This window comes from Castanea sativa, chromosome 6, assembly GCF_040712315.1.
Source record: "Castanea sativa cultivar Marrone di Chiusa Pesio chromosome 6, ASM4071231v1".
In the NCBI taxonomy this organism is placed as follows: Eukaryota; Viridiplantae; Streptophyta; class Magnoliopsida; order Fagales; family Fagaceae; genus Castanea; species Castanea sativa.
Window position 1 is genome coordinate 52,473,269 of NC_134018.1, and position 71,181 is coordinate 52,544,449.

The following is a 71,181-nucleotide window of genomic DNA, read 5'->3' on the forward strand; positions in this document are numbered from 1 at the left end:
TACTTACCAAGGCCAAGTCCCTTTTTAGCGAAAGGAACAGATGGGGCTGGTTCATCTTGTCTAGGGCTTCCATGTCCTTGGGCAGAAGAAGGGGACGTTCCAAGGCATCGGCCAGGTGGAGAGCATGGCCTTGTTGGAACGCCCTAATATTAGACTGGGAAGGGATTGGTGCCCCGTCTAGCATAAGCTCGGGAGACCAGTTAACTGGTGCACGGCGCACCTCGGCAAGGTCCCTGTTCTCCCCGCTTTCTACCGAAGAGGCACGTCCCTTGCCCTTGTTGGGTTTTTGTTGCTGGGGTTGTTGTTGTTGTTGTTGTTGTTGTTGTTGTTGTTGTTATTGTTGTTGTTTCTGCTTCTTCTTCCTCTTCCCATCTGCCTCCTCGGCCTCACCCTTCCTTTTCTTCTTGGGCTCCGCAATGGGAGGCTTGGGATCTGAGGGAGGAGGGGGTAGGGGCAAGGACAGAGGGACTTGCGACCCACCTATTCCCTTTTTAGAGACTCTTGCGCCCCTCTTGTGCATCAGTTCCTTTAAGGCGTCCATCTCTTCTTCTTCGGAGCTGGGGTCAGGGTGGGCAATCACCAAACCTTGTATCCCTGAAGTCTCGGCGGGCACGTGCTCCTCGTCTGAAAGAATGACAAATGGATTTCCTCGACCCTTTCGACGTCCTCGAGTTGAAAGTTGTCTATCTCTTCGTTCAACAAGTGTTGTGAGGACGCTTGCTCTTCTCGGACGGCGGTTGTCTGGGAGTGCGCCGAGAGGGGAATTGCTGCAAATGGGCGCGTGTACAGAATGGTGGTGGGATCGTCGGGAATTTCGCGGTTGGAAAGGAAGCTTGGTCTTGCCATGTCTATCCTTCTGCGTCGCTTATCTCCCGCGATGATGGCGTTTTCAATTTCTTGGAAGTCCACCGATATGGGGTCGTATCCCAGTATCAGGTGGGCAGCTCTCAATTGTAGGTCCTCACTGACGAATACTTCAGAGCGAAGGACACGGTTCAGGTCGGCAACGTTGCAGAGGTTGAGGCGTGCACATACGTGTTGTTTTTCTGTGAAGAGAAACATCCGAGAAGAAGAACATGGTCAGATTAGTGATAAACATCAAGACAAAAGGGAACAATATGCAGTAAAAGTTAAAAATGGTAAAGGCAACAGGGTTGAATCATGGGTTAGTAAATCTAACTCCTAAGGATTCACACCTGGTTCTCCCCATTCGACTGGGCAGTGAGGACCGTCATACCAGTTTCCTGAGGTGATGAGGTAGTCGTCCTTCATGCCTTTGTTGGATTTAGGAAGACAGGAGATCAGTTTAACTATGCTAGATCGGGATTTAATGTAATATCCTACATTTTTGGGTTTGTGGCACTCGTACATGAAAGCAACGTCGTGCCATGTGAGGTTTAAGCCCATTTGCTTGTTCAGAGCGTCGACACTGCCTAAGACCCTAAACACGTTTGGTGCGCACTGGTCTGGGCATAACCTATGGTTGCAAAGGTATTCACTAGTCACATTTCTCATGGGGAGAGTCATCCCACCTTCTATGAAGGCAATCATGGGAATAATGACTTCTGCGTCTCTCCTAGCGCTACCTACGACTTCTACTGGATAGTATCTCAAGCCTATGTCATTGGGAATATGGTACTTGGCCCTAAAACCTTCCATACCAACATCAGTATCAACTAGACACTTAAATCTACCCATTTAGGAGAAGTGAAAATGAGAGTTTGAAGAAGAAAGGAGGTTAAGATGGGAGTCGAGGACAGAAGCCGAAAAGGAATGAATATGGAAAAGCGAAAACTTATTGGAGTTGGTTATGCGATTCTTCATGAGCTTCTGGAGAGAAAAGGTGATGATTGACATTTTGATACGATTGATTTCTGAAGAAATGAATGAAGGCGCGGGTTTCCAGGCGTTTTGACGTGCAGGAGGCGGCCTCGAAATTAAATTTGTCCCACTCAAAATTTTCAGGGCCAACCTAGACAGTTGGATGTCCATCTTACCGTTGAACGTGGGGAACAGGATGTAACTTGCGGTCATAAATGCGCGCGTTCCGAGTTTCGAAGCGTCAGAAGCGTTTTCAGGGAACGAAAGGACCCATACACGCGTGGAGGTTTACAAAGCGTGTGTGAGGTATTCTAGTCGGATCAAAACTCTATTTCTCTCCTCGGATGGGTGGGAAAAATAAAGTTTTGAGGGGCTATTGTGGGGGGTAAAAACTCCTGAACAAACATTTGGGTTTTGGGCCTGGTTGATTGGTACCAGTTTGTTTTTTATCAGGACCTCCAAGCCCACAAGTCAATCTGCACTGTAAAGGTCCGAGGAGTTGTCCGAGGAGGAATATCTCCTCGGACAGGCCCGGCAATGGCCCTGGGACTTGCTAAACGGGTTAAAGGCAGAATTCTGAAAAAACTGATGGGTAAGAGGGTGATCCAAGCACCCTCTAGAAGCGAGGATGTGAGAGAAGTATCTAAGAAAAAGGCTACTACCACCACATTAAAGACCCTGCATCTACCTCCCTGGCCGCATTAATGGAGAAATGACCTCTGACCAGTAGGATTCAGTCTCCCTACTATTATTTGAAGACTTCAAGAAGGTGGTGGATGGGACAAGTATCCAAGGGAAAGATTTGTATGACACGTGAATGAACCAATGAAGAGGAAGAAGTATATAAGGAAACGAGAGAGGAAAGAGAGAGGGATTTGCACTTTCTGCTGAGAAAAATAGGAACTAAGAATTGTAAACTTTGGCATAGAAAGAGAATATTTATACAAATCGTCATCGGCTTACGTCCGAGGAGGTCTCTTTGTCGTATTCGATTACCATTTGCACAGATAGTGGCACTCTAGTCTATTAATCAAACTTCCAACATCCCGAACCTAGATTTCAAATCCATTCTCTACAAGTTTATTGTATAAGGCTCATTGGGCCCGAGCCCAACACTTGTTTTTGGGACCGGGTGCAATTGTGCACTTACAATATATATATATATATATATATATATATATATATATATATATATATATATATATAGAGGTAAAGTTTAGAGAAAATCCAATTAGATTCTACAATTGAAGTCCAATCTTACGTCATGTGTCCTGAATTATTTATTTTTAGAAAGAATTTTATTTCTCAATTTTGGAATCAAATGTGGAACCATATCATAAGTATCCATTGAAGTGAGTTATCGTGTACAAAAACCAAAGAGTCTGGAATTAATGAACATAAAAATATTTAAAAAATGAACAATTTACATTTTCTACCTAATGATATTCTTACAAGATTTTCAAAAGAGTTAAAAATATATGAGAATGACTATCAATAATATTTAAATTATATATGTAAGGTCATAATTTGCACCCAAACCCAACAGTAAGTAAGAGATAGGTCTAAAAAGTCCAATACAATGAAATTTGTAGAGAGTGTGTTTGAAATCTAGGTTTTAGTGATGTTGGATAACAAAAATGATGGGCTAGATTATCACATCACATACAATGAACTGTTTATGTAACAGATGTTCTCCTCGGACACAAGCCGAGGATGATTTGTATTATATTTCCCTCTTCCAAAGATAGATTATAATTATGGATGGTGGTGTGTACAGTGTTTTTTCTCTTTCTTCTCCGATCCCCTTCCTAAACATCTCCCTTTCCTTTTATATCATCCTCCTTCTTTTTCTCATCTTCCACATATGGATCAGATTATCAATTTAGATACTTGTCCCATCAACCTATCCCTGGAGTCTTTAGAGGCAGCTGTAAAGCTGAACCCTGATACTCAGGCATCACTTCCCCATTAATGTGGCCAAGGAAGTGATTGCAGAGCATTCAATGCGGTGGTAACAGCTTTATCTCGGATATTTCGTGGCTCTTCTTCTTATCTTATACATCCACCATGCCTGCCCTTACTTGTAGGATTTCTTAGAATATCGCCCTTGGACGCCAGACAGCCTTCTCCTACCTCGAACCACCTTCTTGGATATACTTGATCAGATATCACTTCTTTACCTATTAGTATTGCTTCATGAATTGACATTCTTACATCCTCGAACCATTCAGTGTCCTCGGATTAGGCCTTTAACCCAACAAATACTCTTGGGCCAACCCCACACATGTTCCTGAGCCCATTGACCCTACAATATATGTAAAAATTATATTATGCATCTTAATATGTACTCCCTCCGTCTCAATTTGTTTGTGCTGTTTAAAAAGTTAAACTTTTTAAGGGAACATCATTTATTATTTTGTCTCTGCCTTATAAAAATGTATAAGTTTACAAAGTTACCCTTAAATAAATTTATCAACTTTTTAAAAAAGAGTTATTCTTAATGAGGCAACTAAAAATGTGCCCCAATTAAATTGATTTTTTAAAATATTAGCTAGTTTTCTTTTCAAATAGTTTTAAAAATAAACTAAGGGTATAATAGAAACATTAATAAACTAATAATTTTTATTTTTAGAAACATGACAATATTTTGAGACATCTCAAAATAAAATAGAGAACAAACAAATTGGGACAGAGGTAGTATCTTTTAAGTAGATCCATGCATATGCATAGAGTTACAAGCTAATTATATTAAAGTGAAAGTTGAGAGAAAGTTCAATCAAGAATCTAAATTAGATTCTAATTGAACTCTATTTTGTGCCAAGTATCCTTTTAATTGTCCTATAATTTAATGCCAAATGACCCTAATTTTGTTAATTGTCCTTTCAACTATACTTTAATTTTCTATAAGTTATATTTGACGTAATTAAATTCATGTATTTAAATCTCGAAAATTTAAAAAGACTTAATTCACATTTATTAGTCTTTTACATAATATTGTGAATATATACAATTCGTATTTCTCAGAAACTTTTGTGTGTGTTGGTGTATCACTGCAGACGACAGCATTTTAGATCAAGATTTCAGTATTTATAACATCACAATAGTGGAGAGAAGCAACGACATCATTTGGCTTTGAAGTTGAAGTCCAACTAACCCGTATTTTTGTACTTGTTTCTATATTTATTTAATTTGTAATTGAGTTTGTTAAGCTAATCTCCTATTAATTTGATAGAGTTTGTTAGAGCTGGTTTTACTGCCAAATTTCTTTTTAGAACTGGTTTAACTGCTAAAACTTTGTAACGATTAAGCTTAGAACTGCCCTATTAATAGAGCCCCTGTACCTGCAATTCAGTGTGTTGCGAATATCGAATTTTGTCCTACACTCATTTTTTCTTCTCTTACTGAGTTTTACCTTATGTTTTTATTTAAGAGTCTGGTTAACGGATATAGTTAGACATTTGTTAATAAACTATTTAAATAAAATTTTGATATCATATTTATAACAAAATAAGAAATATAAAAGATTGTAACAAAAATAAAAAATTAGTAATTTTCTCTGTTTTCATAAAAACTTTTTAAAATATTTTCTAAATTAATAGTCTTAAGCATTTGTTAACTTATTCCTTTATCTATTGTGGGCAGTCGTGTATCGTTTTTTTTTTTTTTTTTTTCCTCAACCACTTGGAATGGCTAAATTAAGATCCACACAAATCGGGGACCGGAAAACATTTACGTACTCGGACTGAATCTGTATAACTTTCATGCAACTTTATTGTGGTTCCTTAAGAACCAATATCCTCACTAGACTTAAATATATCTTTTTATTTTCTTGGTAGAAAACTTATTTATATCCTAATCTATTCATTTCGATTCGTTATAAAATCATGAACACTCAACCAAAAGAATAGAATACAGAAGTACGTCAATAACAACAAATCCCTTTGAAACAACCGATCATAAGCCACTAATATATATATATACAAGCGCATGTTCCACTTAGCTAAACTAGAAAAGTATCTTGTCATTTTGAAAAATCATCATATCTAAAAAAATTAATATTAATGGAATATAAAATATAAAAAAACTTTTTATTGTGCTAAAATAGAATAGAACACTTGGGTCATCAGACAATAAAAAATTCCAATACTTCAAAACAACTCAAAATTAGCATATGAACTCATACATAAGCCTACCATAATCTCCAAATTAGATGATATGATGCTAACTTGTGAAAGTTATGATTTTTTTTTTTTTTGTTATGTTGTTATATATATAGCATTACTCTAAAATTTATAACAATAACAGTGGAACTAAAATTAGTTATTTTTTCTGTTAAAATTGTTATTTTATCATAATTTTAATGTGGCAAACTATGAATGGTTGCATATTATTACTTTAACGTGAACCCAACATTTTTAACTTACTACTCAACATACTCGTGCCAAAAATAGTTGCCAGGATTTTCTGATCTTGAAGTGATCAAATTTCAAAATGCTCTGGAAATGTTAACAACGTAAATTCTTATAAATAACACCCTTCTACATCTCTAGGACCTCCATGAGAATCCTGTCAACTTTTACTACATCCTATAGAGCAAAAGACTGCAACAACAACAACAACAACAACAACAACAACAATAACAACGAAAGGAACAATGCATGTTAGAGTTGGTGATAGGGGAGGCCCTATGACGAAGATGAACAGCCTCACCCTCCAAATTCTCAAGGGGCGGAGATTGATGATGTTCGGGTCTCTTTTGATTATGAACTCAGCTGGTTTGAGCTACATCTTCGGTCTTTACTCTGGCGACATCAAGTCCTCGCTTGGCTATGACCAATCCACCCTCAATTTGATCGGCTTCTACAAGGACTTGGGTGCCAATATCGGTATCGTCTCTGGCCTAATCAATGAGGTCACACCCCCATGGGTTGCCTTAGCAATTGGTGCCTTTTTCAACTTTTTTGGATACTTCATGATATGGCTTGGCGTGACTGAAAGAACAGCCAAGCCCCTGGTTTGGCAAATGTGCTTATACATATGCATCGGCGCAAATTCACAACCTTTTATCAACACTGGAGCCCTTGTCACTTCCATAAAGAACTACCCTGAAAATCGTGGAATTCTTATAGGTGTTTTGAAGGGTTACACGGGTCTAAGTGGGGCTGTAGTTACACAGGTGTACCATGCTCTCTTTGGTGAAGACCCTAAGTCTTTGATTTTGTTAGTAGGGGTTATTCCAGCAGTTGTATGTTTGATTTTTCTTCCAACCATGCGGATCATGAACGCTCCTCGGCAACCAAACGAGCTCACACTTCTCTATCATTTCCTCTATGTTTCGCTTGGTCTCGCAGGGTTCTTGATGATTATAATTATAATAGAGAAAAGGACCACCTTTTCACAAAGTCAATACGGAGGGAGTGCAGCCGTGGTACTTTTCTTGCTGTTTCTACCTATTGCATTTGTCATTAGGGACGAGTATAAGGCTTGGAAGAGCAAGAGAGAAGCCATAAAGAACGACCGTTTAGTAATTGAAGTTATTAACGGGGAGGATTTATCAAAAAAAACAAACGGGAAGGCAATTATTTCTAATGAGATTCAACAATTTTCAGTCACAAAACCAAGTGATGATGCTGAAAAAAGCGTCAGGCTTTCTTGTTGGCAAACAGCTTTCCAGACACCAGAGAGAGGGGAGGACTATACGATATTACAAGCAATTTTTAGCATTGACATGTTGCTGATTTTATTGGCTTCAATGTGTGGCCTAGGGGGAACTTTAACGGTAATAGACAACTTGGGTCAGATTGGAGCTTCCTTACGATATCCAAAGAAAAGCATAAGCACTTTTGTGTCACTTGTGAGCATTTGGAACTACCTCGGACGTGTGGTCTCAGGTCTTGTCTCAGAAATTTTAATTAAAAGGTACAGAACCCCACGCACTCTCATACTCACTTTGACTCTCCTACTAGCCTGTGTTGGTCACCTCCTAATCGCGTTTGATGTACCCAATGGTATCTATTTTGCATCGGTGATTATTGGGTTTTGTTTTGGTGCACAATGGCCATTGCTCTTTGCTATGATTTCTGAACTTTTTGGCCTGAAGTACTACTCTACACTATTCAATTTTGCGGCTATAGCTAGTCCAATTGGGTCTTATCTGTTCAACGTGCGGGTCGCTGGGTATTTATATGACAAGGAAGCTAAGACGCAAATGGCAGCCTTGGGGCTTGTAAGGAAGGCAGGGGAGGACTTGAAGTGTACTGGGGTTGAGTGCTACAAATTGTCTTTCATTATCATTGCTGCCATGACCTTTTTAGGCACAATTGCTTCGTTCATTTTGACCCTAAGGACAAAGAAGTTTTATAAGACTGACATTTATAAGAAGTTCCGCGAGCCACAGGTGGAGGAAGAAGTTAAGTAACAATGAGGGATGGATATGAAGATAAATATTTATTGGGACCGATTGTGAAACTTTACTATCAACCAAAAAAAGATTGTGAAACTTTAATTGTGATCCTTGAAAATTCATGTTTGTGTGTGTGTTTTTTTTTCTTTTTTCCTCTATTCTTTTGTGAGTAGTCGATTAATAATATTAAGTTCTATCTTTCCCCTTACTTTATTTGAAAAATCAATATCAGCCTTTTTCTGCAGTTAAAATTTATGAGAGCACTCTTGAGAACTTGTACATTTTTATCTAAAAGACAAAGTATTAAATAACGTTCCTTATAAAGTTAGATTTCCTAAATGAAAACAACGGTTTGAAATACAAATCATATGTTTCATTTTTTGTGTTCCATTTTATATTTCAAGTTTTAACAATCACAACTTGCCATGCATTGATTTAACATTCCTCATAAAATAACTAAAAGTTTAAAATGAAAAAAAAAAAAAAAAAAATCAAACACATGACATACCATGATTAACATAGTGCAAAATGAAACAAAGAATTTGTATTCAACCATTTAGGATGAAGGGAAAATTTTATAAAATAACTAAAAGTTTTACACTCAAAACATTTGGAAAACGTTATATTTCTAAACAAATAGGCCTAAAATAGTTTGTTATCCAAAAAAATTGCCAATTGTTTAGTATTATGAGACTCATTTCCTACTCCGATGAACTCACTCTTCAAAGAGATTAAGACATTTTAACAGTTTTTTTGAAAAGAAAAAGGTCATTGTCCACCAATTACAATGAATCAAGTCTAAACTTTGATTCAAGTTAAGATACCCAAAGACCCATCTAACCTTTTTTCCTGTTCCCCCTCTTGCCATATCCTAACCAATAAGTAGTAACCATCAATTAGCCAACTAAGGAATACAAATCATCTATCTCGCTTTTTATTCCACCAGCTATGGCATATGCCAAATGTTTTATTATTATTATTATTATTATTATTTTGGTTATTTTATAAGGAAGGTCAAAATACTACAAGGCAAGCTGTGCTTAGTAGAGCATAAAGTGTAACACAAATAGTGGGACAAAGAATTTGTATTCCCCAATTAGCTTTTTTTTCTTCTCTCTCTCTCCAATTATTGACAATAATACTTTAAATTTGGTCAATTGTCATTTTGGTTTGCAAGTTTCATTATTATCATTTTGGTTCTATAAGTTTATATTTGTTGTGATTGTAACCCATTCTACCATTTTGTCAAAAAATATGCGATTAAAATGACAAATATAAAATGTACAAGAACAAAATAACAAGTGATGAAACTTAAATGGTGTGATTTGTATTTTTACCTATTTTTTAAAAAATAAGTTTTATTAAGATCCACACAAATCAGAAGACTAAATCTGTGTAATTATCATGCAACTTTATTGTGGCCCCTTAATAACCAATATCCTTGTGACTAGACTTATTTTATACCCCTTTTTTTGGTAGAAAACTTATTCATATCCTAATCTCTTCATTTTAATTCGTTTATAAGAGCATGAACACTCAACCAAAAAAAAAAAGAATACAAAAGTAATCAGTAACAGCTAACCCCTTTGAAACAATTGATCATAAGACACTAATATATATATATATATATATATATATATATATATATATATATTGTGCGGGCTTGATTTCCCTAAGTGACTTGTAAGCCTAAAGAACAAGCCAACAATTGATTTGTATAAAGTGGGTAATGGAATTCCTACAATGAGAAGACCCCTTATCGCCAATTTGGTTGCACAAATGATGGAGTTCTTAGTCTAGCCCGTATCCTCCTACCCCCTTTTTTTGTGTATCCCCCGAGGAGTACCTCAACCACTGATGAGGTTCTCCCCTTCCCTTTAGTTACTCACAATTCTCTCATGTATTTCTCTCACTCTTGTTTTTTCCAACCCCTTTCTCTCCCCTTCGTTCCCTAATTATAGACTTCCCTTAGGGGGATAGTCATGATGATTGGGAGGCTTTTTAGGTGGGTGGAACCATTCTAGAATAAATTACTGACCAGATGAGACCCATTTTTCTAAACAAATGTGACCATCTTGAAACTTGCTCCCACTGCTGACTAGTTCTCTACAAGCGATTTCCCTCAAGGAACTACCGTGCTGAGCAGTATACATCCCCGATATGTAATTAGCTTGCCGGTAAGGTGTACAACCCATTATTAGGCTCGGGGTTCTCGATTTATTGAAATTGAGGAGTTGGGCCTCTATGTCATGCACGTACACTGGACTAGGCCTAAATACCACGTCCACACAATAGACCTCGTGATTCCATTCCCATATCATGGGGATGGGATCGTGGTTAACCCAAGCATATCGGTGAATAGATGATCGGGTTTAAAGTCTCATATCAATAGACAGTTTCCTCAATGTGTGGACCCTTCTTGGGAAAACCAACCACCAGTCATTAAATGTGATAGACAGGTCTATTTGCACTCCTCGCAGGCAGACAACAAATGTCACATCAAGTTACACCTGGTGTAACTTCACAAGAGTTATTACACCTTTTATGAACCATTGATTACTATTAAAATCTAAAGGTCAAAAAATACTATCATTATTACTCCCTAGAAATTAGTGATTTAGGCATTAACTTTTCTTATTAAAGGGGGAAAAAATATTAACTCTTTTTTTTTTCGTCCATATCATCATCTTCTTCCTCTTGTCTTTTTTTTTTTTTTTTTTTTTTTGTACTATACTTTCAGGCCTCCACCATTCATAAAATTCTCATAGTTAAGTCGGAAAGCAACCACAGAGCTTCTCTTTTGTTTATTCGTCTAGTATTACTAGGTAATTTCATAGTTGACGTTGAGGAGACCACATGTGCTCTAAAACTATTGCAGTGAAAAGATATTTCTTAAATTTGGATTTCCATTACCACCATTAATAATAGTCTTGTATCTATAAAGGAGTTTGTAAGCGGATGACACGTTTTTCGTTGAAGAAATTTCTTTGTGGAGGAACCATGAAAAGAACTTTCACATTAACTTTAAAAGATAATCTTGACTAAAATATTTTGTTTATATATAGAGACGTTATATTCAGAATTCTTTCAACACCGAGCCTAGCAAGAAGAAAAGGATTTGAGAGTTATTTTCATAATTTTTTCCAACGAGTCTAAGAAGAAGAAAAGACTGGAGATGTTATTTTCAGAATTATTTCAACCACCATTCATGATGGAGGCCTAAAAGTATAGTGCAAAAAGAAAGACAAGAGGAAGAAGAAGATGATATGGAGGAAAATAAAGTTCATGCTGCCGTTTTTTTTTTTTTTTTTCCTTTAATAAAAAGAGTTAATGCCTAAATTACTAATTTCTAGGGGGTAATAATGATACTACTATGAATGTTTTTTTACTCTTAGATCTAATAGTAATCAATGGTTCACAAAAGGTGTAACTCTTATGAAGTTACACCAAGTGTAACTTACACTCATCTTATATATATATATATATATATATATATATATATATATATATATATATATATATATATATATATATATATATAATCGAAGCCTCTAAAACTTAATAATGAGTAAAACTCTATCTCTATAACAAGTACAACTTAAACTCAAACTCAAACTCAAACGTTAATAATCTATATAAAAACAAAAATTATGATAGGACTCAAAAAAAAAAAAGACTAACGTTGAAAAAAAAAAAGACTCTAATTTTTTGGTTTGAAATTTCTACTTTTTTTTTTTTATTGTACATGGCAGATAAAGCATCTCTATTTTTTTGGAGAAAAATCAAAGATACAATCTATGTCTTCCAGCTTAGGGAATGATACATTTTATTTGGTATGTTATATATAAATTTGTTGAATTTGGTTTGGTTCTAAAGTAGAATTTGGAGATTCTATAAATTTTGAAGTTTTAAGTTTTGGAGTTTTTAATATTTGCGCCTCAGTAAGTTGATCTTAATTCTTCACCTTAAATGTTTTTTATTTAGGTTCATGTGATTTTTTTTTTCTTATTAAAAGCTATATTTTTGGTTGATTAATTATTTTTTGGATTAATTTCAATTAATTATTTTTTGTCAGAATGTCTATTTACTCATTGTTAGATTTTTTTTTTAGAATCAATAGTTTTTCCGTGCATCGCACAGGTTAGCGACTAGTTTTTTATGATCATGGAAGAAAGACTTCTTATCATAATTCATACTAGCATCACCCAAATGATTGGTTAGCCCAGCTTTTAATCACAGGGCTTGGACCTCTGATTGGCTCATATATATAGATCCGGATTGAGAGAATTTTATTGAGCCTGAGCAAACTCATGTCTAGGTTCAATATTGTTTAATTTCGTTATCGTTTACTTGTATAGTCAAGTCAATCAACTCGGAATTTTGTTGTTTTTCTTATTCATTTATGTTTCTTTTTTTCATATTCTTAAATGTCGTTGCTTGTATAGAAGGGTTCTCAGTTTATATATAATTTTAATACCTTGGTTCACTTCACTTCAATAAAATAAGCATAAGTTACATTTTTTTGGGGTTTGGCTACGCATTATATAGTCTCTATCCATTTCACATTGTGAGTTGAGTGACCGCTTGGGGAGGGCATCTCCTGCGTGTGGGATTTATATGAGAGTGATGTTGTATAAGTCTGATGCATATGACAGTTCGACTACTTAGTCAAAATATTAGTTGCATTTTTACCTAATAATGGGGAAAAATGTAACATCATAGGGTTGAGTTTGATTATATTTATTGAAGATCAAATTATTATTTGATTCGATCGTATTCAGTTGTAAATCTAACAATTTGATATCCATTAAAATGACCGGGTTTCTAACCTAACTTTGTTTTATTGGTTTAGCAAGTCAATGATGGAAATGAGGAGGATAATAAGATATGGTAGAGTAGAATTAAAAGAAGAAGAGAGAATTAGTCTCTAGTCAAAGGTAACTCTTAATTGTTTATAAATATTACACCCATATTCAATTTTTTTTTTCTTTTTCATTTAGATTTTACTCGTAACACATTTGAGTGATTTGCTCATCCAATCCGGCAACATTCATGTGTCGCTCCTTCATCTATCACTCGAAGACACAGTCAAAAATCAGATAAAAATTTATAAAATATTGTCTTAAAGACGACCGATTCATTAGTGTCTCTAAACCTTACATTTTTTTTTTTTTTTTGTTCATTCTATTGTCTGACCCATTCCCCGACAAATTCTATTCATTAAGCTTTACTTCGCATTGTTAAACACCTATATTGTATGGGTTGCATGAGGTGCTAAATAACTCACTCCTTGAGTACCTTATCCTTTTACACTTTGCCCTTTTAGCACGGATAGTAGTGAATTTCAATTTGTTAATGATTTCCCAACCGACACAGTATTTATAAGTTTTTTTTTTTTTTTTTGGTTACATGAACATATTGCACTGAAAATAAGAAGCTAAGTCCCTAATGGACAGTAGCTTTAATTTCCTGCATCTCTCAGAGATAAGGAGTATTGCTAGCAAGGCCCACTCATTATAGTTTTTGGTTTATTTTGATAGGATGCCTGTAGTTGACCATAGCCCACAATTAGCCCTAGCCCCATAGGAAAATAAGAGATTTATGATTTAATTTCTGTATATACCAAAAAATTAATTAATATCTTGACTTAACGGTAAAGAGTAATCATCATAAAACGAATGTCATAAATTTGAAGTACCATCTCTCTCTTTTTTTTTTTTAATCCCAAGAGAGAGGCAATCAACTTTTTTGACAATTAGAATATAAATCCTCAACGAATGTTTCAATTTATATCCCACCAGTTATGATACATCATGTAATGATTTTTTTTTTTCCCTATTTCTAACTCAGTAATTTCATAAAGAAAGTTAAATAAATATCTGATAAGTTGTAATTAGTAGAACAAGCGTAAAGTAACACAAAAGTGAGATAGATAACTTATATTATAAAAATGTATACTTATTTTTCGAAGTTTACTCAAACCTTTCATTCCTGCACAATCAAACGCAAACCTCTTGCGTTTGTCTACCAACGATACGCATGCACAGCCTGCTAAGAATTTGAGTATTATCTCCAAATGCATCATTACATCTTCATTTTCTACTTTCGTAATAGTAATGATTTAAGGGTTCTGACTTCTAGAGCATGACCAAAACTCTAGCTGTAAAAGGAAAATAGCAAGCTAAAAGTCATAGTCTTGTGAAAAAATGACTTATTAGAGACAGATACGAGAAAGTCATCTAAAAGTCCTCTCTCTCTCTCTCTCTCTCTCTCTCTCTCTCTCTCTCATATAGTATATACACAATTTTTCTTCTATTATATGATGCTAGCTCCTAAGAAATATCTGCTGTATTAATTATTTAATATTACTTTATTTTCTTATATTAATTCTCCTCCAATACACGCTATCACAAAATTCATAGCTAGCTGTTATTTGCCAATAAATTATAGGATATCATTTATCAATAGCAAACACAGCTTATTTTTTAGTGGTTTTATTATTCTAAAGGAATCCCAGTCCAAACATGTTATGGAACGTGCATGATTGTGTTTAGATTTGATTACTATGACAGATTTTGTGGCACCAGATCCTATACAAAATCAACCTAAAAGATTAAATGATTTATACTCGTGTGGCATGAGCTTTAGATGATTTTTCTTTTTTCTTTTTTTGCTCTTTCATTTTCTTTTTTTTTTTCTTTTTTTGAGAAGAAAGACTGAAAATGTCACTAACCAGAAATGATATATAAAAGATCTCTTAGTTGGTTCTGCCTTCCGTTCTATATATAAAATATTATGTATATATAACAGAATCTCCAGATATATCTAATCCAGCCTTGTAAAGGTTTGATCCAACATTCAGTTTGATTAAATTAAAATGATATATTAATTCGTTAGAGGATTTGAAACATTTGATTATCAAGATGTAATTATTGTAATTGAGAATCAAATATATAGGACTCAGTCAAACTAATATTTCAGTGGGTTTTGCTTTCTTTTTATTACACAAGTTTTCAAAAATATTAATAAAATTTTTATTACTTTCATATTAGCACCAAGAGACAAATGGTCATGATCCCATAAAAAAGAATTAAAAAAAAATTAAAAGATACAAATGGTGATGTTAGCTCTGCATTGTTTAAGAAAGTGTTATAGTTCAAGGATGTCATCCTATTAAGTTGGAATTAAATATTACAACATTTAAAATGATGCATAACTACTTCATTTTAAATTCAAACTAAATGTCATATTTATGTAATTTATTTTCCATTTGTTCAACCTAAAAATGGAAACCAATTAAATGTAGTGGAAAGTTTAATTACTTTTGTAGTAGTGAAGATCAAAGCTTCTCTCTCTCTCAACAAGGTTACTTTTTTTAGCGAAACTACAATGTTGGTCCTTCAAGTTTACCATGTTTATGCAATTAGTCTTTCAAGTTTCAAGTAAGCACAATTAGTCCCTCAAATTTTAAACTGAATTGTATTAGTCCTTTTACTAACTGTTATTAGTAGTATTACTTACGTGGCTAACGGAACAATGATTTGGCATTGTTTTTAATGATGTGGCTTTTTTTAATTAAAAATTACAAAATAAATTTACATATAAGAAATTCACAAATCAGTATCAAATTAAAACCAGTTTTTGCAACTGATTCACAAACCCACCGCTTCAACAAAAAAAAAATCTCAAACCCACCCACGAGAGAGAGAGGGGGGGTGAGAAAAGAAATCCAAGCACAAATCCGCCGCCAATGGAGACCCAAGCCTTATCCGCCACCGGCGATCGCCCAAACCCTATCCGTTGCCGGCGACAGCCACTTGCATCCCTGCTTCTTTCACGTGCTACCTAAATATTGTGATGTGAAGGAGTACATTGAAGTGTTTTTATTCATGGATTTTTTTTTTTTTTTTTTTGATCAGTGTACAATCTCGTGTCAAGACCAATACCACAATCTAATGCCTTATATGATATGACACTACTTCAAGGTTTTGGCTTTGTTTACAATTGGGCTTACTAGTCCATGTATGCTCAAAGGTCACCCAGATTATTTGCTTGTGGTTGATGTTGAATAGTTGAGGTACAAAAGACAATTTGATGCCACAGGAAATTCATGCAAGAATACATTAACAGCAACATTTTTCTAATATTTTCGTTGATGTGAGATGTTATCATCTTAATACAACTATTCAAAAATGGCTACTACTATCTAGCTCAAACAAAATAGTCTAACATGAGCAAGGGGCGGCAGCTAATTAAGGTAGAAAATACCTTCTTTTTTTTTTTTTTTAAATGGTTGGTACAGTGAATATTGTTTCTAACGTGGAAACTAAATTTTTTTAAATTTTTAATTAAAAACATGCTACATCATTAAAAAAAATGTTAAGTCATTGTTCCGTTAACCACATAAGTAACACCACTAACGGTAATTAGTAAAAAGACTAATACAACTCAGTATTAAAACTTAAGGGACCAATTATGTTTGCTTCAAACTTAAAGAACCGATTGCGCACACAGTGTAAACTTCAGGGACCAATATTATAGTTTTGCCTACTTTTTTTAGTTGTTTTTATTTATTTATTTATTTTTATCATTAGTAGTAGTATTATAATAAAAAAGATGCATTGACCCTGCGATCCTGGAACTTTACATTAAAACATACTTGCAAAGAATTAATTATTTCAAGTTTTTTAATATATCAAATATAGAATCTTGATTAATTTATTCATGAGCCTAAAGCTCATAGAACTGATAGAAGTAAGAATTAAAAGTCTATAATCCTTTTGCTTTGATTTCAATCTATGTAGAAAAAAGAATAAGAAATCTTAATTTGAAAAACAGAATAAAATAACTAAACATGTCTAATTGATTGAACTAAAATAGAGAAATGAAAGCCTATCCTCTCTCTCTCTCTCTCTCCACTATTGGTCTATATATTGTAACAAGTACCTCACATCTCTTCCAACCCCCATAATAACAAACCTGTAATAGTCTTGCAAAGACTTATCACAGAATGGAAGCTAGTAACAAGGGCTTGTTTCTCCATGTCCTCAAAGGGCCATGGATCATGGTATTCGCATCTTTCATAATCATGTCCACTGCGGGCACACCCTATGCCTTTGGACTATACTCCAACGTGCTCAAGTCTGTGCTTGGCTACGACCAAAGTACCCTCAACTTGATCAGCTTCTTCAAAGACGTTGGCACCAACGTTGGTGTCCTCTCAGGCTTCATTGCCGAGGTCACACCCCCATGGTTTGTTTTATCAGTTGGTGCAGTCATGAACGTTTTTGGGTACTTGATGATATGGCTAGCCGTGACACAAAAAATGGCTAAGCCCCATGTGTGGATGATGTGCTTGTACATCTGCCTCGGTGCTAATTCAACTGCTTTTGCAAACACTGGAGCAATGGTTACTTGCATCAAGAACTTCCCCGAAAGCCGAGGCATTGTACTCGGGCTTCTAAAGGGATATGTTGGCCTTTGTGGTGCTATTCTCACACAACTATACCACGCTTTCTATAATAACGACCCCAAGTCCTTGATTTTGTTAGTGGGGTGGCTTCCGGCTCTGATAAATATTGCTTTTGCACCTTTTATTCGGCTAATGAAGGTCGCTAGGCAATCAAACGAGCTCCAAGTGTTCTATAATTTCCTTTATATTACATTTGGACTCGCGGGGTTTCTGTTGATTATGATTATGATTGAGCAAAAAGTTTCTTTCACACAAAGCGAGTATGGTGGTAGTGCAGCTGCAGTGCTTTTCTTGCTCTTTCTCCCACTTGGGATCGCTATCGTTGAAGAGATTAAGATTTGGAGGAGCAAGAAATTAGCACTAAGTGATGGTTCACAGCTGCAAGTTATCACAGACAAGACAAAGACCGAGGCCAGTCCATCTCTGCCACAAGCCTCTCCTCTCTCAGTAAACTTGCTCCTTGAACCAAGCACAGAAAAGCAAGTTTCATGTTGGAGTAACGCATTCAGTCCCCCACAGCGCGGTGAGGACTATAGTATACTCCAAGCACTCTTCAGCATTGACATGTTGATACTTTTCTACACAGTGATTGCAGGTGTTGGTGGCACACTAACAGCCGTAGACAACTTGGGACAAATGGGACTTTCTCTCGGCTACTCACCGAGAAGTATAAGCACTTTTGTGTCACTAGTAGTATGGAATTATCTTGGAAGAGTAATGGCTGGTTTGGTATCCGAAATCCTTTTGAAGAAATACAAGTTCCCTCGCCCTCTCATGCTCACCATAATCCTCCTCCTTGCATGTGTTGGTCACCTTCTAGTTGCATATCATCCCCCTGGGGGTCTCTATGTGGCTTCAGTGATTATTGGGTTTTGTTTTGGTGCACAATGGTCAGTAGTGTTCACATCAATTTCTGAAATTTTTGGCCTAAAGTACTACGCAACTTTGTACAATTTCGGGTCGGTGGCTAGCCCAATTGGGCTATACGTACTCAACGTGACAGTCACTGGGCATTTATATGATAGGGAAGCTAGGAAGCAACTAGCCGCTTTGGGACTCACAAGGAAGGCTGGGCAAGCTTTGAATTGTACTGGGGTTCAGTGTTTCAGATTGTCTTTCATTATAATTGCTGCTGTAACACTTTCTGGTGCTCTGGTTTCCATTATTCTAGTCCTTAGGACTAGGAAGTTTTATAAGAGTGACATTTACAAGAAGTTCAGGGAAGAAGCAAAGCTTGCTGAGACGGAGATGGCATTTGCAGGACATTAGACTTTGTTTATGCTAGCTGTTGGTGCCGATGGGAGCTGGCAAATGGTGCTTTGAGCCATTTACTTTGAAGTATGAACAACCAAAAGATTGGATTGAAATTTGAAAGATATGGACGGAGACTTCTTATATTCCCATTGACTTGGGAGTTAGGATGCAAACTTGCGCAAATAGACGGATATATTTTCATTATATATTTAGTATTTCTTATTGATATACGTTTCAAAGAAGAAATAAGGAGCCTTTTTTTTTTACTTGTTTTGAATCTGGACGCGTTTTGCATGGTTACATGTGGCCTTCGTTTTTTATTCCAGTTTGCTTAGAATAATGAAGCGTGAATACTGGCTGTCGCTGACGAATGTAATCACATGAGCATTTACAGCAACGTGACTGTTTATACTTTACTCTCTCTCTCTCTCTCGATTTTTTTTTTTTTTTTTGTTAAGGGTTAAAAATGGTAGAAATGCTCATTCGGAACATTTTCAGTTATTGGTGGGCAAAAAATTAGAATAAGTGGTAGATTTAAATTAGAACCAATAGTAACTTAATACTTATGATTTATTATGAAAATATTGTGAACGTAATACTTCTATAAAAATGATTATTGTTTCTTTTGAGTTTTGAATTCATTTGGTTAGAAAGATTGAATTGTGATCCGTATGTTTTAGGTCAATTTCCTGTAGAAGAATCATGTTACATGGTTTAATTAGGACATTTTTGAGGCCCCAAATTTAATTGAGAAGCTCATGATTAAGATTTTTTTTTTTTTCTGCCACTTTTTTAGCGTTATTTACTGCAGATTCTTATTCAGAAAGTGCTTAGTTTGAGCTTCTTGTTGTTGCTGTTGTTTTTTATAATAAGAGAGTTTGAGCTTGTTTGTTGTTAATTTTGTGTGTTTTTTTTATCTAGTGGTTGTGAAGGTTGGAATCAAAGTATAGAACAAGGATTCATGCCAAGAAAAGAAAATTATGGTGTGTGGGATTTCGAAGAACTCCGCCTGGATCTTTAAACTGTCCTGGTACCACCAAATGGCAGGTAATCTCCCAATTTTGGGTGTGAGTGAGATTGTATGTAGGATATTCATTTGACTGTGGCTGTTCTTGTATCAATATGGTGAGGATTAGGATCATTTTGTCCATTTGGTCCTCTTCAGTCCACTTTGATTCATTTCAGTCCATTCGGTATACATCAGTCCATTATGCTCTATTTCGGTCCACTTTGATCTACTTTGGTTTATTTAGTCCATTTCAGTTCATTCGGTCCATTGTGAACTAATTTTGAAATCTAAGTCCTCTGTCGACTCTAGCAATCACCCTTGAGGTAGAAATCTGCAATTAAATCATTATTGGACATTCCAACAAAATGTTATTAGTCATCAATTGTGAGTCCCTTGAAATAAATAAGTTAACCAGCTATGTAACTTTTTTATTTCAAATCCAATATTATGAATTTCAAGGAAGAAAAAGTAATACGAGGAATTCATTGCAAGTTTCAATCAAATGAGAATTCAATTATTTTTCTAAGTGGAATATAATTTGGGGGGACATTTCTCTTCCTATTGGTTAACGTATATGCAACCAAGCTAATTTTCCTGTGAGATTCAAAAAGCCAAGAGTGCTACTGCTTCCGTATAGTGACCACCATCGCTCTTCATTCTTGTACCACCCCCCCCCCCCCCGCCTTGCATTTTGAGGAATATAGTGCATCTTTCACATGAGTAAAAGCTCATAATATGCAGTGCATGGCAACTAAGAAAATGTTTAGCAGATATAGGTAATAAAATTTACACTATCATCACGAAATTAAAACAAATAGGGAAACACATAAAGATGATCATCCTTACATGCTCCACCAACATGGCTAAGCAACTGTAATGTCCAAATCAAAATTTGAAGAAAAATTACCTTTATGCCAAAGAATGTACGCAGGAAAAAAATTAATAAATGTAGCTACATTTTTCATACCAGACCCTATGAGTTTGTGAGATTGCAAATTTTAAATTGAAAATTGAAGAACATTAAAAGCAACCCTATCAGTTTCGAACCGAGCAACCTAATTAAAAATAGCCAACAGCCTAAAACACAATAAAGCAACTAAATAACCTATAAATATGAGAAAGAAAAAGAAAGTGCCTTCTGATTTGGTAGACAAAGATTGGCAGGGAGTTGAGGTTTGAATCACCAAGCAGGGAGGCTTGATTGAAGAATGTACTTAGTCGAAGTTGATGTTGGAGTAATTATAGGGCGGTAAACAAGTCGAGTTTTATTAAATAGTGCATGTTTGAGTTTGGCTCGATAATAAATATAAAAAAGCCCAAAAAATGTTCGAGTTTTATCAAATAGTGTTCAAGCTCGAACTCATTAGAATGCCCAAAAGCTTTTGACATTACACGCATCCTATGAAACCACTAAATTTTCCCATAAGAAGAAGAGGTTGAAAAAAAAAAAAAAGTAAATTCTAATTAGCAAATGGGAAAGGAAAAAGTTTTCACTTTCAAATGAAATTGAAATAATATTAAGGTCCAATAAATGCTTCTGGACAAACATTACACAGTACGATGAGGTGTATGATGATTTCCAAACGCTGCAGAATAGAAGCAGCACATAGCTAAGCTAAGGCCATTCAATAAATTACAGATGACTAATATTGTTATTCTTTGTGCAACAGACTTCTTATATGCTAAATCACTGATTCCATACAAGAGGTCTAACAATCCAGTAATATGTAGTCGATCACAACGTTGTTTTTGGAGTAGTTCTAGGACCACAATTTTTTTTTCAGAACTCTAACATTGCAAATTGTGAGTAGTTAACTATCACTTACATATGGACCCAGCATTTTTTCTTTACTAATCACACTCTATCATGTCACAGTTGTAGCAAAAAGTTGTGAAAAATTATGTGGTGCTAAAATTTTTCTTTTTTTTTTTGTGACAAACAAAATGGTACTTAAAATGCTTTTAGCTTTGAAGATTGTCACCCATGAGAGCATCTTATTTAGTTGTTGATTGCTCATCTGTTAACATATCAGTACAAGCTTATGTTCCTAAATGCTAATAGTCTAAGCAGTTTAGCAGAATATCTTTGATATTGTTAATGCAGACCCTTCTCTGTTGATGCAGATTACTCCATTGTTGGAGACCAATTTTTTTTTTTTTTTAAAGACCCTTCTTTGTTGATGCAGAGTACTCTGTCAAAATTTCTTCAAACAGGAGAATTGTATAGAAAATTTTGACACAAACATGGATCTTTTTTAAAACGTTAATGACTGCATGCATACATACATGCCAAAAGCCATAAATTCTCTCAAATGGGTAAGCAAAAGATATCAAATGTTGATGGGCTAGAGAGTGAGAGAGAGAGATCAAAATTCCATAGTTCTAATATGCATAAATACAAGAACTTTATTTAGTTCGTGGTTACTTTACCGAAGGCAAAATCCCTATATAACCTTGAGCTCCTAAAAAAATTTAAACCCAACACATTCTAACCCTATCCTTAAAATATATAAATACAAGTTTGTTAGTAAATGCAATTCAAAATTAATTATTTTCCTCAAAACAAAACTCACACACAAACACAAAAAATCTAGGGCATGTTTGTACATGTGTTTAAACACATGTTTTCAATTTTTAAATAATATTACATGTATTTTCATACATTTTTTCACTCACACGTATTTCTAAAAAAAAATTAAAAATTGTTGTTTAAACACACATACCAAATGAGCCTCTATTCATCGATGCAGCTTTTATAGTTTAGTGATATTACTTGATTTTCCTAATAAGAAAAAACAATGTTCAAATCTTCATTTGCACTTATTAAAACAATTAAATTATAAAAAATACCAAATCAAATTCCTAACCCAACCCACACTATTTTTAAAAAATAAAAATAAAAATAAAAACCGGCAATTTAATTAATTGAAACAAAAATTAAAAAGTTAACCATGCCATAAAGCTCATTGATTAAGGAAATATTTTTTAAAAATATTATTAATTTTATTTTTATCAGCTTTTTAAATTTCCATAGAAGGTTGTTTTAATATTTTTCTAAAATCTTATCAAAAAAAATTTTTTTTTTCTAAAATAGTTTATTAAGCTTCAAAATAAAATAAAATAAAAATAACCATATTCTCTCTTTCTCACGCTCTCTTCTCTTCCTTCTCCACTTGCTTATTCTCTCTAAACCCCAAACCTCAACCAGTTCACAATCTCTCTCTCTCCCCCTGATATTTCAGTATCTGAGCGATCAATTACGCAAAGAATCATAGAGAATCAGAGGCTTTGAAGACTATGTCGATGTCCCATTCCGATACGACGTCGTCTTATGGCACCGACTACAATAATTTCAGACAAACCAGCCGCGACTGTGAGTTCAATCTCTCTCTCTCTCTCTCTCTCTCTCTCTCTCTCTTAATTAATCAATTTTTGTGTGTGTAATTTACACGATTTCACAGTATGTTTATCTTTTACTACATTTAATTAGTTCTTTTCTAATTTGGTGGAATTAGTAAGAAATTGAAACTAATTAGTCAAGCTTAGTTCATTTCTTAATTTGAATCGGTCATTTATATTAGTTGCAGTTAGGAATGCATTTGATCAAGTACTATAACAACGTATTTCAATGGATAATGCATCCATTAGCAAATTGATAGTGTAGCTTCAACCGTCATACTATCTTTGAAGAACAATAGGATTTGAAATACTTAGGATAAGCCAGTAAATTGAGGTTCGGGTGGCAATGGCATACATGTTTAGCCGATTGATTATGACATTCATGCGTGGCCGCCTTGATTAGTTGTGTTGAGAAAAGGTTAAATGAGTATATGTTAAGCTATTGGCGGTTTCATGATATTGGAAATGGGACAAATCGGTGTTAAACCATGTGTGAAAAAAAAAAAAAAAAAAACAAACAAACAAACAATGAATTGGCCTTTAAAAATCTCAATGTCCGGACCAATGGTCGTTCCTATCTCAATCAACTACTTATAATTACCTCACCCTTACTTACTGGTGCTAGAAGGTTTGGTGAATTTGAGATAGTTAATTTCTTTAGCGGAAACTTTTTTTTTTTGGCAACTAAATGACGATTAGTGGAAAAGATGTTTGTTCAAGTTATTTGGTTATCATGAAGTGATATGTGTCCGTGGGCGTGCATTATTGTTTGATATGAACAGAGAGATTAGGCAGGGCCAAATTATTGACTGATCGGCTGATCACTTAGTAATTGACTCTTTTTTTTTTTTTTGAACCCTATGTATGCACGGGATTATTGCATGAAATGCTTCGGTCATTTAAAACAGGGGATTCAAAATCAACTTGGAAGGTATATGCAGCTTGTAGTAGTCTTCTGTAATTCAAAATGTTTTTGGTGAGCTGTACTTTTAATTTAACTTCATTCCAATCACTTAGAGAATTCCTGTCTTGAACATCCTTCTATTTTCTTTTTCTTTTTCTTTTTTATTTTTTTTAATTAACCTTTCCAATACATATATTTGTTTAGTCTAAAATGTTTGCTTCTAGGTCTAGGCCCAAGTTCATCAACATCTTTAGCAACTAGTGTTTCTTTTAAATGTAGCCAATATAGGCTTAAATGATAGCCCTTTTGTTTTTCTTAAAGGGCTAGCCATATAGTGTAGAAATGTGAGTGACATGGTCTCTATTGTTGAAGCCTATATTGGCTATATCTTAGAGAAAAACTAGTTGCCAAAAGATGTTGATGAACATAGTCCTTGACCTAGAAGCAAACGTTTTAGAGTAAATAAATACATGTATTGGAAAGGTTAATTTTTTATATAAAAAAAAGTAATAAAAATAAAAAATAAAAAATAAAAGAGAGACGGAGAGAGAATGATGTTCAAGACGGGAATTTTCTAAGTGATTGGAATGAAGTTAACGTTTGCTTGAATTTTTTTTTTCTTAGTTACAAACCCAACTTTAAAAGAAGTAACTTAAAGATATAATTGATATTGTTTAAGAAGTACAATGATTTCTTTATCATATTTGCTACCATCTAGAAAGCACGAACGCAGCTGGGAGGGTGCCGCAACCGAGTCTGACGCGGCCCAACGAGGGCCGCGGCGTCCGACGCGGTTGCCCGTGAGTCGATGCTGCGTCTGAGTTTTTTTTTTTTTCACGGATTCGCGCCGACTCGGCTTCGATTCGCGCCGAACCGGGCAAATTCGGCCAGAATCGGGTCGTATTGGCCAGTGACCGAAACGGTCGAAACATACCGAAACAGGCCGAAATCGGCCTTGAATCTTGCCGGAACAGCCGAAATCGGCTTTGAATGGGGCCCAAACACCTTAAATCTGTCCTTCCTCAATTTATTTTGAATATTTGTTGCTTCTTTTTGTGTTTTCTTTTTGGTTTTATGTTTTGTTTTGTGTTTCTTGCCTTCTTCTTTCTTTGTTTTGTGAATCAAGGCATAGTAATATGTTTTTTAAGCATATTTTAATTGTAAAAATATATAGAAAATATAAATAAAAATATTTTTAATAATTTTTTAATTGCCGAGTCCCGCCGCACCCGCACCCGCACCCACCTTTTTCAAAAATTGCCGAGTCCCGCACCCGCACCCGAGTCCCAAAACGCACCCGTGCTTCATAGGCTACCATTCATTTGTTTTTTAAACATATAGTTGGTTTGTTTATGTGATATTTAGTTCTATAGGAAAAACACTTGGGTTGGTATTCTAAAGAGTCATATATACTTTATTCCACTGAGATTTAATTGTCTTTGCTTTTGATTTATATAAAAGGGTAGTAAAGGATATGATCCCAAGTGGGTACAGTTCATTTTTTAAACCCCATATTGACAAATTAAAACTCAATTCAAACCATAGGTAATTAAAGGACTCACATGTGTGGTAGACTAAATGTTAATGTTATACATTAGAACACTAGCATGGCTTGAAATATATTATAATTGGTACTACACTAATCAGTTTTGAATCTTTTGATGGGCTTTTTTTTTTAATATTACTAAAATAATAAAATAATTTATGGTTGCAGATCTTTTAATTCAGCAACGGTGTGAATCAGCTTGTGTGTCGGAGTTTGAGGCTATAAACTACTCTTGTAAAAGTCGGTTCATTTTTCCCTTTCACTGGTCCACTTGAGTTTTCTTGTCTATATTTTCTATTCCAATTTTTTAGATTATGATTGCATTGAGGAGAACACTCTACCTATGGTTGTGTTACTTAAATTCTGCAAACTTTTCTGCACAACTCAACTCAGAATGTTACGAATCCTTGACCCTTTTACCTTGTTGAGTAGATCTTGTCACTTTGAATCGAAACCAGGCTTCAATTCTTGGGGCCCAACCTCGCCCTTGAGACCAAAAATTACCAAAAACAATGTTGCAATTTTCTGGGATTTGGACAATAAACCACCAAACTCATTCCCGCCATACAACACTGCTGTCAAGCTAAAGGCAGCAATGGCGTCCTTTGGGGTTGTTAGATACATGGTGGCATATGCAAATCATCACGCATTTACCCATGTTCCACAAGTTGTTAGGGAGCAAAGAAAAGAGAGGAAAATATTGAATCAGTTGGAGAATAGGGGTGTGATTAAGACAGTTGAGCCGTATCTTTGTCGGGTTTGTGGGAGGAATTTTTATTCAAATGAGAAGTTTGTAAATCATTTCAAGCAAATTCATGAGCGTGAGCAGATAAAAAGGTTGAATCAGATAGAGTCAGCAAGGGGGAAGACGAGGGTGAAGCTAGTGGCTAAGTATTCCATGAAGATGGAGAAGTATAAGAATGCTGCGAGGGATATTTTGACTCCGAAGGTGGGGTATGGTTTGGCTGATGAGTTGAAGCAGGCAGGGTTTTGGGTTCGCACTGTGTCGAATAAGCCACAAGCTGCAGATGTTGCTTTGAAGAATCATATGGTGGATATGATGGATAGGAGGAGAGTTGAGTGTATGGTGCTTGTATCAGATGATTCAGATTTTGTGGATGTTTTGAAGGAGGCAAAGTTGCGATGTTTGAAGACAGTTGTTGTGGGGGATGTGAATGATGGGGCTTTGAAGAGGGTTGCGGATGCAGGGTTTTCATGGAGTGAAATTTTGATGGGTAAGGCGAAGAAGGAGGCAGAATCAGTCGTTGGAAAATGGAAGGACCATGACATTTTGAAGAGATTGGAGTGGACATATAACCCTGAGGTGGAGAAAAAGGTATATGATCTTGAGGATGAGGTTGTTGAGGAGACCCAAAATGTGGATTTTGAAGGAATTGTTAGTGGGGTAGTTGATGGTAATATACAAGAAGATAACAAGGCTTGGTGGGAGCTGGATTCTGATGGTGATGTTTCTTCACAATCATTGAAAAGATTGGAGTGGAGATATAACCCTGAGGTGAAGAATAATGTATGTAGTTTTGAGGATGAGGTTGCTGAGGAGACTGAGAATGGGGATTTTGAAGGTATTGTTAGTGGGGTAGATGAGGATTACATGCAAAAGGAAGACAGCATTGCTTGGTCAGATCTGGGTTCTAATGTTGATGCTGTTTCTTCACAATCTAGTGGATGACTGCTTGTAGTTTTGTATCTTAGAGTTTGGTATATGGTAAAGTTAACTTATCTTCTCTTGCCAAGCATTTATCAGATAATGTTTTAATAGATTTGAAGAATTAGATTGCCTATCAACGAAAGGAAAAAAAATTGAAAAATTAAATCGTCGATTGTCTTTAGTAAATAATGGATGATTTTGATTTATTTATGTTTCTTGCAATGAATCATGATATGATGGACGTTAAGTTATATACACACACACATATGATGGACATGCTGGGCTGTCTAATGCTATGTTGAACCGACATCCAGGACTAGCATTAGACAGCCCAGCATAGCATCCAGTTAATTTTGGTGGTGCTTTCATGATAACTGTAGGAGCTCTCTAGCACTATTTGTTTGATCAACCTTTACACAGTACTGGATGCATCATAAATGTGTTGTATGATGCATCAAATGTCAACCAAAATTAACTGCTTTTCTAGTTGCCGCTGGTCTTACTCAGCATTTTTGTAGAACATGCCAGTGAAGTTTAACTCAATTTACACCTCTCTTTGTAAAAGGTAAAGTCAAGACCTCGAGGGTGAGGCCATGGATTTAAGATTTAGTGAGCATGTATTGTACCAGTGAAAAAAAGGGTTGTAGTAATATGGAAGTCTAGGAAACTTTGAAGAATGTTTCTCATAAGTGGCCATCCGCACTTGTTTTGAAGTTGACACACGAAATCATATTTGGTGTCTTATTTTGAATACCATGGGCCAAATTCTTTTCTCATGAAATTTTGATATTCTATAATTTTGTTCCAACCCTACTAGTTCTTTGAACTTTAGTTTTGTCGATCAGTAACTTATACATTGATGTTATGTTTAGTGGAGTTGTGAGTTTTCAGTTGTCTGTATCTGTCTCTGTGAATGTAGCTGCTACATTATTTCTAGGGATCAAGGTTGTTCTCTCTAATCTTTGGTGTGCTGTGACTTTTTAGTTTTTAACTTGTACCATAAACAGAGCCCTTTTCTGCTCTTCATATTGTATATTTCTTTTGCACTTATTAAAACAATTAAATTATAAAAAATACCAAACCAAATTCCTAACCCAACCCACACTATTTTTAAAAAATAAAAATAAAAATAAAAACCGGCAATTTAATTAATTGAAACAAAAATTAAAAAGTTAACCATGCCATAAAGCTCATTGATTAAGGAATATTTTTAAAAAAATATTATTATTTTTATTTTTATCAGCTTTTTAAATTTCCATAGAAGGTTGTTTTAATATTTTTCTAAAATCTTATCAAAAAAATTTTTTTTTTTTTCTAAAATAATTTATTAAGCTTCAAAATAAAATAAAATAAAAATAACCATATTCTCTCTTTCTCACGCTCTCTCTTCTCTTTCTTTTCCACTTGCTTATTCTCTCTAAACCCCAAACCTCAACCAGTTCACAATCTCTCTCTCTCTCCCTGATATTTCAGTATCTGAGCGATCAATTACGCAAAGAATCATAGAGAATCAGAGGCTTTGAAGACTATGTCGATGTCCCATTCCGATACGACGTCGTCTTATGGCACCGACTACAATAATTTCAGACAAACCAGCCGCGACCGTGAGTTCAATCTCTCTCTCTCTCTCTCTCTCTCTCTCTCTCTCTCTTAATTAATCAATTTTTGTGTGTGTAATTTACACGATTTCACAGTATGTTTATCTTTTACTACATTTAATTAGTTCTTTTCTAATTTGGTGGAATTAGTAAGAAATTGAAACTAATTAGTCAAGCTTAGTTCATTTCTTAATTTGAATCGGTCATTTATATTAGTTGCAGTTAGGAATGCATTTGATCAAGTACTATAACAACGTATTTCAATGGATAATGCATCCATTAGCAAATTGATAGTGTAGCTTCAACCGTCATTCTATCTTTGAAGAACAATAGGATTTGAAATACTTAGGATAAGCCAGTAAATTGAGGTTCGGGTGGCAATGGCATACATGTTTAACCGATTGATTATGACATTCATGCGTGGCCGCCTTGATTAGTTGTGTTGAGAAAAGGTTAAATGAGTATATGTTAAGCTATTGGCGGTTTCATGATATTGGAAATGGGACAAATCAGTGTTAAACCATGTGTGAAAAAAAAAAAACAAACAAACAATGAATTGGCCTTTAAAAATCTCAATGTCCGGACCAATGGTCGTTCCTATCTCAATCAACTACTTATAATTACCTCACCCTTACTTACTGGTGCTAGAAGGTTTGGTGAATTTGAGATAGTTAATTTCTTTAGCGGAAACTTTTTTTTTTTGGCAACTAAATGTCGATTAGTGTAAAAGATGTTTGTTCAAGTTATTTGGTTATCATGAAGTGATATGTGTGCGTGGGCGTGCATTATTGTTTGATATGAACAGAGAGATTAGGCAGGGCCAAATTATTGACTAATCGGCTGATCACTTAGTAATTGACTCTTTTTTTTTTTTGAACCCTATGTATGCACGGGATTATTGCATGAAATGCTTCGGTCATTTAAAACAGGGGATTCAAAATCAACTTGGAAGGTATATGCAGCTTGTAGTAGTCTTCTGTAATTCAAAATGTTTTTGGTGAGCTGTACTTTTAATTTAACTTCATTCCAATCACTTAGAGAATTCCTGTCTTGAACATCCTTCTCTTTTCTTTTTCTTTTTCTTTTTTATTTTTTTTAATTAACCTCCAATACATATATTTGTTTAGTCTAAAATGTTTGCTTCTAGGTCTAGGCCCAAGTTCATCAACATCTTTAGCAACTAGTGTTTCTTTTAAATGTAGCCAATATAGGCTTAAATGATAGCCCTTTTGTTTTTCTTAAAGGGCTAGCCATATAGTGTAGAAATGTGAGTGACATGGTCTCTATTGTTGAAGCCTATATTGGCTATATCTTAGAGAAAAACTAGTTGCCAAAAGATGTTGATGAACATAGTCCTTGACCTAGAAGCAAACGTTTTAGAGTAAACAAATACATGTATTGGAAAGGTTAATTTTTTATATAAAAAAAAAGTAATAAAAATAAAAAATAAAAGAGAGACAGAGAGAGAATGATGTTCAAGACGGGAATTTTCTAAGTGATTGGAAAGAAGTTAACGTTTGCTTGAATTTTTTTTTCTTAGTTACAAACCCAACTTTAAAAGAAGTAACTTAAAGATATAATTGATATTCTTTAAGAAGTACAATTATTTCTTTATCATATTTGCTACCATCTAGAAAGCACGAACGTGGCTGGGAGGGTGCCGCACCCGAGTCCGACACGGGACGCGGCGTCCGACGCAGTTGCCCGTGAGTCGGTGCTGCATCTGAGTTTTTTTTTTTTTTTTCACGGATTCGCGCCGACTCAGCTTCGATTCGCGCCGAACCGGGCAGATTCGGCCAGAATCAGGCCGTATCGGGTCGTATTGGCCAGCGACTGAAACGGCCGAAATCGGCCTTGAATCTCGCCGGAACAGCCGAAATCGGCTTTGAATGGGGCCCAAACACCTTAAATCTGTCCTTCCTCAATTTATTTTGAATATTTGTTGCTTCTTTTTGTGTTTTCTTTTTGGTTTTGTGTTTTGTTTTGTGTTTCTTGCCTTCTTCTTTCTTTGTTTTGTGAATCAAGGCATAGTAATATGTTTTTTAAGCATATTTTAATTGTAAAAATATATAGAAAATATAAATAAAAATATTTTTAATAATTTTTTAATTGCCGAGTCCCGCCGCACCCGCACCCACCTTTTTCAAAAATTCCCGAGTCCCGCACCCGTGCTTCATAGGCTACCATTGATTTGTTTTTTAAACATATAGTTGGTTTGTTTATGTGATATTTAGTTCTATAGGAAAAACACTTGGGTTGGTATTCTAAAGAGTCATATATACTTTATTCCACTGAGATTTAATTGTCTTTGCTTTTGATTTATATAAAAGGGTAGTAAAGGATATGATCCCAAGTGGGTACAGTTCATTTTTTAAACCCCATATTGACAAATTAAAACTCAATTCAAACCATAGGTAATTAAAGGACTCACATGTGTGGTAGACTAAATGTTAATGTTATACATTAGAACGCTAGCATGGCTTGAAATATATTATAATTGGTACTACACTAATCAGTTTTGAATCTTTTGATGGGCTTTTTTTTTTAATATTACTAAAATAATTAAATAATTTATGGTTGCAGATCTTTTAATTCAGCAACGGTGTGAATCAGCTTGTGTGTTGGAGTTTGAGACTATAAACTACTCTTGTAAAAGTCGGTTCATTTTTCCCTTTCACTGGTCCACTTGAGTTTTCTTGTCTATATTTTCAATTCCAATTTTTTAGATTATGATTGCATTGAGGAGAACACTCTACCTATGGTTGTGTTACTTAAATTCTGCGAACTTTTCTGCACAACTCAACTCAGAATGTTACGAATCCTTGACCCTTTTACCTTGTTGAGTAGATCTTGTCACTTTGAATCGAAACCAGGCTTCAATTCTTGGGGCCCAACCTCGCCCTTGAGACCAAAAATTACCAAAAACAATGTTGCAATTTTCTGGGATTTGGACAATAAACCACCAAACTCATTCCCGCCATACAACACTGCTGTCAAGCTAAAGGCAGCAATGGCGTCCTTTGGGGTTGTTAGATACATGGTGGCATATGCAAATCATCACGCATTTACCCATGTTCCACAAGTTGTTAGGGAGCAAAGAAAAGAGAGGAAAATACTGAATCAGTTGGAGAATAGGGGTGTGATTAAGACAGTTGAGCCGTATCTTTGTCGGGTTTGTGGGAGGAATTTTTATTCAAATGAGAAGTTTGTAAATCATTTCAAGCAAATTCATGAGCGTGAGCAGATAAAAAGGTTGAATCAGATAGAGTCAGCAAGGGGGAAGATGAGGGTGAAGCTAGTGGCTAAGTATTCCATGAAGATGGAGAAGTATAAGAATGCTGCGAGGGATATTTTGACTCCGAAGGTGGGGTATGGTTTGGCTGATGAGTTGAAGCAGGCAGGGTTTTGGGTTCACACTGTGTCGAATAAGCCACAAGCTGCAGATGTTGCTTTGAAGAATCATATGGTGGATATGATGGATAGGAGGAGAGTTGAGTGTATGGTGCTTGTATCAGATGATTCGGATTTTGTGGATGTTTTGAAGGAGGCAAAGTTGCGATGTTTGAAGACAGTTGTTGTGGGGGATGTGAATGATGGGGCTTTGAAGAGGGTTGCGGATGCAGGGTTTTCATGGAGTGAAATTTTGATGGGTAAGGCGAAGAAGGAGGCAGAATCGGTCGTTGGAAAATGGAAGGACCATGACATTTTGAAGAGATTGGAGTGGACATATAACCCTGAGGTGGAGAAAAAGGTATATGATCTTGAGGATGAGGTTGTTGAGGAGACCCAAAATGTGGATTTTGAAGGAATTGTTAGTGGGGTAGTTGATGGTAATATACAAGAAGATAACAAGGCTTGGTGGGAGCTGGATTCTGATGGTGATGTTTCTTCACAATCATTGAAAAGATTGGAGTGGAGATATAACCCGGAGGTGAAGAATAATGTATGTAGTTTTGAGGATGAGGTTGCTGAGGAGACTGAGAATGGGGATTTTGAAGGTATTGTTAGTGGGGTAGATGAGGATTACATGCAAAAGGAAGACAGCATTGCTTGGTCAGATCTGGGTTCTAATGTTGATGCTGTTTCTTCACAATCTAGTGGATGACTGCTTGTAGTTTTGTATCTTAGAGTTTGGTATATGGTAAAGTTAACTTATCTTCTCTTGCCAAGCATTTATCAGATAATGTTTTAATAGATTTGAAGAATTAGATTGCCTATCAACGAAAGGAAAAAAAATTGAAAAATTAAATCGTCGATTGTCTTTAGTAAATAATGGATGATTTTGATTTATTTATGTTTCATGCAATGAATCATGATATGATGGACGTTAAGTTATATACACACACACACATATGATGGACATGCTGGGCTGTCTAATGCTATGTTGAATCGACATCCAGGACTAGCATTAGACAGCCCAGCATAGCATCCAGTTAATTTTGGTGGTGCTTTCATGATAACTGTAGGAGCTCTCTAGCACTATTTGTTTGATCAACCTTTACACAGTACTGGATGCATCATAAATGTGTTGTATGATGCATCAAATGTCAACCAAAATTAACTGCTTTTCTAGTTGCCGCTGGTCTTACTCAGCATTTTTGTAGAACATGCCAGTGAAGTTTAACTCAATTTACACCTCTCTTTGTAAAAGGTAAAGTCAAGACCTCGAGGGTGAGGCCATGGATTAAGATTTAGTGAGCATGTATTGTACTAGTGAAAAAAAGGGTTGTAGTAATATGGAAGTCTAGGAAACTTTGAAGAATGTTTCTCATAAGTGGCCATCCGCACTTGTTTTGAAGTTGACACACGAAATCATATTTGGTGTCTTAATTTGTATACCATGGGCCAAATTCTTTTCTCATGAAATTTTGATATTCTATAATTTTGTTCCAACCCTACTAGTTCTTTGAACTTTAGTTTTGTCGATCAGTAACTTATACATTGATGTTATGTTTAGTGGAGGTGTGAGTTTTCAGTTGTCTGTATCTGTCTCTTTGGATATAGCTGCTACAGTATTTCTAGGGATCAAGGTTGTTCTCTCTAATCTTTGGTGTGCTGTGACTTTTTAGTTTTTAACTTGTACCATAAACAGAGCCCTTTTCTGCTCTTCATATTGTATATTTCTTTTGCTGTCAGCTGGTTGGAGTCCTTGAAAACAAAACAACATTTAACAATTTTGCAAAAGAGAAGGTTAATTCTCACATTAAGATCTTTTGAAAGCTTCTTTGATATGATCAGAGAGTCCCAAAATTGTTGACATTTTAAATTGGGAACATAAAACAACTAAGGACTTGTTGGCCTCTTGCATTGTTCTTTGTGACCTTCCATTGTCGTTGGCTTCTTGCATTGTTGTTTATACGCATGTGGTTCAAACCTTCCATATCTTCATGATCCAGACATTTGATGCAGTAGTCTGTAAGGTTCACATGTATCCGATCATTAAAAAATGATTAGAATCTTCATGAATTCTTAGGGTAATTTCACCATGAGATTACTAAAATCTTATAAATCTATTTTGAAATGTGTGAGATTAGATTTTATCACAGATGAATAAAAGTTGACGGTTAGGAAGTCGGTATCTATTTAAATTTTGATGACAAAATAAATGCAGTTTACTCATTTCAAATGTATGGATCAGAGAAGTTCTTTAAAATTCTAAAGAATCTTAATCCTATAATGTAAACTTTTATAGTTCTTGTAGTTTCCTTCACAGCATGAAGAAACAACCAAAGCGCAAGACGGACAAAAACCAAATATTCTTTTAGCAAGTCTGTCTATATGATCCTGTCCAAAAAAAAATGTTGACAAATTTTGACACAGTCAAAACTTTACTACACATATCTACTCAGGCGTTTGGAAACTTGAATTTGGATTTTAAATCAATAGATTTCAAATGCCTTGATTTCAAATCCATTGATTTTCGATGTCATTTCAAGTCCAACTCCTTGATCTTTCAAAACTATTCAAACAAAGTATTTGAATATTAATCACTCAAAGCCAAATACAAATATTTAAATCTTACTATCTAAACACGCTATTTGATCATAGAGCACGCAAAGGATGCTACAGTCTCAAGAAGTAAAAGGTTAAACAGCGGCCTTTCATGTAGAAACAAGAAAGGTGCTCTCAATGTCATTCAAAAACGTAGGAACTACTCCAGAAAACCATTATGCTGTTAGACTCTTGAACTATCCGATCATTAATTTTGAATAGTTGCGTCATAAATCATAATGCAAGTAATTATTAAGATTCTGGCAGAACCACTGCAATAAGGATAATTGAAGTTTCAATCAATTGCAGACTTGGGGTTCTACTTTATATTGAGCTTTAACATAATCTTCACAATCAATCCCCATGAATATCTTTTCCTCAAAAAAAAAAAAATCCCCATGAATATTTTATTCCCTTTTACTTTTATTTATACTAATACTAGCGCTTGTAATAATTTGCACTTGAACATGAAATCTCTAGTTTTTTAGCCAAATCTCCCTTTTTTTTAGGATAGGATAGGAAACTTATATTAGAAATACACCTTGTCCTTGCAAATAGACTCGTACCTCTTTGGTGAATTGAGTTGCACTTCCAGCTGAGGCTTGGACTCTCAGAGAGAACTGGCTTCCGTCGTTCCACAACAAGATCAATACTCATATAAAATGATAAATTGAATTCATAAAATCCAAAAATCATTCACAAGAAAAGCATCCTTTGATTCCTTTCACATGGTTGTTTCCTATTTCCTTGGTTTCAGCTTCACTAGTTGATAATAATATCCACATAGCTAGGACCCATCAAAAGTTATCTAGTTCATACTTCATACAGATTCAGAATCCAATTATCCCCATGTACCAATGAGTGAAAATGATAAGGATCTCAGTAGACGAGACAAAGAATAAAACAAAGAGATCCAAGACCCTGACCCCCCCAAAAACCCCACAACCCAAATTCTCGAAACATAGGTACCAATCATAAACATCCCCATGTAACAATTAAGCAGAACATGTACAAAAAGTAATACAGAATGCTCATAATGTTTAAGTTTTAAGATCATACAATTACACCCGTGCCTTCAACATTACTTTGATCGTTGTTGGTTTCATTATAGTACTTGCATAGAACCTTGCACTTAACCGCACTGCCATAGACATAGAATCCAGGTGCAACCATGATACGAACCTCCGCAGATGGAACCAACTGTTTCACCTTATCTCCACCCATGTCCTCCATGTAAACCCCATCAAACCCAACCCCTAAATCCACTCTAAATATAGGCAAGCTCGGGTGCACTGAGTTGGCTAAAAGGTGGACCAACCACACACTCTTTGAAGCAACAAAGAAGGCTTGCAAAATTGGCTCTGGCCAAGCCCTGTTCCAACCCAACATGGCCACAATTTCACTCATTTTCCTGTCACAAAACCTGCTAAACTCTTCACTGAAATGCCTTGTCCCCTTGTTCAACACTTGTTCCCATTTCAAACCACGAAGAAAGTTGAAGGACTCGAAGTTAGCCGTGCACCTATCAATCGGGTTCAAGATTTGATTCGAGGCATTCCTTCGAAACCCAATTGATTCAAAGTCTTCATAAAAAGCCTTGTTTAGTAAAGCCTCCAGGTAAAACACCAAACTTCTGGGGTTCTTTGAGAGTGAGAATTTTATATCATAAGGTTGGAGGAGAACTGAAATTCTTTCGTTTACTCTGCTCCCCATGTGCCTAAGTTGCATGGTGAGTGAACGGCTTAATAGCTTGACCGAAGACCGAGACTCCGAAACAGAAACCAGAAAGTGTTCAATCACTTTGCCATTAAGCCCCATTGAGCTGTGTCCATTACTGTGGCTAGTCTTTATTCCCATTTGATATGGCGAGTTGGTGGTGCTACATTCTTCGAGCCCAGATTTCAAGTTATAGCAATAGGCTTCGAGCTTGTTGAGCTTCTTCTCTAGCTCAGCCATGGAGTACTTAAGCCTTGAAGCTTCAAGAAGAGCCTCATCTCTCTTTCCTGTAGCGTGAATAAGCTTCTGTGAGAGCTCAGCCACTGCAATATTCTTCCACTGCTCCTCTCTCGCCGCCGCCTCTGTGGGACTAGACCTCGGGCTCTTCCTCGTTAAAGATAACAATATGGACTTGAATATGCCATTGGGACTTGCAATCGATGAAGAAGAAGAAGAAGAAAAAGTGGAGTGCTTGTTGAGGCCATTGTTGTCGAGTGGAACCACAGAGATTTTCTCACGCGCGTGTGGACGACAATTGTTGCAACGCACTGCAGTAGTACCATCTTCTACTCCGTTGGCATCAGAATCTGACTGCTTAATCTTCTTGGGTTTGCCAATAATTTTGTGAGGCTGATGAAGTGGCGTAGGGTGGTGCCTTAGCGCACTTGGTGTAGTCTCTCTACTCTGCCTTTGTTCATTGTTATATTCATCTTCATTTTCACATTCTTGAATCTACAACAAACAAACATAAAAAATAATATAAAAAAAAACTGCATCAAATAAAACATTAATTTCCAATTGTTTTATGTTAATGTTTTAATTAATATTTATATATGTGTGTACTTACTGGAGTGAAGTGTGATGATAGGTGAGGAGGAGGGGATTTAGAGGGAGGAGGAGGAGATTTAGAGGAAGAAGAAGAAGAAGAAGAAGAATGAGCCATGTTGCTTATGGTTTTTTTTTTTTTTTTTTTGGGTTGCCTTTTTGCCTCATCTAACAAAATAAAAGGCTCCTTCTACCCCAAAAAAAAAAAAAAAAAAAGGGCAAAATAAAAGAGTCAATTAGTAGTAAGGCATTTGTTAATAAATTATTTTTTTAAAAAAAATTTAATGTAATGATAATATTAAAGTTTTATCTTAAAATATTTGTTAATATATTATTTTTAAAAAATTTTAATATATTGGTATGAAAATTTGAATAGTACTTTAACTACAAACTATTTTATAATACTTTTACAAATAATTAATATATCAAATTCTTACTAATTTTCATCTTAACACCACTAATATTATTTGTTTATTTATCAATAATCACTCATTACATAAAACTATTTGTTTACTTACCCATAATCATACGTTACATAAAACTGGTAAAATAGTTTGTCTTGCATTTTCCTTAAAAATTAATCAAATGCTTTTAGTTGGGAGTGTACCTGTTCTGTTTCAAGCTCTTTTCGTTTTCTTTCATTTTCTTGTTCGGTTGTATTTTCGTCGTCTTGTAATCATCAACCATGGTTGAGAAACGCATGTAGAGGATTAGTTAGCACGAGTTCGGATTAGACATAGTGCATGGTACACGCTCAGATTTTTGTCTTTCATCGTGATGATGATCCATATATAGTGGAACTTGGATTTGACTATTGAGTCTGTCTATTGACCACGTCAAGGATGATTTTGATTCAAAAGGATCAATCATTCGTTGGATTGATGGGCAACTTGCTGAGGTCATAGCATGTACACCAGTGTTCATGTGTGTAGCAAAACTCTCTGAACATTTCTTTTTCTGCATAAACATAATTTTCATCTGCTACTAGTTTTGATTAAAAAAACAATTGCTTGAAACATGTTATTTTGTAGTTTAACATGGAAAGTGGATACGAAGTTCCTAAAATATTAGTGAACATGTGGAAAATTATGTGAATATTGCATTACTTTGATAAAACCTACCTAGAGAAGATGCATGAATAATGTTAAAAATACGAATTTTTTTACAAAATATTAATATAATGCGTGATTCTCAATAAATGAAAAATGATGTTAATAGTGAACCTAAATAAAAATCAATAAAAAGTTGACCATATCAACTGTTTGTAAAAATGTTGTAATAAAATAATCTATGACTGTTACATTACTCAGAGAAGATTAGGGACCGAGACTGATCAATGGTTAGAAACAAAAATATGCTTGGCTTAGCCAATAGATTTCCTTGACATCCCCATGGTTTTATGTCATGGCCATTTTAGTCTGAAAACAAAGAGGGAGCACGGATGGTTTGTAATGTGTAACCAGAAAAGTCGACACCTTTTGTCTAGGTACACACGTACACACATACACAGTAAATTCATTTTGAAGAAAAATATTCGGTTCAAGTGTGAATGTTTTCCGTGGCGGCGCCACTGGCCAGTGGTCCAGGACCACCCTAAACTAGGAAAAAAAAATTTATATATAATAATTTAAAATTTTATACTTGTTTACCTTAAAAAAAAAATTTGGGACTACCTTAAATTTTTTTTTTTTGTCAATAAAATTAAATTTTGGTTCATAATTTGAGCAACTTAACAATATATTGGAGTTTTTCAAACAAAAAGAAAAAAACTCAAAAAATATTTGAATGAAAATCTGAAAAAAGGCAGGGGCTTGATTCCTTGACTAAGCATTCTGAGCGGTTCTCAGACACTTTTACATCTACGTTTTAAATTTTATTAGATCTTCATCTACACTTTTACATCTACGTTTTGCCTTCCTCCTTGTTCATAACTTCTATGTCTTCTACCAGTACCAGTGTGACAGTATCTTTTCTCAAGTTTTGAGTTTTAAATTTTTCAATACGAAATTTTTTTAACTGTACCGATACCTTTATTCATTTCTTATCTTTTTTTCTTCTTCTTTTTTTTTTTTTTTTTCCTTTTGAGGTTTTTCGATTTACAGAATGCAAATTTGTTTTGGTTTTAAGAACCATTTTTTTTTTTTAAGCACAAACTTCATGCCGGCCAAATCTTGAATTTCGGCCGGTATTTACCAAAATATTCTGAAACACCTGAAATAGACCAGAATGACCCAAATTTTTTCAAAGTGAAATAGGGTGGGTTACTATTCCGGTTTGTTTACCGATATGGTATTTTCTTGCCAGAACAAAATTAATAACATTGAATCAAACCTAATTACCTAAAAGCTAAAAGGAAATACGATTATGTAATTTATACTTCTTAAAGAACGCCCTGGACTAAATTCCTGGAGCCACCACTAAATATTTTTTTGCTATTGTGGCAAATTCATATCAATAAATTAGCAATGCTTATATGAAATTAGGGTCTTGTTATAAATAATTTGAGGGAAGTTAACGGTGTCTTTAGAGTATTTGTTAATAAATCATTTTAGGAAATTTTAACATCATATTCATGAAAAATATAAAAAGTTGTCCAAAAGATTAATTTTCCTATTACATAAAAAGTTTTAAAAACTATTTCTTATACAAACAACCCTAAAGTATCTGTTAATTTTTCCAACTAGATTAAGAACGCAATTTTTTTTTTTTTTTGAGAATCAAATTAAGGGACATTGTTCCTTTTGAAGGTTTACCTCTCTAGTAGGCTAATACCATATTGGACTATTGGAGATTTGGGAGAAATTATAAAGTCCTCATAGTGGACCACGTCATTTGTCTACCATTCCAGTAAAAAACTCCTACTTATTTAAAATTGCTGAGTCAGTATTCAGTTTTTATTAAAAATTCACAATTTTAAACAAGTGGGAGTCTTTTACTGGAATGGCGGATTACATCACTTGTCCACCATGAGGACCCTATAATTTCTCGAGATTTGGTGTAGTACAATAGGCGGTAGGCGACTAGTAGTATCTTTGGGTGCAAATTATAATTATTGCATTTATATCATCAATTACTCCACATTCGATAGTTGAAAGCCGTATACTTGAGAAACTTGCTGGGAGTCCAGCAAGATTTCATGAATACATTTGCATTTCTTTGTACTTTTTTTTTTTTTTTGAGAAATAATTTTAACTTATGGTATCCGCTCTTGATGATAATTCTTTATCATTAGTACAAAATACCAATCGATTTTTAGTATAAATAGAGATTGAACCTCAGATCTTTTTGTAAGATATATATATATATATATATATATATATATATATATATATATATATATATATATATATATAGTATTTCTTTATAAATTCTTTGTAATTAGTTCCATGAAACTAAAATCTGTTTTCCAAAGTAGGAACGACAAAAAATAATAATAATAATAATAATAATAATCTATAATTCCATATTACTTCCACGTTCAATGTCTTTGTCTCCTCTTCTGCAATATCATTCCACATTAATTAAGAATTTATAGTCTTCCTTTTAATGTGAATCCATTTTGAACCCTACCTACCATCAGGTCCGGGTGGTGGTAAAAAAAGGATTGGAAATAATAATGGGGAAAGGTTTTTGTGATCACAAAGTTCATACTATTTTTGTATTGGGTTAATTTGGTTTCTTTTTTTCTTTTCTTCTTTATACAATATATAATTTTTACTCTAATTTAATCTAAGTGTATATATATATGTGTGTGAAGTTCCCTCCTAAAGATTTGAACTCCAGCTCTTACCCCCCACACTCCACAAGCACTTATACTTGTGGAGTGACCATCGCACCAAGAGTGTGCAGTTGTGTGTTAATTTGGTTTCTAACTCTTTGCTATTGTGTCTTTAGTTACTAATAAATGAAAAATGTTCATCCTTATTATTAAGAACAAGATCATTTTGATACCATACCAAAAGATTAAGGACACTTTATTTTTTAAATAGAAAAAACATAAAGATACTTATTTGTTGTTTATCATTTATATTATGTGTCAGTTTAATCTATAATCTTTTGATATATATATATATAAACAATATTATCTAAGACACAAACATATAAGGGAATGGATGAAATAAGGAAATATACTCACACGCCAACATTAAAATTATATGTAATAATTAATGCGACAGAGCAAGTGATAAACTCTTTTCAATATCACACCTTACTAAAGGAGGATTATCATTAAAAAAAAAAATCACAATGTTGACAGTAAAGTGGGAAAGTGTTGTTCTCGAAATTATTGAAGCAGCTAAAATCTTAGACTGTGTCAAACTCATTCATTTATGACTACATCAAAAGGAAGGTTGTCACATTTATAGCCGTATTTAATTCTCCAACTGCAATATTTATGCCCCAACTGCTCACATTTATTCCGACAGATAAACGTACCTGCCGGTGGATCACAATTCACAAGCCACATCCACACCACACCAACCAAGTCTAACGTAAGAGAGAGATAAATGTTGGTTTACATGTGAAGTTAATTAAAATGTGAGTCACAACGGGGTCTTGGACTCTTGGGGTTGATTTTTCTCAAAAAATAAAAAAGACTCGTGGGGTTGATATTTTTTGAGATCTAATATGATATTATGATTCGGCAAGTGGTTTATACTCTCGTAAAATGTTAAAATTACTATTTTTTTTTTTACAAATAAACTAGTATTAATATAATATAATATAATATAATGTAAATAAAAATAATAATATTTGTAGTGAGGTCTAAATAAGAACTAGTAATAATTTGTCATATCAGTAATTTGTAAAAAAGAGTTTGTAGCTATAGTATAACTCTGATTGATCAAGATAAATAGTTATTAAGTAAGTGAAAAAAGTGATGTTTATGATAGTTAAAGGCTTTATAACTGAATTGGCACCTCTCCATGCACAAAGTATTTAGGAGTCTAAGGGAAAAAGGTTCAAGCTGCGAGGTTAACAGCATGTTGTAATTATCTCTAAAAAAAAAGTGATGTTAATAATAAGTTCAAATATCAAATTTTTAGCTCCCATTATATAAATAAGTTACCGAAAATAAGATATATATAAACAAATAACTATCGCAAGAGGTGTGACTTGTAAATACAAACTAGTACTATAATTTTAGAAATTCGGAGGATGGCTTCCACCCTCAAAAAGTTTTTATAAACTTAGCACAGATGGCCATGGGTAGGTTGGAAGCCATCCATGACTAGCAAGGGGAAGGGAACTCAGTCGGGATAATAAGGAAAAATGGGCTGTGGTTTCTAATTCTCTAGAAGAATTTGGGATCACAAGGTTAGTTGTGGCAGAATGTTGAGCTTTTAAGGGATGAATCAATTTGTAATGGCTTTACAACATAATAGGGAGAATTTATTGCAAAAATGGATGACATGCTAAGAATTAGTTGGGAACAATTTATTTAGTTAAAATTGAAAATTCTTTAGTGAAAATACTGTATATAAAGTTAAAGGCTAACTGAAATAATACATTAAGACTTGTGAATAATACCAAAAAATACAATAGAACTCATAAATAATAATAAAAATAAATTAAACAGTATAAAAAAAAAAAAACTGTCTGCTAATGCCAAACGCAATTACCCTGTGAATGAAACGTCACAGTCTGACATATTAAGTGCCATGTTACTTGAATTACAATTACCTCCTTAACACAGTGGCCCATGTCGCGGGCCATGGCTCAGCGTGCTTCCCATAACCTGTGGTATGTAATAATTCTTCTCCCATCACTCATTTAGTTTGAGATATGCTTGGAAGTTGGATGTTAATCTTTTGTTATTTGATTGAAAGTTCTCTTTATATATAAAGAGAGTACCTCATTAACGAGTTGAATTTTTGAAATCAAGCATAAGTACTATGAAAGAAATTTTTATGCAGGTTTTTGGGAAAAATAGGGTTGTGTTATGGACAATGTGTTTATGCTTTATTTGCATCTCCATCCATGTGTGTATATATGTATACATATATTCTGTTTAATGAGATATTTTATTGATAACAACAAGGAAGAAGAAAGCGGAGAGTCTTCCACGTAAGAGTTTGCATGGGTTGGGTAAGATTGGGTTTGAAGGTTTTTTTTTTTTTTTTTTAAATCCAACCTTGTCTGGTTGAGGAATTTACAACCTAATCCAATCTATCATATGTGTAGAAACCAACCCAACCCAAATGAGTCAGTGGGTTATGTTAACTTTTTTTTTTTCCTTTTTCTTCTTCTTCTTCTTTTAAAAAAAAAAAATTTAAAGAACAATCACAAAGCTTACATATTTCATACCTCATAAAAAATTGGACTTTTGTCAACTATTTAAATATTTTTTTCAATAAATTATTATAAATCACGTAATATGCTTAACTTATATTCCAAAATTTCAAATTATTTAAAATTAATTTTTAAAATATCAAAATAAATCACACAAAAAATTAAAATAAGTATAATAAAATAACTTTATACATTCATACATACATACATATATATTTATATGAGCAAGACTTAGGTACAGTACTTAGGTACTGTTCCTTAGGTTCCCATTTTAAGATTCTGCCATGTGGATTTTTTCTTATAGATGGAAGTGTATTTTTTTTTTTAATTAAATAGTCACATAGCTAAATCTTAAGAAAGAAATCTAAAGTATTGTACATAAGTTTTATCCTATATATATAATGTGCTGAAAAAACTATCAATTCAAACTTAACCTAGCCCGAAGCTCACATTAAAATCCTAATCCAATCCAACCCATCAATCTACAAAAACCAACACAAAAACATAATATTGGGTCAGTTTTGTCAAGTTGATGGGTTGTATGCACACCAAGTAGGGATAGAGAAAATGTTGCAGGCCCTAGGAGTTACAAAAGCTGGCCTAGGAGGCCAAATTTTGGGCCGATACATTAGCACCCTTGGGAACAAAACATCATGGATCATCAACAAGGAAGAAATATCACAAACAAGATTAGAAATTTCCCAAGGAGTGTCCTCAACTTTCCCGGTGATGACATCCAAAAGCCCTTAAGCATCCCCTTCAAACAACAGTAAACTAAATTGTATTCAAAAGAGTCCACAATAGAGGATTCTCGGCCTAAGCTGCCTTTGCCTCGGCCCCAAGGAAATCCGCTTTGTACAGGCATGGATTTTGGAATCCCTGTGGTTTTGAATCACAGCAATACTTAAACTTCTTTTGCTTGTTAGTATTATCCTACATAGATTTTTTGGGCTTTTATTATGCTCATCTGTGGTGGTTGCTATTTGGCACAGTGGACCTAATGCAAATGGGCTAATCATGCTGTGTGTTCTTTTAGGTTCCTAGAGAGGCTAATCAAGCTGCTCACTCCTCAGGTAAATGCCACTTCAAACTTTTTTTTTTTTTTTTTTTGTGTGACAAACCTCTTCCTATTCCCTAGTTTTTGCAAGGCTTAAAGCTTGGGTTCCCCCTAGTTGTGATCCCTTTCCACCTTCTGTAGTACAAGACATTTATTCCAGAACAAAAAAAAAACAAAGCCAAGCTCGTTAGTAGTTGTCTCTACTCTTACCATATAGCCCTGGCTGGTGATTTTACTCTCTTGGATTAGATTCTTATTAATGTCTTCTATAATAGGTAGAATTCCATCGTCAAAAACGTATTGGACTTTGTCGGTTCTAGATCTAATTAAAGTAAACCCCAAAAAGTTTAAGACTTAAAGTGATAAGGGCTGCAAAGAAATGAGTTTTATCCAGTATTAAATGTTCATATTAGGTTCAACAATAAATGTTAAATGTTCAAGTTTGGCTTGAACTTGAACCAAGCCTAAAAAATAATGTTTGAATTTGAATTTGACTTGGCTTGACTTAATTCATTAATTAAGTCAAGCTTGATCTTAATATCAAGTTTTTGAGATCGAGATCCACTACAAGTATATTATCAAGCTCATACTAAGTATATTATCAAGTATATTTGGTTTGGATGAGTAGTCCTAACACCCAATTAATTAAAAGCTTAATAAGATTTGAGTTAGTGTGTGTTTGAAACCAACTTATAGTTTTTTGTTTTTTAGCTTTTATGTACAACAAAAAGTTAAAATTGCTTCCAAACAAACACTTGATTGTTCAAGCCCATGGGATTTTTTTGCTATTTAGCAACAATTTGGTTAGTTGGCATATTTTTGAAACATTTTAGCAAACTAACATCTCAAGCTCATTGGACTCAATTTCAACCAACAAAATTGAGTCTCACACACTCGATTTTGATGTTGTGGAAGGCTGATGTGGAAATTTGTATACACTTTGAACTCGAGTCTTACCCACTTGATTTACTTTTACTGATTTGAGAAGCAAAGAAGTAGAACGAAGAAGAAAGGAGATAGAAGGAAAAGAAGAGGAAGAAGAAGAAGAAAATACCCATGGCAAAACCAAACCCACTTCATGAAGTCACCTGCAAAAATCAAACCCACACACACGGCAAAACAAACCCATCCATGGCAAAACCAAACCCACCCACAGAAAAATCTTTCTTATTCTTCTTCGTGTTCTCCAGATGTGTAATATTTGATATTTCTTATAGAGCATAAACCGAGTATATTAGACTCGAGTTCCATGTGTACAAAAGATCCACATCAGCCTATGTCAAAGCATAAATCTAATAGAGCATAAATTAAGTGTATTAGACTCGATTTTTTTCATCGAAATCTAGGATAACAAACTCAAGATGTTAGTTTGCTAAAATGTTTCAAAAACATGTCAACTAACAAAATTATTGCTAAAATGATGCTAAATGGCAAAAAAATCCTCAAACTTATTACAAAGCATATAAACCAACCTAAGCTTCTTTTTCTTTTTCTTTTTCTTTTTTAAGGGAAAAACCAACCTAAGCTTGGTTTGTTTTTTTTTTTTTTTTTTTTTGTGAGTCAAATTGTTCATGAATTTGTTCAATAACAATATTTTTTTCCTGACCTAAATTTAAGATTTAAGTTTAGTTTGTTTATAAACAAACAAACATAATCGAACTAGCTCGAGCTATTTATAAACAATCATTCATTCATAGCTCGTACCCTTTTATGATACCCTTCATAAACTTATTAGAGAATTGTTAAATAAAAAATTTGGAATTCACTCTTGCCTATACTAAAAATCAATAAGTGTATTTGAGAAATAGACCCATTTAGGCCTAAAAATGACAAGGACAAAAAATGAGATTGATGAGATTTTTTTTTTAGAGAGATAGTTTCAACTTATGACATTCGTTTTTTATGATAATTCTTTATTATCATATCAAAATAGCATGAGTTTGATGTGATATTTTTTGGCAGAGAAGATTGATGGGATATGATCTACGATTCTTCGTTGTATCTAACTATCTACCTATTATTATTATTATTATTAAATAAATCAAAAGCCTAAGACCAAAACCAAAACCTCTTAACCTCAGCTCACAGATACATATAATACATTTCCAATTCTATAGTCTCCAAATTTCCAAATCAATCATTATTCTCTTACTTTTTTTTGCAACCAAAAAGAACAAGAAAAGAAGAAGAAGAAGAAGAAAAACTGATATGCAAAGGTCTGGTGCAGCAATGGCGTGGAACGTGTTCAAGTTCTGTACGGCTTTGCGTGGACTTGGGTCCATCATGATCTTGATGGTTCTCGCCATTGTGGGTCTCTCTTATTACACTCTCGTCATAGCCAATTACGGCCCTGCTCTCTTCCACGCTACTCTTCTCGATTCCCTCTTCGCTCTCGCTGTTTTGCTCTTATTCCATTCCTTGGTACTTTCCTATTTCCTATTCTTCAATCTTTGTGTTTTTTTTTTTTTTCTTCTTAAATTTCATTTAGCTATGTACTAAGACAAACCCTTTTGCTTTTTTAATCATTATTATGTTAGAGGTTATGCCTTGAGCTTGTTTGGTCAACGAGAAAATCAAAGAAAAGAAAAAATTGTAGAAATTAAGTGGAGTTAGGTTGATTGGAAAAAGGTATAATGAAAAAAGGGTTGCATCAATTAATGGAAAGTTTGCCTTTGCAGCAAAGAGAAAATTGGGTTTTTGAGGTTATAGATGCATACTTTATTTTATTATTCGAAGTTCTTATATGAAGTTGAATTAAATGTGAACTGGGTATCTTTGATAATATCGAATTGTATTATCAAAGAAAAGAAAATTTGTAGAAACTAAGTAAGTGGGGTCGGGTTAATTGGAAAAGGTATAATAAAAAAAGGGTTGTATCAATTAATGGAAAGTTCACCTTTGCATCTAAGAGAAAATTGGTTTTTGAGGTTACAGATGCATACAATATTTAACTATTAGAAGTTCTTGAATGAATTTGAATTCAATGTGAACTGGGTACCTTTGATGATATCGAATTGTATTCTCAACGAGCTGGAAAAATTGAATTTGCTTGTGTGCTACTGCTATGCAACCGATTGTCTATTGTGAAGCAATTATATGTTGTGAGGTTTAGTTATCAAAGGTGGGAAACAGGTGTGTTGTGAGGGTTTAGAAGAAAAAAAAAGGGTGAAGGTACCAATTTTTCTCATTTCCATTCATTTCAAACATAACAAAAGAATGTTTTTGATGATCAATGATGACTGGTTGTGGTGCAAAATGATATATTATACTAATTTTCTCTTAAGTTGATTTGGTTATGCAGTTGGTGATGCTATTATGGAGCTACTTTTCTGTTGTTCTAACGGATCCGGGTGGCGTTCCCCCAAACTGGAGACCTGTAATGGACGAAGAGAAAGGAGACATGGATCCATTGGTGCATTCAGACTACAATGGACCAGGTTTAGGCACAAACCCGTCAACTATAGACCCAGCAAATCCAAGAATACGGTTTTGTCGAAAGTGCAACCAATTTAAACCACCGCGTTGCCATCACTGTTCTGTTTGTGAGTTCTTTGCATGACATTCTGTCTTCAAAACTTTCATCGTGCTATTGTATGCGACGTACAAAAAATTAATATATGCATTTGTTTTAGGTGGGAGGTGTATTTTGAAAATGGACCATCATTGTGTGTGGGTCGTCAATTGTGTTGGGGCGTTGAACTACAAGTACTTCTGTCTTTTCCTGGTATGTTGATTCTAGTTCATTGGCTTTCCGGTCTTTTTGGATGTAAACATATTCATGCGCTAACTTGAGTGGATTGTTGCCAAGTAATGGGTATGGAAATTAAGATGGATGATTTCCAATTGGATTGTCTTCTCTTTATTTGTTGATGGTCATAATTTTCATGATATAGATATTGTCAATTTCTATGTTTGTTTAACATGCATCATGTCTACAAGTTCAGGATGTTGCAATGGAGTACAGAAGAAAAAGAAACATTGTAGGACAATTATAAATAAAATTTAATGTAATGAAAGATTTTTTGATGTGGTTAATTTGGCGGGAGCGTAATAATCGTACTTTTGAAGATATTGTGAGATCAGTAGATCTTTTGAAACCTGTACTAGTTGGGACCTTATTTCAGTCAGGTAGAATTTGGGGTTTTACACATTGAATTTACATTTCTGAATTTCTTCTTTTTGTTTGTATCTCTTCTTGAGGTACTTGTATTCGTTTTAAGTTCAGAGTGTTCACCATCGTGAACATGATATCCTTTTTATGAAATAAATCTTTGATTGCCTATCAAAAAAAACCTGACAGATATACTGCTTCAGCAGTTTATTGGTACACCAACTTTGGTATACATTCACCCAGATATATTTTTGCATTTAACAGGTTTGCATGGCAATTGACCCCATATTTCATTTCATACATAGAAAAACATCTAAATTAAAGTGAGAGACTGATGTTAGAAAAGAAATTTCAGTAAGAATGTTCTGTTGGAAGTATGCTTGTTAAGATTATGCATTAATCTAAAGCATTGTGTCTAAACAATTTCCATTTTTATTTTTTTATATGTGAATCTCAGTACCTTAGGATTGGATGCTCTATATAGGCATTTGTAATTAAAAAAAGAGTGCTTTATAATGTTATCAACAGTTACTTATCAAAAAGAGTTATTGTATAAGTTGTAATTGTATGGCTTCCCTTTCCCAACATAGTCTAATAACATAAAGGGTTTCAATCACAGTTATGCTGCAAGATGTTAGAGAGGGAAGGGCTATGGTAAAAACTTAGAGGTCTTGGTAGGGTCAAAACTTACAAGAAAAAAAGGAAAAAAAGAAGTGTTTTTCCTTTCAGTTTTGTTAATTAAAATAAAGTTCCAGTTTGATCTTCTTGAATACATCTTCTGCAAGATATTACACACACTGTATGCTCATGGTATTAGATAAAACACTTGCCATTTCCTTCTTTTTATTCTCTATGGTATCTGTGTATGTGTGCCTACATATTACAATAAAAATTTATGATGCTTTTGATTGCCTGAATTTGTTTTAGATTGCCGGGGTGACTGGAGACTATTTAATTGTTCCCGTTGTTTATATGCTTTATGCAGATCTTATCTTCTCCCCCAAGAGAAAGCACAAGCACATCTAGACCCCTTTATTCTCTTTTTTTTTTTAAGTTCTTTTAGAATCTAATTCCCAGCAGGAGGGTCCTTCTTTCATTTCGCATTTGTCCTCAGACAAATCAAGTCAAGAGGAATCCAAATGTAAATAACTAGAACCAATTGATGGGGGGAGATACATATGTAGGTTGGTACAATCTGGGCTATTGCCATATTCAGGATTGAAAGAGATACCATACTGGTCTGGCTTTTTTTCTATTGTTCCTGGTCTATCAAATAAAGTAGCAATTTTTTTTACCAGGATCACATAACATTTTTTTATAGGCAATTTACATTTCATAGTTTCCCCAACAGAGTATTTTTCATATTTGACCTACCCCTCCTTCTAGCTCTGATTTTTTTAACCTATATGACTAATTGGGTGCAATCTATCTATTTTGTCTTGTGCTTTTCTGCTAATGGTGTAATGGAAGTTTCTTAAGGTACATTGAATTGTGTGTCGATTGAAAACTTTGTACAGCTGTTGTATTTGATAGGTTTCATATTAGATTTCATGTAACTCTAATGCTTGAGCATAGTTTTCTATTATATAGAAATTAATTACCAATCAAACATCATGATTAAGGGGTGTATATGAAAATGTTCTAAAAATTAGTGAAGAAGAAATAAAAGAAAAGAAGAGAAAAGTAACGATGACTGAGTGGTATTGTCTAATCTTGATGCAGTTTTACACATTTCTTGAGACAACTCTTGTCACTTTATCATTGTTGCGGTATTTTGTTGGATTTTTCACTGATGGTGAGATAATCGGAACACCAGGCGCCCTTGCAGCGACTTTTATCACATTCAGTAAGTTCTTTAAACCTATAATCTTTTTGTGTAATCTGTCATGTGTATCCTTAAAGTACTTGTAATCACTGATGTTTTATCTATTCAGTTTTGAATTTATCATTTGCACTGAGTGTATTGGGCTTTCTGATTATGCACATATCATTGATGGCGTCAAATACCACCACAATTGAGGTAATACCTTTATCAATGGATTCATACTCATAAATGATTGACGCAAAGTTCTTGATCACTGAATTTCTTGTTTTTAGGCATATGAGAAGAAAACCAATCCTAGATGGCGTTTTGACCTTGGATGGAAGAAAAATTTTGAACAGGTTACCTCCTCTCTGTCCGTTTGTTTGTGTGTCAATGTGTCTGCAAGTGTGGTTTACAAATATCATGGATATGTTGCCATTTCCGTTTCATCTGTTTTGCCAGATGCATTGCCTTGGCCTAAACAAAATAACTTATGGTCCTACTATTACAAACAATATAGTACTTTATGGACCATAGAGCAGAAAGAACCTCATTTAGTTCTTGATTTTAGACTTCCACATGTTAAATTACATCTTAATGAAACATAATTTTATGAGGTTCTGGCTAAAAGCTTAGTACACAACACTCGGTATTTTCATTATAAATTTACTCTAATAACTTCCATTTTCAGCATGTTTGAGTTTATCCATTGTTTGAATGTAAGACCTTGTACCTGAAATTTGGTTTTATACTTCCAATTGTTTGTGGACATGTCCATGCTGTCTTTGTTCCCTGTCTTTGTATTTCCTTGTTCTTGTGTGCACTTCTCTGTACTAAACGAACTGGATCAAACAATGAAATAACTTATGGTCCTACTATTACAAATTATCAAGCTGTAAGTCCCTATGTACCTGAGAGTATGATAGACTGCATTACTATATTGGTGGCTGACAATTAACTCAAAAGTAGCAGACTGAGTATAGTTAGAACACCCTGCCAGTAATGACTTCCAATTGCTAAATCATCACCAGTTCAAGGTAAGGGTATGGATGACTCTAAATAAAAATGATTTGTCATGGTGCAAGAATCACAATGATCTTCCTGCACTACATGTGAGTTCAGAATCCACCATCCTTTCTTTGGTATATGTCACACCACTAAGAGCTCAATAATTTAAAACTAAACTACTTTTGCAATTGCAATCTTCACGTTTGCATTCCCAAAACCAGTTTCTTCTTTTCACAAATTCTTTTCACAATGTTGGTTACGTAGTGAATTTCCTTTTTCTGTTCAGGTTTTTGGGATGGATAGGAAGTACTGGTTAATCCCTGCATATTCAGAAGAGGATCTAAGACGGATGCCAGCACTTCAGGGTCTTGAATATCCAACAAAGCCTGACTTGGATGGGCAGCAGTTCTAGTGATAGATGAGAATGCCAGGAGATCAGGTTGATGTTTCTTTTACCATATGCGGTCCCTGCAACTGAAAAGTATGGATATCATTCTTAGCCATATGGGTTGAACTTTATGCACATTGGCATCCACAATGTAATCATCATCAGGGGGATAAGCTTCAGCCTTTTAGCCATTTTACTTGGCTCTTTGAAGGAGTTGAATCTGTGAGCCTGGAGGTTGAATATCTGTCGAGGTAATTTCTTTTGTTCATGGTTAGTTTAACCTGTGGAAGTGTGGAGGACTCGCAACTTCAAGTTGGTGTAATGAATCTGTATATGTCATCATAATCATCTTTGTGATCATTTATACGATAAATACCACACAGTCAAGCATGCAAGAATGGTTTTAATTGTGATATGGAAAGCATTCTTGATCATTGTAAATGAAATCTGGTTTTCAGTATGGATTTTTGATCAAAGACTAGCACTTTGTTTTGAAATTTTATGAATGCGATTAAATTCTACAATGATGTAATGTAAAACTTCCAATATACACCCTTCAATTAAATATTGCTGCATCAGTGTTTTTCAAATAGAATGACAAGTAAGGTTGTGTTTGTTTCACTGGTAAATCAATTTCAAAAAATATTTTACACATTTGCGTGTGTTTGGTAGCAACTGAAAATTTGGTCAACTAAAAATCACTTACACTTTGACCGTAAAATACCCCTTCTCACCCGTAAAACCATTTCGGCTTCTATTTTACTTTCAATTCATTTCTACCTCTCACGTACTCTCTTGGGTTCTCGCACTCTCCCTCACGCCAGTTGAGCTCCACACTTCTCCTCACGCTAGTCCGAGCTCAACCCTCTCCAATCCACACACCTACGACCCATCTGTTCAAACCCACCCTCGCCAGAAGTCTCCTCCATCTTCGTCGAGCAATGCCCAAACCCAGAAAACCCACCACTCCAAAGAATTCAGAAAACCCATTCCTCAAACCCACTCCGACGAACCCACCACTCCGCGAGATCGAACCCAGTCGCCTCCGTCGCGAGATCAAACCCAGTCCCCTCCGCCACGAGATTGACCCAATCGCACTGGTCTCTCTTCCTTCTTCTCTCAATTTGATCGGATTTGATGAATTTTTTTGTTGGGTTTTGTTTGTTTTGTGTTTATCTATTGAGAAATGATATTATATATTTGTTTAGAAGCTAAGAAAATGTGAGCAACAAGTAGAAAATGTGTTTTCTATAGTATTTTCAAGAACACAACCAAATACAAAAAAATATTTTTCAAAGTATTTTTGAAAATGCAACCAAACACTAGAAAATATTTTCCTTTCTCGAAATTATTTTCCACTTTGCACTGAAACAAACGCAGCCTAAAACACAATACTAATAGAATGTGGTTTCATTCTACTCTTACGTATGGTGCTTTTTGTACGTTAATGATTTCCTCAAAGTCCTTATTCCCTAGCTTGGCAATCTTAGTTGGTGTTCGAAATAAACCTCAACTTGTTAGAGCGGTTTTTATTGGTTCTAGTTTATGTGCGGTTTTTATTGGTTCTAGTTTATGTTTCTTAGCCAACATTTTGGGGTCACTTTCAAAAGATTTATTGTAATATGTGTGGGACGGAGACTCCACTTCCAAAGACTACACTTTAGTTCTGGGAATTGAGTACACATTAATTATTGAAGATTTAAAAGAAAATTCATCAAAAAAGAAGAGTTAAAAGAAAGAAAAAAAAAAAAAGCAGTGGTGGTGTTGGAATTGGGAGAGGGCTTTATGGGAGAGTAAGCAACGTCAAAGATGGCTTATTTTTCTTCTGGCAATAGCACCTTTTTCTTTTTTTTTTTCTTTTTTTATAATTACTAATATTTTTTTAAAGAGAGTTTTAATCTATAGTATTCACTCTTGATAGCTCTTTATCATCAGATCAAAGACATTGATCCGTTTTTGGTTAATCTCTATGTATTAAGGGGATTTAGAAAGTTAGTTATGGCTTTAAAAATTGTCAAAAATACCCCTAATCTAATTAGATAATCTTTATTCTTAAAAAAAATAGGGTTAAAATTGTAATTCAACAAAATTCAAAAACAAAAAACCTACTCGAAAAACTTTTTTCCTAAAAATAAACGCACTCTTTATTTAAATATGAGAAATGATATGTCCACAATATTTTTACAACATTTTTATAACAAATCTTAAGTGACAGGTTGTTACTGGTTGTTATTGTTGGTGCAAAAAAGTAATTTTAGTGTTAGGTTCAAATTTGAACCAATAACAACTAACCACCTATGATTTGTTGTGAAAATATTATGGACGTAGCATCTCTCTTTAAATATATCTCATATTTGATACATTTTTTCCTAAAAACTAGCCCACACTAATTCTAGCAGTTTACTCCATTTCAAATAATAAATTTTAGTTTCTTAAAAATTTCTCCCGATGTAACCTCACTAACAATAGATAAATTCAAATTGAAAAATTACATTAAACTCAAAAAAAAAAAAAAACCACATTACATGTGCTTCGCACATGTGACGAGGTTAGTATGTTTTAAAGTACTATAAAATTGTGTCTAAGTGTGACACTATCTATTTGAAAAAATTTTATGTAAAATATTTTTTAGATGGTATAAATAGAAAGTTTCACTATTCACGCAATCCTTTATAGAATTTAACCTCTTTTTGAAGTTGTGAAAATTGATATGTAAGGTATTATACAAGATGTAACTCAGCCATAAATTGGATTTGAAATTTAAACGGAATTGGAAAATTTTATCCTTTGTTTTCATCTTTAATCCTTTTTTTTTAATGTTTGATCCATTAGAAGAAAATTCGTATGTAAAGGTATTGCCGAAGATGTAACTCAACCATAAGTTGGACTTCTCATCAAAAAAAAAAAAAAAAAATCATAAGTTGGACTTGAAATTTTAAACTGAAGTGGAAAATTTTGTCATTTGTTTCTAACGCCAACATATGATTATTAACTCTATTTTAGAATAATTTCAACTCTAGAAAAAAGGAACCTAAAAAGTTCTAGATAAACCAACTACCTCCCAAAAATAATACAAAGCCCACCCCACACATGGCCACTCTCCTATAATCCCATCTCATTAAATTGTTCATGCTTAGTGGGAATTAGTATCTCTTCATTAAAATTCAAATAATGTTGCATTAGATATAATTATAAATTTGATTAAAAATATATATACTTCTAAATTTATTTATTTTATTATTATTATTATTATTGTAAGGACCAAATTCAGTCCATAGCCCAAACGATTTAGGCAATGGCCCAATGAGCTTAAAACGATGAATTTATTAGAGAGCGGGCCTGATAATGAACGTTCAATGAGTTAGGTGATAGGCTAGTTAGTGTCAAGATAACCAACATAAACAATTTGGACAAAGAAAAATGCTCATCAGTTAGATCCGAGGAAGAACTGTTCTTATATATTTCTTTTGGACTTATACAAATATTCCAATTCTCAGTAACACAGTGCTTTTTTCCTCTCAATCTCAGCTCCCCCTCCTGTAATGGAATTTCTCCTTTTTATACCCCCTTCCCCCTTTTCATCTCAGTCCTCTACGTGTAAATCAGATTGCTAATAATCTTGATACTTTTCCCATCAACACCTTCCTGAAGCCTTTAGGTGCAACTGTAAAGCTGAAAGTTACTGTTCAAGTATTACTTCCTCATTAATACAGCCAAGGGGTTAGATGCAAAACATTCAATGCAATGGCAGCAACTTTCTTCCCAAATATTTCTCAATTCTCTGTTGAATCACCTCATGCTTATCCTTCCAAGCATGGTTGCCTATAGCCCAGTACTTGATGGGTGGTCGGACCTTAGGCCTCCACTCTATTGGCCGAGGAGGAGTCACTCCTCGGACAACATCACTTGTTCATTGTGGCTCGACCTTTTCCTTAGCTCAATAATTATTCTATCTTCGCTAGTACTTATCTATCATCGGGCTATCTGATGTCCTCGGGCGCGACCCACGGCCCAATATCCTTATCTGGGCCTTTCATTCTTATAATAGTCCCTCAAAATTTTACTCTTTCTCTCATCGGGGAAAAGTGGAATTTTGACTTTAAGTAACCGTATCCTCCACACTCGTGTTATTTCCTCACGTATAAATGTCTTTTCACCTACAAAGGAGCATACTCCTGATGCTTCGGCATTTGGGATGCCTCTGCATTTACTCCCTACGTCACTCTATTCCCCACGTCCTACAGTATGATGAAAATCCTACAATGGAGGTTTTTTTTTGTGGGGATTTGAGTAGGAACTCTCCCGCTTACTTTTCCCATCTCTATATAAGTTGCTTGAAAAGTCCGGATGTCCCACTTTTTGAATCTTCAACACTCGAGAATCAGTCCAAGGTGCCTTTCCATACTTTCATAAGTAACGTTTATCCTTCCTTGTCATTTCTAGGACCTTTCCTTCCTCGGCCATCTAATTTACACCTTACTCCCTTAATACTACCCACTCACGTCTCAAATGGGTAGGTTTGTTAACTTGGAAGATACCCCAGAAGGCATAGAGAACTTAAAGGCCCATTACAACATACCTGCTGGGGTTTCAATCCGGCACTGCCCTCAAGGGTAATGGCATGCTAAGAGATCATAGGGGGAGGTAGTAATCCCTATAATCGCCTTCATAGAGGGAGGGATAAGGATCCCTATGGGTAGAATGACTAGGGATTTTTTGATTGCCCACCGACTCTATCCAACCCAGTGTGCCCCAAACATTTTTAGGGTACTAGGTAGCATAAACGCCCTTTAATGAGAAGATGTGTGTAAACCTCACCCATCATGATGTTAATTGGGTGTATAACTGTCAACAAGTTAAAAATCAGGGATATTACCTCAAAACAAGGGTCCCTGAAATTAGGCTCATATCATGTCTTCTCGATACTAACAAGGGATGGACCAAGACTTCCTAACTGTCTTGGGAGAGTGGCATGATGTTCTTCATTGCCCAACGCGAGATGGGAAACCAAGTGGGGTACTTAGGTTTAGGTTCACTGTAGTAACATTGCCTATTTTCTCACTAATAGCTCTTATTTCTCTTTTTGTAATTTGCAAGTTTATTTTGGTTTATTCAATGACTTCCCACTCTAACAACACTTTCGTTTTTGGAAATTTTGCAAATAAGCACTTTATAGCCCTAAACCTTAATCTCGTCAACGAGCCCGACTTGACGAGGATACTCCAGTCCGAGATCTTCATTCACTCTAACGGACAACTGCGAGCGGCACACATTATACTGGGATACAAGCCCATCTCCACAAGTTTCCAAGCCCCTAAGTACATGATTAAAGCAAAAGATCCTCGGTTGCACCAAATCAACGTCGCCGTTCCAAGATTCCTTGCTGACCCCTCGCCTAAAGGTACCTATCGGGTTGAGTAACCCTCTCAGCGCTGTGCCGAGGAAAAGGCTACCTCCTCACACTTGGCTCTTGAAGAGGCAGTTAAGGTAATTGAAGTTTCAGATTCCGAGGAGGACTTTAGAGCCTTTGACCAGCCTCACTCTTCAAAACCTCCAAGTACTACTTTCAGCCACCTTCCCCCTACTCAAGTAAGCAGCGCCCAAGAATCTTCCAACGTCCCCGACACAATGGTGCTATAGAGGAAGCCAAAAGCTAGCTTGCTTGAGCTCCTTGAGTCTCACGTAGGAGGGTTGGTCCCCAATATGGCCGTCCAGGCCTGACCCCCCACTCCCCTCCCCTCCCCTCCCCACCCATGCTTCTTCATTTGAGCCTGCGGACAAGAAAAGGAAACGAGACAAGAAGGGTAAAGACGTGGTAGAAGAGGGAGAAGTCATCCCCACAAAAGAGCTTGAGCCCTAAATTGGGTCCAAAAAGGCCCAAAAGAAGTCCTCAAATGAAGGGGTGTTCACTAAGAGAAGGCGTCTGATTGTCGCCCTAGGGTCTAAATCTGGGACCCCCCTTTGGTATTAGATGGAGCTCCTCTTCCCCATGACTCCTCCATCATAGCATTCCGGAAGGGGAAGGCGAGGCTACGTGGCTAATGCCTTGGAGCAACCACTACTATTACCTCAAGACATGGCTGACTTGGGGACGTTTAAGAAATATGAACTGTTTCTAACCCTGAAAAAGGATCGGGCCATGGTAAGTTTTTTTTTTTTTTTTTTTTTTTACTCTTACGTAATATTCCTGCTGTTCTTGCTCCTAGAGAATTTATCTTAACTTCTTTATTTTCTTTTTTGAAGGTGATCCAAGCAACACATATTGCCGAGGACTATGTAGACGATGCCCATAAGCAAATGAAGGATAAGGAAGGATGGCGTATAGCTGCCATTGATGCGTTCACTCTGGCTGAGCAGAGGATTAAAGACCTCAACGTCAAGCTAACCGAGGCAAATAGGGATAGAAAGAGTGTTGAAGCAGCTTTAGCTGGGGCTGAGAGGCAGGCAGAGGATCAACGCCAATTGTTATGCAAGGTTAAGGATCATCTCACTATTGCTAAGGAGCAGATAGATGCTCTAAAGAAGAAAGTGGAGAAAGCCGAGGAGACTACAACCCAAGCTAGGCAAGAAGGCTATGATATTGGGGTGAAGGAGACCAAGGAGAACCTCAAGGCCTAAGTCACTGGAGTCTACAGAGGCTATTGCCTCCAAGTGTGGAATGAAGCACTGAACCAAGCTGGAGTAGATGCTTCTTCAACACTAAGGAGGGCAAAAAATGTCTTCTATCCTTCAGCCTTCCGTCTAGCAGGCTCCTCTAGCTCCCAAATTGACACTGCCACCAAAGCTCCTGAGCCCAGTAAGACTGCCTCTACCAGTGCTTTTCCCACCCCAACTGTCCCTTCCAAAGAGGTTGATCGAGCAGGAGCTGTGGAGAAGGATAAGGAGCCAGCGAAGGAAACAACTCCTAAGCCAGCTAAGCTTCCACCAGCACCAAAGGATTCTTCCAAGTAGAAGGGAGCATCCTGGGGCCAGATACTGGTACTTGCCACACTCCCTTTCACAACCAAGGAGGATCCTAAGGGCAAAAGTGCAGCTCAAGCAATAGTGCCCGAGGCGCCTACCCAAATTGCAATGAAGATCAATTATCCTCCTCCCAAGGCCACCTAGGACCCTACTCATTCTCTGCTGTTGTTTTTTTTTTAAGTATTCCTTTTATTTATTTTTTATTTTACATGTACTCTCTTTGCCTTTTAAAGGATTTATCTAATAAAAAGTATTAAATTTCTCTGCATTCTCAACATGTTTGTGCTAAAAAAAATGTTGCCTCATTATTAAACATAGTCTAATTAATGTAAGCTCAATTTATAACCACTTCCAATTGAGGTATAGTGTTGCCTTTAACCTTGATAGATATCTATGCAACTAGTAATCTACCAATTAAATTCCCGTGCAATTGGTAACTTATTAAGTTAACTGCCAAGCACTTGATAATTTACAACTTAACTTAGGAATATACGTTATGCACCTGAGATACTTAGCTCAAAAGATTGCGTGTAATCCAAGGCTCCATTTTTAACTCCAAATAGACATGAGGTGTTAATTTATCCAAGGCATATGGTTCGAGAAGTACGACTTAGTGAAATCAGGTTTATCACTCGAGAATATTTCATGGATATACTTGCAAATGCTTTAAGAGATGCTCATGAACGCTTCTTCAGTTAGGATATTTTAACAACAGTCTTCATTATCCATTGTGGATAGGTCAAGTGCTAATTTACATAAGGTATGTGGTCCGAGGAACTAGGCATGACCGAGATTCAGTTTAACACTTAGGGGCATAGGAGAGCATTAATTTACTCAAGGTATGTGGTCTGAGGAGCCAGGCATGACTAAGATTCTACTTAATACTTAGAGGAATAAAGAAGTAGAGAAACATTAATTTACTTAAGGTATGTGGTCTGAGGAGTCAGGCAAGACCAATATTCTACTTAATACTTAGAGGAATAGAGAAGTAGAGAAGCATTAATTTACCCAAGGTATGTGGTCCGAGGAACCAGGCATAACCAATGTTCTATTTAACACTTAGAGGAATATAGAAGTATTAATTTACCCAAGGTGTGTGATCCAATGAACCAAGCATGACCGATATTTTGTTTAATATTTAAAGGAATAGAGAAATATTAATTTACCCAAAGTATGTGGTCCGAGGAATCAGGCATGACCGAGATTCTGTTTAATAGTTAACGGAATAGACAAGTATTAATTTATGCAAGGTATGTGGTCCAAGAAACCAGACATAACCAAGGTTCTATTTAATACTTAACTGAATGAGAAGCATTAATTTACCAAGGTATGTGGTCCGAGGAATCAGGCATGACCAAGATTCTGTATAATACTTAAATGAATGAGAAGCATTAATTTACCTAAGGTACGTGGTCCAAGGAACCAGGCATGACCGAGGTTCTGTTTAATACTTAAATGAATGAGAAGCGTTAATTTACTCAAGGTATGTAGTTTGAGGAACCAGGCATGACCGATGTTCTGTTTAATACTTAAATGAATGAGAAACATAACATATAATTTTAGAAACAAAAAGTGATAGGATTGCCTTTCATTAAAAGTAATACCTCCGTAAGTTATTTACATTCTTAGCATCTGTCTTGCTCTTCACCACCATGTCATCTATGTAGACCTCAATATGTTTACTAAGCTGAGGTTCAAACATTCTAGTCATCATCCTCTGATAAGTAGACCCAACATTCTTCAATCCAAATGGCATCACCTTATAATGATAGTTCCCAGTGGGCGTTACAAAAGCAGTCTTCTCTTGGGCAGCCAAAACTAATGGTATCTAATAATACTCCTGAAAGGCATCCAAAAAGCTCATCCGAGGATGACCAATGGTCTTATCCACTAACTAGGTCTATCTGAGGTATCGGGAAGGGATCCTTGGAGCAAGCTTTGTTCAGATCTGTGAAATCCACACACACTCGTCATTTCCCATTCTTCTTCTTTACCACCACCATGTTGGCCAACCATTCCGGGTAAAACACTTCTTTTATTGCCCCTGCACGCCTAAGTTTCACCACCTCTTCCTTGAAAGCATCAGAATGTTCTCTAGAAGAACGCCGAGGTGGTTGTTCCTTAAGGGTGACAGATGGATTAACATTAATGTGGCCAACGAGTTAGATTCAGAGCATTTAATGTGGTGGCAATAGCTTTCTTCCCAGATATTTCTCAATTCTCTATTAAATCACCTCTTTCTAATGCTTATCATTCCAAGCATGGTTGCCTATGACCCAGCACTTGATGGGTGGTCTGTCCTCGGGCTATCTGACGTCTTTGGGTATGGCTTACGGCCCAATATCCTTATCTAGGCCCTTCATCCCTACAATTATTATTATTATTATTATTATTATTATTATTATTATTATTATTTGCTATAAAATGATTTCATTTCAAATGGATAGTAACTTGTAATATTGAGTTCATAACTAATTAAACACTTTTGCTAGACATGTATTCATGAAATTTTTATTTATAAAATTACTTCCAAAATAAGGCGATGTGTTGATTCAAAATTTTCAATACATTGCTTTGCCAAGAATCTTCCAACCAAGTGAAATAGTCAATTCTTATATATATTAAGAATTGTAACTATGAAAAAAACATTAAGAACAAAAGCAATAAAATCTTGAGACTATTAAAGCTAGGCCACTTTAATCTTTGTCGAATGCCCAGCTCATCTATACTCTTAGAGCATTCATAATGGTCAATTGTATCATATCCTATTTTACAATCTCAAAAAGCTACTTTATCAATTATACCATACCATTTTACAACACACCCAACATCTCAATTTTTATTTTCCTATTCTACTCATGAAAATCATATATTTTATCCACTAAAATATATAACTAAAAAAATAATCTCCTCTCTCTAATTTTTTCTCTTTTCCTTGCTCCCCCGTCTCTCTCTCTCCACCGTGAACAAACCCAAACCCCAACCACCTCCTTCACCCAGCAACAATCACTTACCCATCCTCTGCCCAGCAACAATCACCCACAACACAGACCCAGATCACTGCTACACCACCAACCACCCCAACAAATCATAACAACAATCCCAAAACAAAGAATTGAAGAAAAACCCACCATCAATCCATGTCGATTGCCACCACCACGCCACCAGCCAACAACCACCACCACAACCAAACTCACCACCAACAACAACCACAAGAAACAACCACCAAGAGTAAAAAAAATACAAAAAATTGCCAAAAACCACCACCAACAAGCACAATCACAAGAAATGTCAACCATAAAAACCACCAAGAGAAAAAAAAAATCGAAGAAACCCACCACGCCGACTCGCCGATCTCCACACGCTGATCAGCAACCCCAAGCCACCGATCAACAAACCTAAGCTGTCGATCAGAAACCCACACTGCTGATTAGAAACCCAGGCCGTCGATTAGCACCAACTGATAACACCGCCAGACCCACGCCAATGCCGCCAAATCCAAGCCACAAGACCCACATTGCCACTTGAACCATGTCGGCCCACGCCCACGCCTGAAAATAATCTACCATGGATACAAAGAGAGAAGATGGACACGGAGAGAGAAGACTGAAGAGACAACTTGCTACAACTTGCTACACGGAGAGAGAAGCCTCAGAGAATGATGGCAAATAAAATATAATATAAATTGGATACAAGTTGCTACAGTGCCATCATAAAAATAAGATGGCAATGTAGCAAAATTGTAAATTTTTTTACAATTCTGAGTTTTTACAATTCCGGATGGTGGAGGTTTTTGAGAGACAAATGTTAAATAGAAGCAACATATGGCATTTACCATTCCCATTGTGAATGCTCTTAATCAATCTCCTTAAATTTTGACTCAACCAATAGTCAGAAAAAATTTCTTTTCAAACTAGTTTAGAGAAAAATCGTTCAAACTTTTCTTATATCTTTTTATTGAATATGAATTTTGAAGATTTAATCGCTAAGATCATAGTTTTATTATATCCTCCATACTCGCAAAATTTCGAGAAAATCAAAGATCATACCTATTTCATCAATCATTAAGCTTTTATGATCTAAAAAATAACTCATTTTTAACCAAATTTTACATGTGTATTAAAAACATTAAACAAGCTTCTCTTCTTTTTTCTTTTTTGTTTCTTATTTTTTTTCTTTTTGTGATGAGCTGAATAAGCTAAAAAAACTAGTTTTTTTTTGGCGGTTCCCAAACGCAGCCTTATTACCCGCCAAATAGACATAATATCGCGATATTTCAGGCCCATATTCTAGAGACTTCTATACTCTCTCTCTCTCTCTCTCTCTCTCTTCTTGTGTGTTGAGATTAAACGTCGGTGATTACACGCTCTGATCTTAAGCACCTCAATTATTGTACAATCCCTCAAAACTGCAAAAACCCTTTTCGTCATTTCGTGAGCCATTATTAGGGTTTCGATTTCCTTTCAATCCCAGGTACTCTCTCTCTCCGATGCAAATAGTTCTTCATATTCTCATCTCTTACATAATTGTGAAATTTCGTGTGCGTGCCGACTTTTGTCTCTGAAATCAGTGTAAACAACTTGATCGGATCAGTGGGTATATTATGTTGCAAATTATCGAATAGTTCTGTTTAGAATCTCTTAATTTCAAGGCTTAGGGTTCGTGTTTTTTTTTTTTTTTTTAATTTTTAATTTTTTAGGCTTTTGTATATGAAAGTGTCCTAATTATAAGGTGGGTATGTTTCATTTTTCTAATATGTGTCATAGTTTTTGTTTAATGTTTCATTATGGTTGATGGGAAATTTGTAAAAATTAGAATCGTTCTTATGTAAGTATGCAAAAATTTATGCACAAAACATGTTCTTTTGCTATGCCATGGTTTCGAGATATATATATATATATATATGAGAGAGAGAGAGAGAGTTTCTGTTTTTGTTACTAGTAGAAGTTGTGTCTGATACGGGTGATAAATTATTTTTCCATCCATTTTAGTGTAGATTCTGTGCTCGAGTTTGCCTTCCTTCTTTTACCTCCAGTTAAATGTGTAGATGAATTATTTTCGATTCATTTAAGTGTAGATTCTGCGTTTGTGTTTTCCTAGTATAGACTGTAACATTGATCATCATGGTGTTACAGTGGAACTTAGGAATTTTATATGTTTGATGAATTATATGTTGTTTGCATTTTCTTCTATGTTTCGTTCTTTTGGTTTGCATGTGTTGTGGGGTTCCATCCTTGGGATCTTGGTGGTTGAGAGAGAAATATGTTAAACTAGAGGTAAGTTTGGTGAGTGAAGATCATTTTCTGCTGTAATTCCAAAAGTTATACTTACAGCCTGCTCGTCATTTATAAAGTAAGAAACTAGTTCATGGAGAAACTGTGAGGGTCTACCAGGGCTGGGGCCGCATTTGTGGAAGTTTTAGCTTATTACTAAATACTTAGCCATTTTTATTGTTTTGCTATTTGAATCTTTAGTTGCAGTCTCATGCTGTCATAGATGATTAGTTTGGTGATCATTTCCACACAAGTATTGTGTTGCTTTTGTTTTATATAATGTTCGTTTAATCGGTTCTAAGGCCGTGATGCTGAATCTCATGGTTGCAGAGAATATATTTTTCTTGGCAGAGTAAGGCTTAAGTTTTTTGGTGGGGATTTTTAGCGCCTAGAAAATGCAGGGAGGCAGAGGTGGCGGGGATCCTTTCTCTAATTTTGGTGACCCTTTTGCTGGTTTTGGGGGCTTTGGTGGCTTTGGAGATCATAGGAGTTTACTTTCTAACTTTTTTGGAGGGAGGAACCCATTTGATGACCCTTTCTTCACACGCCCATTTGGAGGCATGCTTGATTCAAATCCAGGCTTCCTTGGTTCAAGTGGAAGTCCTTTTATGAACATGCGTCCATCTGGATTTTTTGAGCATCAAGGTTCAAGTGGAAGTCCTTTTATGAGCATGCATCCATCTGAATTTCTTGAGCATCAGGCACCAGAGCCAAAAAGACCAAGGGGCCCGATTATTGAGGAATTGAACTCTGACGATGAAAAAGAAGATGCGAATAAAGAGACTAAAGAAAATCCTAGGAAGCATGGTAGATCAAGGAGTGAACACTATGTTGAGGATCCTGATGATGAAATTGAAGGTAAAGTGCATCAACTAACTGGTTGTATGTTATGTTTTGATTGTTATTGTTGGAGTCAACCTTTAAAAGTGCTATCATTTTAACATTCTGCCCCCTCTCTCCCTCTAATGCAGAGAAAAAGAGCAAGCAGTTGCTGTATAGAAATGACGACAACAGGCTGAATCATAATCAATCACAACCTCAAGCTCATAACTTCACCTTTGAGAGCTCCACTGTCACTTATGGCGGTGCCAATGGACCATATTATACCTCATCCAGGACTAGAAGGACAAGTGATGGAGTAAGTGATTTTTTCGGTTGATAACAGGTTCAATTTTTTGGGTTAATGCTATTTTCTAAGTAGTACTTGTTGTGGAGCAGGTGACAGTTGAAGAGGCTAAAGAAGCTGATATTGCTGCAAGGCAAGCATCACACAGGATATCTAGGGGACTTCACAATAAGGTCTTTATCGGTTGAGCAACTTTTTTTATGGCCATTTTTGTTGTGTAATATATAGTTTTTTCAGTCATGTTCCTGTTCCAATAACATGAGGGATGGTAATATTATACTTACGTTGAGACCGCACTTTGCAGGGGCATTCTGTTACGAGGAAGCTTAATTCAGATGGTAAGGTGGACACAACGCAGATCTTACACAATCTGAATGAAGGTATGTAGATATAGCATACTTTGGGGTGTGTGTACTAAGATGTACTCAATATCTGTTAGCACATATAGGAGGAATAACCAAAAATTCTTTGGATTGGCAAATTTTCAGATGAGGTTGTGGGATTTGAAGAAGCCTGGAAGGGAAATGCTCAAAAACATATGCCTGGCTGGTCTGAGAATCTTATTGGTCATGGTAATAAGCTTAGGTGCATCTCTTGCTATTTAGGAATGTAATATTTCATTGGCTTTGGATACAATTGATGAATCGTCCTTTGAGTTGTGTTTCTCAATTAACTGCAAAACAGTCCATATTGTTTTTAATCCTGACCTGCCTGGAATGTTGGAAAATACTTGAACTCGCTGCATATTGTCATGCTAATTAATTGCCTTTTCAACTGGTCTAAGAAGTGGTTGTAAATGGTTTAATTAATCTGTAACTACTTTAGAGGTTGGTGTAACTAGAAATGGGGATGGCTACTAGGCATTTTAAGTCTTGTGGCATAATGAGTAACCAGTATGCTGTCATTAGTATGTTTGTAGTGTGCAAGTGCACATACATACACATATCAAATGTCTTGTGGATTAGTAGGGATGGGCTTATATCTCCTTTGCGGTATAAATGGCTTTTTGGGAAATTCTGCTGGATGGGTTTTAGCACATTTGTTGATTTTCATGAAGTATTTCTTATAATTATGCCCAAGTATTTCATCAGGAATTTGAAGCATATGGAATTCAGTATGAGCTTATTTCACCCTTTTTTTTTAAACGTAGATATTAAGCTTTCTTGTGATGTTTGATGTTTGACTTGACATTGTACTGGCCCATAAGTTTTGTTGCATAACAACATAGTTATGGTCTAGAATAAATAGCATCTCTTTCTCTCATGAATGAGGGTGGATAACTAGTTCAATGTTGTATGACCATGCAAATTGTATTTACCATTTATTTTTTAAGTGATAGTTACATTCATTGTCTTTCTGTTTTCTAGGGGATGTGAGATTGCTTAACCTTTTTTTTTGGTATTGTAGGAGGTAGCAGCAGTGGACATGGGCAGGCTGGAAGGGGAGGTTGGGCACTGCCTTCAACAGAGCATGCACAGCACTCGGGAAGAGTGATACCAGATGGTAGAGACGGGGGAGTATCTTCTCGCTCAGAGGTCTCAGGGAGGAAGAAATCTGATGTTAAAGACAAAAGTGGTTATTCTAGGGGGAAAGCTAGAAATTGAGACGGGGACAAAAGCTGAATGTGTTGGATTACACACGTCCATAAAGCCCCCTCTTGCCTTCTCTTTTCCAGAGGATACTAGCTCATGTTGTCGTCTGGATACCAAATGGATCAGAAGCAAGGTTATTGAAGTTGTTAGGTAGATAATACTAATGATTTTTCGTTGGAGTTAAATGTACTGGATATGTTTTACAAGTGGGATCTGAAATGATTGTTGGTAACCTTCAGAGGTCTCTTTCATTGAATGCTAATATATTGGGTGTTTGTTGATGTTTTACAACATGAGAATGTGTAGAGTAAAAGGTGAAACATGTATGGCCTTTCAATGATCATGAATTTTAATGAATATGGTCAAAAGTCCTGTGACTTGTCCAATTTTCCCATGGAAGAGAATGTGGGTTGAATCCTACTTAATAATAATATTGAATATATCTATTCTTCCCAACATTTGATATTTCTTGGATTTCACTAGGCTTGGTCTTTTTAAACCAAACATTTGCTTTTTAAAAGAGAGGCAAATAGGCATGTATTTTACAGTATAGAGCAAGTAAGTCTTTGCTTGGCAGATGGTTGAATTGTTTAAGATGTTTAGAATTGAGAGATATGAGGGAAGGAGATTGAATGTATTAAAAATGTGATTAGTATGTTAGAAAAGTGAGATGATAACAAAGGGTGGTGAGTGTGGAAAATGGATTGTTTTTTATTTGGGTTTGTAATTCACTTATTTTTCAAAACTTTATTGAGAGAAAATGTTTTACATGGATGATTATCATAGTCTTGCTTGAGTAAACTTTGAGTTCCAAGCATTATAGGTTGTTTGATTCTTTAGTTGCAGTCTCATGCTGTCATAGATTTGGGCTGTGACTCATAATACAGCTTGAATTCTTTTACGAGGTTTGGACGAGTTCTTACTGAGGTGCTTTTCTTTGGTCGAACGGCTGAATGTTGATAATTCAATTGTAGGGGGGGATTTGAACCTTGGTTCTCATTATACAGGAGATATGGCAATCTTGTTGAGCTACAATGCTCTTTATTAGATTGCCCCTTCATGTACTTTATTTAGCCCCCGCTTTTTCCTATCCACTGCCCCGACACACGTATACTATTATACTATAAGAGTATTCTAGAATCATAACTTCATGAGTTAATTCTAGAAGGCTAACGGTCAAACTACATTCTAAAGTTTAGGAATCTTAAGATTTACACTCTAAAACTTCAAAATTTGGAGTTTATTCCTTGAAATTATATTCCGTTTGAATTGGCAACCCCTTCAACCATATTTTCTTTTAAGTGTTACATAAATTTGTCACACGTGTTTAATTCATCCAATAAAATGGTGTCATGCCATTTTCATAATGCCACGTCATTCTTATTATATTTTGAATGCAATATTCCTCTTTTTCCTGTCTTTGTTAGTCTTATTGTAAAGGGCATAGCATTGTCCTTTATATTTGTTTCTGTATTATAGAAGGGCTGTTATTGGGGAGTAGAAATGCCTTAAGGATCCGTTTGGATTGAAGGAGGAAAAAATAGTAGTAGAGTAGAGTTGGCTGAAAATAAGTTAATTTTGGGTCAAAACTACTCTACTCTTCCTCCCTCTCTGTTAATCCAAACGGACTATAAGAGCAAGAGGGTGCTTTTGCAAAAGAAGGCATTTAGAAGAAGTCGAAAAAGCTGGGACTCATCTAATACTTTACAAGGTTAAAGTGAATTGAGATCATTAAATATGTAAGCTCACTTGACATTCAATGTGCTCTATATTTGGTTTCCTGTTCAAGACTCTGTTCTATATAGGAAACGAGGACAAGTATTGTCTTTACCATGATGGGAAAGGGATGTCGAGAGTACTTTTTACGTGGTCTTGTAAAAAATACCAAATGTTTGCTGAGTAAATAGTCTCTTGATGTAAGATGACTGGGGATAATGGTCTCTTGATGTAAATTACTTTGTTTTATGGAGTTTTACTCTTACACTGATATGATTTATACAAATTGAGAGTTTGATTATTTTAATCTATCTTTGTACTTGAGACTTGTTAATTGGGTCTTCCTGTTTGCCTTGTAAAAGCCAGCAGTATCTGCTGTCCAAAATTTAACTATTTGATAATAAAAAAATGAGCACATTTGCGGTTGTAGGAACAGAAAAAATGCACTGATTCTTTTATACATTGCAATATTTATCCTTGCAAGCTTCCCTTTTTAGTGCTGGAGAAAGGGATGGGAAATTCTGTGAATGAAGACATTGAGTTAAATGGATCTGTTAAGAGATATTTTCTTATTCATTCCCATGAAAAAAATACATGCACAACTTAAGACAGGAATCAGAGAAGAAATGATGGAATGAAAACTATCTTTTGGCGAGTAAACAAGGATGAAATAATCAGTTTTATGGCTAGAACTTGATTGTATCTTGATTAATTCTCATTAACTAACGTACAAATAATTTTTTAACTTGTTGAATTCATACATACAACCTAAAATGAAAAAGGATAATGACAGAGAAAACCATTCATTTCACCTTTCTGATAACATGCTCTTCTCCTGATTGTTGATCCACATACTTGATCCATTTGACAGAACCTGAACCTGAACCTGAACCTGAATTTCCTCCATTACCACTAGCAGCAACATGTGCGATATCCAGTCCCATCCCCACTGGCAGAAACACAGAATGCACAAGACGCCGCGATCCACCATTGACATTGCCATCAAGAACGCTTCGCCATTTGAAAGTCGAAGCAATTCTTAAGCTGCTAGCATTCTTACACACCAAAACTGCACCACGGCTGCTCAATTTTGCCAGCCTAAGTATTCTTGTGAAGTCCTTGCGCATACAATCCACAACCATGAAATCCATGCCTACTAGCTCATCCATAACTTCCTCTGCCTCTCCAACAATAATTTCTGGTGACATGCCTGCCTCAACCATTCCTTCAACATACTCTAACCTTGACTGCTCATCTGTGACTATGCACACGTGTCTCCCACCCGTGTGGCGGCTCGCCACGGCTAAGCCAATACTTGTGGCCATAATACCACCTTTTGACCATGTCTCAACGATGAAGTTTGCATTCCAACCTGCAGCCATGGCTGAAACAAGCTCTGCCACGCCTGATTCTTGATAAAGCTCGCACTGCCAAACAAAACCCAATAAAAATAATAGATTTCATTAAAAATGGAATACAAAATGGAAAGAAAGCAAAAATGGAAAGCAATTTGCAATAGGAAAAATAAAGATTGTTTTAGAAAGTTGCTTACAAATTTAACAGTATCAATATAGGCCTTTGATGCCGTCTCAGGGGACCAAACTAGCTTCATCTTTAGTGTTCTCTTCTTCTTGGTGGTGTAAAATCTTTCTTTCCTAGTTGGCTTTTTCTTGGTTGTCAAGCAAGAAAGTTATTCTATCTAAAGGAGCAAGGTCTATCTTTGACGTTTTATTTTGGATCTTATATAAACAGTTTCTTGGACCGTTGACCCTGCAAATCCAACTTGTGGATTGAGATTAAAATGGATGAAGTGGTCTCTATATATTGTGCTGAGCCTGCTGTGACTATTGTGTACCAATCTGATTTCAAGAATATATTTATTGCCAAATAGAAAATAGATACCAAGTGTGGCGTTCGGCATGACTTAATTTTACCAGCTTATTTTACTATCCAGCTTATTTTTACTACTATTTATAGATTTCACTCCACTTTTTAGTACTATTTGTGGGGGGTAAAAAGATCCTGATGGGAATGTGGGCCTTTTGGGCCGTGTTAAGGAAGGCCGACCTGCTCCTGGGTTTAGAATCTGTTAGTACTATGGGTCGGCCCATACGCCGAGGATCCGAGGATCCAGCCGAGGGTGAGCTTACCCTCGGATGAACATCGAAGAACTCGGGATTTCATGGTAAAGATTATGGGATGACACGGTTAAGGCCAATGGTTAAGAGGGGTGAACCCTAGAACG

At 35.4% G+C, this 71,181-nt stretch overlaps 8 protein-coding genes across 10 annotated transcripts; 6 read left to right on the plus strand and 2 right to left on the minus strand.

The window, feature by feature from the left end:
* Positions 1–6,475: 6,475 nt before the first annotated feature.
* Positions 6,476–8,239, plus strand: LOC142640168 (protein NUCLEAR FUSION DEFECTIVE 4-like). Its single transcript, XM_075814258.1, has one exon. The coding sequence runs from the start codon at positions 6,476–6,478 to the stop codon at positions 8,237–8,239; it is 1,764 nt and encodes a 587-aa protein (XP_075670373.1).
* Positions 8,240–17,202: 8,963 nt separating this feature from the next.
* LOC142641622 (protein NUCLEAR FUSION DEFECTIVE 4-like) lies at positions 17,203–19,342 on the plus strand. The gene has a single exon (XM_075816090.1). The coding sequence runs from the start codon at positions 17,235–17,237 to the stop codon at positions 18,963–18,965; it is 1,731 nt and encodes a 576-aa protein (XP_075672205.1). The 5' UTR covers positions 17,203–17,234; the 3' UTR covers positions 18,966–19,342.
* A 3,745-nt stretch (positions 19,343–23,087) lies between these two features.
* LOC142640582 (uncharacterized) lies at positions 23,088–27,683 on the plus strand. The gene is made up of 2 exons (XM_075814743.1): positions 23,088–23,332; positions 25,977–27,683. Exon 2 carries the CDS (start codon positions 26,152–26,154, stop codon positions 27,496–27,498), a length of 1,347 nt encoding a protein of 448 aa, XP_075670858.1. The 5' UTR covers positions 23,088–23,332; positions 25,977–26,151; the 3' UTR covers positions 27,499–27,683.
* Positions 27,684–28,859: 1,176 nt separating this feature from the next.
* On the plus strand, positions 28,860–33,374 carry LOC142640581 (uncharacterized). Its single transcript, XM_075814742.1, has 2 exons — positions 28,860–29,081; positions 31,659–33,374. The coding sequence occupies exon 2, from the start codon at positions 31,834–31,836 to the stop codon at positions 33,178–33,180; it is 1,347 nt and encodes a 448-aa protein (XP_075670857.1). The 5' UTR covers positions 28,860–29,081; positions 31,659–31,833; the 3' UTR covers positions 33,181–33,374.
* A 912-nt stretch (positions 33,375–34,286) lies between these two features.
* LOC142640579 (IRK-interacting protein-like) lies at positions 34,287–37,762 on the minus strand. Its single transcript, XM_075814741.1, has 3 exons — positions 37,630–37,762; positions 35,633–37,514; positions 34,287–34,488 (listed from the first exon to the last, which is right to left on the minus strand). The coding sequence occupies exons 1-2, from the start codon at positions 37,723–37,725 to the stop codon at positions 36,120–36,122; spliced, it is 1,491 nt and encodes a 496-aa protein (XP_075670856.1). The 5' UTR covers positions 37,726–37,762; the 3' UTR covers positions 34,287–34,488; positions 35,633–36,119.
* Positions 37,763–46,986: 9,224 nt separating this feature from the next.
* LOC142641144 (putative protein S-acyltransferase 14) lies at positions 46,987–52,763 on the plus strand. Its single transcript, XM_075815538.1, has 7 exons — positions 46,987–47,376; positions 48,257–48,497; positions 48,588–48,679; positions 50,789–50,912; positions 51,001–51,086; positions 51,164–51,229; positions 52,165–52,763. The coding sequence occupies exons 1-7, from the start codon at positions 47,164–47,166 to the stop codon at positions 52,288–52,290; spliced, it is 948 nt and encodes a 315-aa protein (XP_075671653.1). The 5' UTR covers positions 46,987–47,163; the 3' UTR covers positions 52,291–52,763.
* A 10,736-nt stretch (positions 52,764–63,499) lies between these two features.
* LOC142640407 (uncharacterized) lies at positions 63,500–67,678 on the plus strand. 3 transcript variants are annotated; one of them, XM_075814480.1, is made up of 7 exons: positions 63,500–63,702; positions 64,833–65,360; positions 65,474–65,640; positions 65,721–65,801; positions 65,933–66,008; positions 66,117–66,200; positions 67,036–67,678. In XM_075814480.1, the coding sequence occupies exons 2-7, from the start codon at positions 64,898–64,900 to the stop codon at positions 67,230–67,232; spliced, it is 1,068 nt and encodes a 355-aa protein (XP_075670595.1). In that variant the 5' UTR covers positions 63,500–63,702; positions 64,833–64,897; the 3' UTR covers positions 67,233–67,678. The 3 variants fall into 3 exon arrangements, with proteins under 3 accessions (XP_075670595.1, XP_075670597.1, XP_075670596.1); XM_075814482.1 differs by having other exon boundaries at positions 63,521–63,702; positions 66,117–66,213; positions 67,036–67,588; XM_075814481.1 differs by having other exon boundaries at positions 63,555–63,702; positions 64,854–65,360.
* Positions 67,679–69,477: 1,799 nt separating this feature from the next.
* LOC142641217 (uncharacterized) lies at positions 69,478–70,698 on the minus strand. Its single transcript, XM_075815620.1, has 2 exons — positions 70,489–70,698; positions 69,478–70,363 (listed from the first exon to the last, which is right to left on the minus strand). Exons 1-2 carry the CDS (start codon positions 70,546–70,548, stop codon positions 69,740–69,742), a joined length of 684 nt encoding a protein of 227 aa, XP_075671735.1. The 5' UTR covers positions 70,549–70,698; the 3' UTR covers positions 69,478–69,739.
* Positions 70,699–71,181: the final 483 nt, after the last annotated feature.

Coding starts and splice junctions, on each gene's coding strand:
- LOC142640168 (XM_075814258.1), top strand. CDS start 6,476: ATGCATGTTAGAGTTGGTGATAGGGGAGGCCCTATGACGAAGATGAAC.
- LOC142641622 (XM_075816090.1), top strand. CDS start 17,235: ATGGAAGCTAGTAACAAGGGCTTGTTTCTCCATGTCCTCAAAGGGCCA.
- LOC142640582 (XM_075814743.1), top strand. CDS start 26,152: ATGGTTGTGTTACTTAAATTCTGCAAACTTTTCTGCACAACTCAACTC.
- LOC142640581 (XM_075814742.1), top strand. CDS start 31,834: ATGGTTGTGTTACTTAAATTCTGCGAACTTTTCTGCACAACTCAACTC.
- LOC142640579 (XM_075814741.1), bottom strand. CDS start 37,725: ATGGCTCATTCTTCTTCTTCTTCTTCTTCTTCCTCTAAATCTCCTCCT. Junction 37,515..37,629: donor TATCATCACACTTCACTCCA/GTAAGTACACAC, acceptor TGTTTGTTGTAG/ATTCAAGAATGTGAAAATGA.
- LOC142641144 (XM_075815538.1), top strand. CDS start 47,164: ATGCAAAGGTCTGGTGCAGCAATGGCGTGGAACGTGTTCAAGTTCTGT. Junction 48,498..48,587: donor TTGCCATCACTGTTCTGTTT/GTGAGTTCTTTG, acceptor CATTTGTTTTAG/GTGGGAGGTGTATTTTGAAA. Junction 48,680..50,788: donor AGTACTTCTGTCTTTTCCTG/GTATGTTGATTC, acceptor ATCTTGATGCAG/TTTTACACATTTCTTGAGAC.
- LOC142640407 (XM_075814480.1), top strand. CDS start 64,898: ATGCAGGGAGGCAGAGGTGGCGGGGATCCTTTCTCTAATTTTGGTGAC. Junction 66,009..66,116: donor CTTACACAATCTGAATGAAG/GTATGTAGATAT, acceptor GCAAATTTTCAG/ATGAGGTTGTGGGATTTGAA. Junction 66,201..67,035: donor TGAGAATCTTATTGGTCATG/GTAATAAGCTTA, acceptor TTGGTATTGTAG/GAGGTAGCAGCAGTGGACAT.
- LOC142641217 (XM_075815620.1), bottom strand. CDS start 70,548: ATGAAGCTAGTTTGGTCCCCTGAGACGGCATCAAAGGCCTATATTGAT. Junction 70,364..70,488: donor ATATTGATACTGTTAAATTT/GTAAGCAACTTT, acceptor TTTGTTTGGCAG/TGCGAGCTTTATCAAGAATC.